Below are 71,348 nucleotides of genomic sequence, written 5' to 3'. Positions count from 1 at the left end.
GATGGCGGAATCATCGGGGCGCGGCACTAGGCGAATCAGATAGCTCAAGAGAATCCATAACAACTATATTGCGATAATAATTATTACATTTGTTATCCCATACTAACAACATTACAATCACATAAGCTATCACAGATTTCTTGTCCTCTCGAACAATACAAATCCGACAACCTAGATTTTAATGTGTGTTTCTAGACTTCCTAGCTTGATTTGATGTAGACTTCGACCTATATACCTGCAACATACGTTAAAATAAGTCCTACGAAAGGTACTGGTGAGTATACAAGTTTTGATAGTAGCATAGTAGATAAAAAGTAGTGCTGTGAATTCCTATATACATAAACGAGATACACAACATACGCACTACAAGACTAATGCTCCAGCACTGTCTCTACGGCCTTGATGTTCGATTGGGAGCACACCTAAAACTAGACCCCGTCGGGCAATATAGATCCATAACTAGTTTCGGGCTGGACTTCGCGAGTATTGGTCCTAACGCATACATACTAGCATCACGTGTAACTATGCATAAGTTATTCGCATGTGAATAGATTGGTTGGTTGATTTAATTAAACACATTCGATTCGTTTGATTGATTTGAACACACTTGATTTGATTGATTCAACGTAAACGTATGTTACACCCAAAATATGATTAAAAAGGGATTCGAGTATACTCACAGACGGTGTTTAACAAATAAACACAACTTGATTGGATTGAAGGGAGCACGTCCGAAATTACCTTGATTACAGTTTGATTGCATAAGTATTGGATAACACGTTTACGAAATTGGACAACACTTTGGTTGGAAAGGCTGCTGGTCGATCGACTGGGCTAGTCGATCGATTGGCCTGGTCGATCGAACGACCTCTTCGATCCAGTGTATTAGTTGATCAATGGTGCTGGTCGATCGAACGTTCTGGTCGATCGGCTAGCATTTCCAGATCTGGTAGGTTGGTCGATCAGCTAGCATACTCGATCGAATGGGCTGGCCGATCGGCTGGCATGTGCGATCAAATGGGCTGGCCAATCGGCTGGCCTGTTCGATCGGCTTGCCTGTTCGATCAGCTAGCCATGTTCGATCGGCTGGCTGGTTCGATCAGTTAGCCTATTCGTTTCGTTAGCCTGTCCCCTTGATTCTAGGCTAAGTCTCGAAGGTTTTTCGATGGTTTTGACTAAGACGGTGAGCTCTCATGCTAAACAACTGAAATTCCATTAATTCCGACTTGTTCTGTCGGCTGGGAATCACCCCGTCCGAACAGTATTGGCCGTCCTTAACGGTTTTCACCCGTTTCATTCGAAGTCACTCGTTTTTGCTTAGAAATCAGTCCTTGAACCAACTTAACACTAAGATTTGAGTAGAAAAGTCGGTTCAGACCCTGATTCCCTCGGTTCTGAGTATATTGAGTGTGAAAAAGTTGAAGAAAGTTGAAGAAGCTTCCTTTCAGCTTTCTCAAACGTGATTCGATTACAGATTTGTATGAAAAGTTGTTAAATCGTGGAAATCTTCCAGATCTGAGTTGTTCTTGGTGAAATGGGGCCAAAGCATGGAGTTCATAAGAACACCATGATGAAATCATCTTAGAACACCTCAAATCCGCTGATTTCACAGTTAAAATCCGAGATTCGAAAGATAGAAAGATGGAGAATTGTATTTTGATTAAGAAAGTACAAGGTTTGGGTTGAAAACTTACAAGAATCGCGAGATAATGAGCAAAAATGATGGAATAACCTCTGGCCGAGCAGCAACAGGAACAACAAGTGTTTTGAGAGTGAATGAGGGGTATTTATAGGCCAAGAGGTAAGGAAGGAGAGAAGGGAAGGGCTGCTCGATCGGCTAGCCCAGCCGATCGGCTGGCCTGTTCGATCGGTTGGCCCAGCCGATCGACTGGCCCAACCGATCGGCTGGCCTGGCCGTTCGGCCGGTTCCAGCCTATCGACTGATCCTTCGGCATTTCGTTTCGGCGTTGCGATGGTTTGGTCCGTACAATAATTTATATTTATTTATTATTATCATTATATACTAGTACACATTATCACCTTTCGATTTCGATTTGGATTGATTTGATTCGATTCGATTAACTTCACCAACCACCACAGTTATTATCATTATCTATTATTATTATTTATATTCCTATACATAACTGGTCCATACGTAATTATCCTTGTTTTGATTCACCTTGCAATAATCTAGTCACGTGTGCCTTTGAGTGCGCTTTCGATTATCGCGACGCATTACGGCCATCGACGAGAAATCTACCCATTCCTAATCAGTGCCACCGTAAGCGTTGGTGTTTGTGATTCGATATTGAAAATATTTGAAATATAGCTTGCTAATAGATATGGGTACATTATGATCTGAATCTCTGGTGTTAGGCGTAACGAGTATAGCGAGTAGTAACCACACGCAAGAATGCGGGGTGTTATAGTCTCCCCTACTTTGGGAAATTTCGTCCCGAAATTAATCCACCAGTATGGTCGACTTTGATTAGATGAGAGATAGCGGCAAGATAGCGAGCGAACGATTAAGAATTGACATACGATAGCGTTACGAAGATTCGACACAATTTGATAGTACGCATACGCAAGAGACAACACACACTTAAAAGGCAACACATAAGAGACACTTAGACCGGTCAGCTGGTTGATCGGTCAGCAGTCCGATCAGCCGACTGTCCGCGGAAATTACGCACCGCTTGGCCGACCTGGTCGTCCGAATGGATAGTTTCTTCCTTGGCTTGACTTTTGAAGTTTTAGATGCAACATTTGAAAACATTGAAATATTTTTACCTTTTAAGTCGGTCGATCGGTCAATCGTTCGATCGGCTAACAACCCGATCGGTTGATTCTTCAACAAGGCATAGGATGTCGCGCGACCGAACAATAGCTCGATCGAGTGGCATTCCAACGTATTGAACATGTCGAAAATCGATTTAAGCTTGAAGCTCATGTATCTCATGATTCGAAGAGTAACCCGATCGGTTGGAAGTCCGATCAGCTAGTACTTCATTCAATACTTCAGTTTCGGATAGGTTGGTTGAGTAGGACCCAAGCGTTAGCCGTCCAGCTGACTGGTCGCTCGGTTGGCATATCCGATCGGTTAACTTATCCGATCGATCAGTACCATGACCAGTCGACCTGTTCGTCTTACACTCGGTTGTTTTGATTGTTTTGCGGTTTTATCGAGGTATTTTGATGACGAGTAAAGACCACGGAAACTTGGTCCGTACTTGGTTCTCCTAGTCGAATAGGAATCACCCAAATCCGATCGTGGAACGGTTCGGACGGTGTTTCTGGTCTACCCGAAATCGGTGAACCTCGTAAATAGAATTCAGATCTTGGGCTAACATGAATTCAGATTGAGAAATATGCCGGCACACACACACAATTCTTGAAGAACTGAACAATTAGACATTGTTTGTTTATGAAAATCTCCTCATGGCACGGTGTTGACTGTATCGATTGTCCACTTTAGCGCTATGAGAAGGGTTACCTTTTAAAAGATTTTGGGGCGAAAAACTTGAAATCTTCTTGTCACATAGTGTTAACTTAAGTCGATTGTTACACCAGTGTCACCAGAAAATTTGTTTTGGTTACAATAATTTCAGAAAATTTTATAAGAAAAGTCCTCGTTTTCACAAGGTTTTTTAATAATTGATAAAACTTTTTAAACTCTGATGTCGGCCCTGCATGGCACCCTTCTACGAAAGTCCGACAATATGGGTGAAACACTTACATACGGGAGACACCAGCGGTGCGCCCATCATGTTTTGCCCGTATAGTCTTCATTTCGTGGAACAGTGTCCTGTGGGTTGACCTAGTATAGGCACATTTACGATGACTAAAATCCGAGTAAGAATGGGTTGGATTAGGTCTTGGCAGGGGTATAGGGTAGACTGGATGATGAAACTCGATTTCGAACTTGGCTTTGGCAATAGAAGCAAGGACGATAGACGACAGTCGATGCATTGCGAGCGATGAAGATTTCCGATTCAATCAGATTGGATACCACAAATGTTAATTCCATGTGGCCCTTTTCCACGAAAGTATATTAATAAGATTGCAGCATCGCCACGTTCCAGCCTTATTAGTATCGTTCCGTGAAGCGAGGTCACATGGGTTAATATTACACTGATAATCAATAGCAATAATAGATTATAGGAGTTTCGATTCGATGAGCCATGCGCGAAAATCGTTTAAGCAGAGAGCGACGAGTGATTCACGACACTTGTCTAGCGATCAACGATAAACAACTCGCAACAGGCGGTAAGCGATAAATTAATATAAATAGACGAGAATTGATTCGATTCCTTGATACCTTAGAATGTTGACAAACCTCGAGCCCCACACGGCCCTTTTCCATGAAGGTCCACTTACATGGTTAAAGCGTTGCCGTTTTAAGCATGTAAGTTTCGCCTCGTGAAGCGAGGTCATGTGTGCTACCTACTCGAATACACCAAAAGACAAATAGCATCGATTGATAAGCATTAGATTCACATAGCAAAGACCACAATTCACACAATAGAATTGACATCGGTTGCGAGATAGATTCGGCAATAAGCACAAAGAGTTTCGAGTGCGAAGCTTGATAGATTTCAGCAAAACTGCATTAGGATTTCGATTGTAGACTTGCGATTAGTCTTGCGTGGCTCCAATTGCTCTACGGGGGTGAACTTATCCCAGTTCATCGATGTGGCAATTGCGTGGCGTTCGCAGACTTACGGAAGTCTTGCAGTAATGCGATTTAGATTTGTTACGCCTTTGGAATTGATTTGATAGTGTGTTGAATACCACCACAATAATATTAGTTATTATAATATTAGTAAAAATATAGCATGATAGGGCTACGTTCCAACTCCACATGGCACTTTCTTCGCAGAACTTTAGTCGGTATGGCAAAACACCGTCAAGTTTCCACCATACACCTCCGCCCTGTAAATAGGTGTCACACTTTGTCAGACATGGTCAAGGCGCTTATATATAGGAAGTACCAGCGGCGTATCCACCACGCTCAACCATGCCCTGAACGTAAAGGCATCATTGAAATTTGCTACGATCTTCGTGCACTAACCAAGATAATCCCGTGTGCACCCGTGATTAGTTGACTCTTGCACGCATATCGTACCTTATCTCAAGAATGTATAGTAGGGGTAAAATACGTTATATAGTACATAGTGCTAGCATATAGGTTTGTGCACGAATACGAGGAAGAAAATAGAATCCATATTGCGTCGATTGATGCATAAGTTCCACACAAATATATCGGCGATAAACGTACGAATACAACAACAATAGAAGTAAAATGACGTTGTTGTGGAAAAATTTTGCGGCTGCTGCTAAAGTTCTTCAATGCTGTGGTCCGAAGTGACAGTTCCAGGTAAGATGACCATACTTGTTGCAATTGGCGCAATAACGGCAACCTGCCCCAGTTGGGTGATGATACGTACACCTGAGGCACTGGGGATGGCTTCCGTTGTAAGCGCGCTTCGCAAGAACTGGAACTGATTGTAGCGGCTCAGGCTTCGGAATCTCTTCCACACTTGGCTCCTTTCGCTTGCGGTTGGGTTGGGTTGAGCTTCTCGTGATGATGCAGTGTCGTCGGTGGCTTCATCTGAGGATCCACTTGAGGCGTCATCAGAAGTGTCCTTCGAAGAATTCCCGGAGGAATTGTCGGAAGAATCCCTTGAAGAGTTCTCACGGGAGTCGTCAGATGAGCCTCGGTAGATTCGCCTGAGGAATCAATGATAGTAGCTTGATGAGCCTGTTTGACTGGAGTCGTGGAGAAGAATCCACTCAAGACTCGTTTGTCGTTAACCTCTGCAGCCAGTTGATAAGCTTCTTCAATGTTAGCAGGCTTTGCAGCTTCGACGAAATCACCCACACACTCTGGCAAGCCGCGAATGTACTTCGCGATAGCTTTCCTTGGAGTGTCAACTTGACTTGGGCAGATTACGCTCAGCTGTTTGAACCTTGCAGTGTAGCTAGCGTTGTCACCTTTGTCTTGCTTGATTTGCCAAAATTCGTCTTCGAGCTTCTGAAGTTCGTGGGGAGGGCAGTACTCTTCCTTCATGAGTTTCTTCAACTCATTCCAGGATAGAGCATAGGCTGCAGCAATCCCACGTTTGTTACGTTTGGAAGTCCACCAGTCGAGTGCTCGCGATTGAAATACTCCGGTAGCGCATGTAGTTTGGAAATCCTCGGGGCACCCACTCTGACGAAGGGTAACCTCGATGGCATCAAACCACTGGAGTAATTGAGAAACACCTTCTTCACCCGTGAAAGGCATTGGGTCACAGGCTTTGAAGTGTTTGTAGAGAAATACGGGTATGAAATCACATTTGAAAATACTGCTGTCAAGACTAACAGTGCAGGTCCATCAGAGGATACAACACCAGACTATGGGTATGAAATCATCATCCCTCAAAGGTCTGCCACAAAGGGAAAAGCACCAGTTGTTCAAAACAACTGCCAAAGCTCAACCACTGCTACCTCAATAGTTGTTGACCAAAGTAGCCCATCTACCACTGCTTCCATATCCTCAACTACTGCTGACAAAAGTCCTCAAACAGTGGATAAAAATCAGCAGTGGTCCACATCAATACCACCCATTCCACCACCTTTTGAAGCCACTGCTGGGTCATCAAAGTCACCACCAGTGGTTAGCTCAGATGCTACACATTTGCAGCCTTCACCCACAAATGCTATCATACCATACCAAGGAGATTTAATCTTCTTGAGATCTCATCCACCTGATCAAATCATTGGCAACATCAATGAAGGGGTGCTCACAAGAAGCCAAACCCAAAACATTTGTCATTTTGCTGGCTTTCTATCACTCCATCAGCCAGTCAAGTACCAATAGACACTAAAAGACAACCGTTGGGTAGAAGCTATGCAAGAAGAGCTCCAACAGTTCAAAAGACAACAAGTATGGGAGCTTGTACCACTGCCAAAAGAGGTTAATCCCATTGGCACAAAGCGGGTCTTCAAGAACAAAGCAGATGAAAGGGGCATTGTTGTCAAGAACAAAGCCAGGCTTGTGGTTCAAGGTTATAGACAGGAAGAGGGGATTGATTATGATGAAACATTCGCCCCTGTTGCTAGATTGGAAGCTATCAGACTGTTCTTGGCCTTTGCTGTCAACCATAACATGAAGGTGTTTCAGATGGATATCAAAAGTGCTTTCCTCTATGGTACATTGCAAGAAGAGGTATATGTATGTCAACCTCCAGGCTTTGAGGATCCATTTTATCCTGATCATGTCTACAGGTTAAACAAAGCCTTGTATGGCCTGAAACAAGCACCAAGGGCCTGGTATGAAACTCTTTCCAACTTTCTACTCTCAAATGGTTTCAAAAGAGGTACCATTGATAAAACACTGTTTCTTAAATGGAGAGGGAAAGATTTAATGATTGTCCAAATTTATGTGAATGACATTATTTTTGGAAGCACATGTACCAAAATGTGTGAAGAGTTTAGAGAACTCATGACAGTTGAGTTTGAAATGAGTGCAATGGGTGAGCTGCAATGCTTTCTTGGTCTCCAAGTACAGCAAATACAAAATGGAACTTTCATTCATCAAAGCAAATATGCTAAAGAACTTTTAACCAAATTTGATATGAATGATTGTAAACCATGCAGCACACCCATGGCCACAAATACGCTGGTCATGCCTGATGAAAAGGATAAGCTGATTGACCAAACACTTTATAGAAGCATGATTGGGTCTTTATTGTACCTAACTGCATCTAGACCAGACATCATGTTTGATACATGTGTCTGTGCAAGAAGTCAATCAGCTCCCAGAAAATCTAATCTCATTGCTGTAAAAAGAATTCTCAGATACATAAAAGGTGCTCCCACACTTGGTATCTGGTATCCAGCTAATGGGAATATGAAGCTTTCAGGTTTTTCAGACAGTGACTTTGCTGGTTGTCACACAACAAGGAAGTCCACTTCAGGAGGGTGCCAGTTTCTAGGTGATTGCTTAGTTTCTTGGCAAAGCAAAAAGCAAGCAGCATTTTCAACATCAACTGCTGAGGCTGAATACATTGCTGCTGCAAGCTGTACAGCCCAACTCCTGTGGCTTCAAAATCAGTTACTGGATTTTGGTATCACTGCCTTAAAGACACCACTCATGTTGGATAGCCAGGCAACAGAAAATATCATCACAAATCCAGTTTCCCACTCTACCACCAAACACATCGACATCAGACATCACTTTGTGAGGGATTGCTATGAAAAAGGTTTGATTTCTCTGCATCATGTTCCAACTAAAGACCAGCTGGCAGATGTGCTCACAAAAGCACTTGATACAACCACTTTTGAAAGTCTGGTCTCTCGGATTGGGATGCTAAACATGGAATAACAAGCAACATCTTGTTTTTCTATGAATAAAAGCAACGAAATGTTTTCAGAAAATCAAAAATTCATCCTTAAAAATAGCTAAAAATGAAAATTTCATTAAAATCCTTAAAAGTCTGCCATAACCACTGATGGTTCAAAGGTCTGCTCTACTTCAAAAAGTATGTGCACTGCTGAAAGGCAACCACTGTTTTCTCATTTCTGATAACCTCTGTTGTTCAAAAGCAGTGTCTTATCCACTGATATACTATCCACTGATAGTAAAAATCATCCACTGTCCCCTTTCCACTGCTTTCATCAGTTGCTTTCACCCAAAGTACTGTCCTTCATCTTAACCAGTGGTTGTCATGTGGGCAGTACATAGCAGTCAGACTTTTTGTAACAGCTGCCACGTCAGCATTCACACACTTCCCTATAAAATCCCCCACTCACCACCAGAACAGGGTTTTACTGTCGAATTGAATTCATAAAAATTCTCTTCTCAAAGCAGTTTTTCTTCTCATCAAATCACAAATTCCTTCGATTGTTCATTTCAAAAATGACAAAATCGAAGTCATCTTCAAAACCCTCATCAAAATCATCGAAAACAACCTCCAAAGAGGAAATCTCCACTGAAATTCCATTCAAAAAATCACACAATCTTCTGGGTCTCCTCACAAAACCAGGATCCACAGATGCTTTCGATTCCATTATCTCACTCATGGCAAAATCAAAGTACAAAACTTTGCTAACCGCCGATGCACCAATCTATTTGGCGACCCAGAGAGAATTTTGGAAGAATGCAACACTTGAAAAACAAGGAGACGTTGCAATTGCCATTCATTCCTCTATAAAGGGTAAAACTGTCCAAATTACACCACAGTCCATCTCCGAAGTCTTCCAACTCGATGATCAAGCAGGTAAAACTTCCTTTCCTAAAAACGGGTTGCATATTGACTTCATTGAAAGAGGGTATGAAGCCACAATGATGACGAAATTAACCTTAGAAAAAGGTTATTTTCCTCCTGAAACCAGATTTTTATTTCATACCCTCCTACTATGTGTTTCAAACAAAACCACTTCTTTTAATGAGATCTCTTTAAAGATTCAAAATCTGGGATATGCAATTCTTCAAGAAGAAAACTTTAATTACTCTCGGGAAATCTTCAAAGATTTGGTTAATAATGTTGAAACCAAATCATTCTTACTATTTCCAAGGTTTCTGAGTTACTATTTTGAAAAGAAATCCAGTAAGAATGATTTAACTTTAATAAACCAAGGTGAAATAACTGTAATAAACTGCCTAACATCTGAAACTTTTTCACGAATGGTAGCACCTTGCAAAACACAAGCAGGGGTGCCTGAGCAGATTTTAGCAGCTACCACTGCTCCTCAGGCATCTGCTGCTGAGCCTACTGCTCTAGGTGATCAAAGCAGCAGAACAACTGTTTTGAAACCCACACCTATCAAACCAAAAAGGCCATCCAAAAAGAAAAATCAAAAACCCCTCAAACCCATCAAAAAGGCAACTCTGGCAGATGAGATACCAGAGATAATGCCTGTGACAACACAAATGTCACACAAAACCACTGTTACTTCTTCCTCACAACAGTTGGTCCAAATATCTCAATCCATAACCATAACTCCTCCTGCTTCTTCACAAAAAGGACATGTTGTACACACAGGGCCACCACATTATGATGCTCTGGATACACTTGTCTCCATCATCCACAGCTCAATGCCCGGAGCAACTCCGCTTTCTACACCCACCATCACATCCAAAATTCCCCCAAAAACACAACTACTGTAGGATGCAATTGACTAGAACCAGGCATTACCCAGTCCTTCTCAATCACCTATCAATGAGAATATAACTCAACATCTGACGGAGCCTGCTGTATCATCTATTGCTAACCCACCAACAAAACCTGAGGAGGTTACACCCATTGAGTTACAAGTAACTCTTTGTGGTATTCCAAGTGAAGCAGCCACTACAACTGTTGAACCCACTGGTTTACAGTTGGGCAGTGGTTACATTAATAAGACTTCCTTGGAGGCAATTCCTTACATAGCACCTCTGCCAACCACCAGTGGATTTCTTTATCCAACTGGTAACATCAAAAGGTTGTCAAGTGTTGAAGGAAGAAGACCCTAGTACCAAGAAAAAGGGGCATCAGTGGTTAGTGTTTGGAGTAAACTCCCTACATCTACCATTGATCAAACCACATTTAGTGGGAAATAAGATGATCCCATTAAATTGGGTGATGGTTTAAAGTACCAGAAATTGACGGATCGTGTTGTAAAACTTGATAACTCTGTTGCTGAACTCAAAAATATGCTCCAACAGTTGTTACAAGTACAAAAGGTACAATCAACTGCTGTTCCACCTCAAGCACCTGCTCTACAACAAGCATCTGCTACAAATGAGCTCTGGAAGCTTTTTCAACCTTTTCTCCATCATCAAGCATACCTAGCAGATCAGCAACATGAAAAACATGTCCAACTGCTGAAAAATGCTATGGAGTCTAGGTTCAAAGACACTCAGGCTGATCTCAAAGCTCTTAAAACTCAGATCCTGCACTCCACTGGCACTGCTCCTCCACCATTGTTCTTCATTGATCAACTCCCTGAAGATAATGCCAAAAAGGGGGAGAAAATTCAGGAGTGGAGAAGAAAGGAAATAACTGATGGTCTTTACCTTGCACCAGAAAATTCAAATATGACCAAGCAGATTCCCTTGCCAGAAGGTAGTAAGAAACTGGATGTGACCACAAATGCACTTGCAGATGCACTTGCATGGGTTAAAAGGGATAGAGAGGCTAAAAGAAAAGCCAGAGTGGATCATGTGGGTCAGGGAACTTCAGGATCAAGGGATGATGAAAATCTTTTTGATGAAAAGAAGAAGCCTACTAAAAGAGGAAGGTTACCCAAATCCATCCCAGTCAGACGTTCAAAGTCTGCTCAAAAACCACCTCTCAAAACAGGTGTTGTAACTTCTGTTGTACCCACTACTGTTGGTATCTCAGTAGTTTCAACATCTGCTCCCACTTCAACACACACCATTTCCACTACTTCACCATCATCACCAAAATCACAATCACCTCCTGTCAAAAGACAGAAGCCATCAGTTGTTAAAACATCTGCTGTAAAGACAACACTGGTTGGAACACCAGTTGTTTCACCAGCTGTTAGTCTATCACAAACCACTGCCACTACAACCACCTTTCCATCCAAAACATCATCAGTCCCTCCTCAAATAAAGAGGAGAAGGCTAACTCCTAAAGATGATGTCACTTCATCACCCCAAACATCTTCAAAATCCCTAGCTCTTGTCACAATACCAAAACCAGTTCCACTTTCTTTTGTTCCAATGCACAAGCCCTTACCTCCTGCAGGTGTCCAATATCCTCTTGAGCTAGCAGCTGTTAGAGAAGAAATCAAATCTTTTTATACTGAGGATGACCCTGCTAAAAGGAGTTTACCCTCAATCAAAGGATATCCATGGCCCGTTTGAAGTTAAGATGGAAAATGGATGAGTTGTGCCGCGGAATTAAAATGATCACAAACTTTGCATACGATCAAATGAGAGTAATACTTTAATCAAACATCTTTACACAAAGAACCGAATGATTGAATTTATTTCAATTACGATTACAATGATGATGTAAGAATGCAAACTCCCCCTCAGCCCGAGCTCAGTAGTTTGTTCGTGCAAAGAAGACGAATGATGTGAAGAGCTAATAGAACAGTACCAAGTACTGTACTATTTAAAGCACTTGCAAACTACTGAGCATCTAAGCTGACGTCACCATGAAAGTGACATCTAACCTCCTAACAAACTCTAACCTCTGATCTATACAGACACTGCTTGTTAACTACTGCTAAAACAGTCTATTACAAATAGACTTTAGAACAACCGCTGCAACCTTCTACTGCTGTGAACCCAGCAGCACTTGTCCGGATCAGCAGTGCTTAACTCAAGGCAGTAGATTGAATCAGCAGGGCTTTAGTCTTCCATCAGATCTTTAGTTGAACAGCAGTTATGAGACAGCAGTTTGGTAAGATCAGCAGATAGGAGGTCATCAGTTGTTGTAATCACTTCCAAGGGGAGAGATATGTAAATCAGCATCTGCTTATTCAGAATCCACTGAGCTGATCCAGTTTTGGCTTTACATTATCTGTTCCTCTGATAGGGTTCAATCCCAACAATCTCCCCCTGGAACAGATAATGCCAAAACTCTCATTATTGTGGATATTTTATTGCCTCATCAATAGTTCCCTTATTTGACCTTTAAATTGTAATTCAAAGTTAAGGGCATCTGTATCTTCATCATCCCTGCTAAGTGGAAGATCAAGGAGATCCTGCAAATCTTCAAGACTCGGGCCAAGAGCTTGTTCCCTTGATATTTTCTTCACTTCTCCACCAGACCTGAGCAAGGTCAATACGCAGGACTGTTTGTCAGTTGCCCACTTTTGTATTTTTGAGCCTGGTGGGTTTCTTGGGAGATGCTTATTTGCTGAAGTATTTGGTGAGGCTGGCCGATTCATTACTGGCTGGGCAGTAGTTGCAGACTGTTTCACTTTAAGAGCTTTACTAATCATCTTTTGTATGCCTTCTTTCAAAAGGTCATCCCCAGCCATTAGCTCTTGAAGTGATTCGGCATCCAACTGTTTTTGGCTCCTTCTTTTGTAGATAGCAGCACCAGTAGGAGCAGTGGTTCTCCTGATTTGCAGTTTTGATGGTCTTTTTGAAACCTCTGCTTTAGGATAATCAGGTTTTTGAGGAATTTTTGGATCTTTCTTTCTTAATTCCTCCAACCTTTTGTAGGTTGACCTGATCACATCTTCCTTCCATCTAGCTACTTGTTTTTTGGTGCCAAAATCAGCAGCAACCAATTCTTCTTTCATTCTTTTTAGTTCCAGCTGCTTGTCAGGTACATTCCTTTTGAACTTTGCCTAATCAGGAGGAGAGTGAGTGACTTTTCTTTTTATCATATCTTGAATTCTTGCTGCTTCAGCTTCAAGCTCAGGAACAGTCCACTCTTTGTACATATGTCTCTCTCCTTTGTATCTTTTGTAGAACATGATGCTTTCAATGTAGTCTTTCTTCAGAGTTTCAGCAGCTCTTTCAGAAATTTGTTGACTAACATTCCTTGCAAAACGTTCTAGGGAACTGACTTGTGTAAGCAGATATTGGTAATATCTTGAAACTTCTTTGTCAGATTTCCCTTGTGAGTTTCTTTGTGAGATATCCTCTGCTTGTTTGGCCTTTATCTTCAAATATTCATCAATGTTTAGAAAACTATAGTCGGCAAGACACGATCCAAGTTTAAAAAAAGGGATCATTTTTCATTCTAGTAAATGACAAAGAGGTGTAGCTAAAATATTTTATTTGCCCGTTTTAAATAAAAAGTGACCCAAATCGACTAATTCATATGTGAATGAGATAATAATACTTTTAGCAAATGTTGATATCGGTTATATGAGTGACTACATGAAACTAAAAAATGCATAACAAATGAAGATCATTACTTGGATGGTATCTACTACCTCTATGGCATCATTTACTTTTATATTCATGGAACTAAATAATGTAGGCAGAAACATACGGATTCTCTTACAAGTAGGAGTCCCATCATTAGACGAATTGTACTCCCGAGTCGTTGCACCACCAAAGAGTATAAGACTCAGTCCCATATAATTAGTCGTTCCTTCCTCTATAACCACAACAATCTTAACTAACTCTTTAAACATCTCAACATACCCATGCGTCCACATCGAACTCAACCCATACCAGGTCCGAGTTAACTGAACCCAACTAGGTTGTAAAGAAGTTTAACCTTACTACTTGACCTGCATAGTGCTTACCTATGGAGTCAATGGCCAAATAATTTGTAATAAATGGATCATTTTTTGTTTTTTAGTCCCAATTCCAAAACATGCTAAATAGAAAAAAAGCCAAAATTGAAATAGATCTAAATTTTGACTTCCTGTATTTGTAATGCGTATAAGTCATAACTCACAAATTGTGTTATTCAAACACTTAGATGATTTATAATACAATAATTTTTTTTGTAAATAAGTCAATCGATCCAGCCAGCCCCGTATTGAGTTTGACACAAACATATATTAGCTCGTTACCCAACCCTTGCCCTCTGCCCCTTCTTTACGACTTCTACCTATTATTATCTAGATGTTTACTTGAGAACCAAAATACTTGTGATTTTGCAACGCTTACAACTTAAGTGCAGCAAGTCCGTTAGCTAAAGCCCGTACCTCTCCTGCAACTTGGTGTGCTTTAGCTTAGATTTATTAAGTTCCTGTGACATAGTTAATAATAAAAAATAACTTTAATTATGGCTGAAATTAAGTAATAGAAGTGGTTATGGATGCAAAATATATGAAATTAAGTGCAATTAACTTTCTAAAAGATATAACTGCAATATTTAGAGGCATACATGAATGAAATTTACACGTTTCTCACACAGAGAAATACTTATATGCTTCAAAGAGACTTCTAATCGAGTAGGTGTAGTAGCTTAGTCATATTAAATTAAATGATTTATCCATGTGGTGAGGGGGGGGGTCACCTCTCTGAACTATAAAAAAAAATACTTTTTTGATGTTTTGTAAGCTCTAGCGTATGGCATAAGATGTTGGTGGAAGAAAAAACCTTTAAGTGCCTAATCTTACCACCTCTATTAATTAAAAACTTTTCTTGTCAAGAAACTACAAAAGCAATAAACTTTCTACCAAATTAGGGTCTGCATCATTCTCAAAGTCATAGGTCATGATTCATACCTGTTGATGATATGGAACTGCAGTACAATATCAATTTCCGCCTATTTAAGAACGGCAAAAAACAAAATCACACCAGACACTAATCGTCTTGTTATCTCATCGAACAGGTTGAATACTTGGATCAAAATATGTACAATTGTGTCCAACTGTGTCCAAAACAAAAGTAAGCATCATAATCATAACCTAGCAACTAAAATACATTTAATTTAAAAGCATATATACACATCAGTTGCAAAGAAAGTCAAAAAGCAAGGGGTAAATTATGTGTAAAATCGATTAAAAAGTATAAAAAGTGAATACTGAACATGGAGTAAACTTCAAATTGTTGGCATTCAGTTTCCAATTCTCTTGATCAGATCTTCAAAATGAAGTCTAGAATAAACATCAATAAACACCTACATAATCAAATATTCAAATTAGAAGTCAATAAACATCAATTAAGGTAAGTTAAAAAAACTACCTTGTTACATTTTCTCTGACGAAATCAACTTCTTGACTCCTTCCCCTTCATAATCTTCTTTGTCTTTGTTTTCGTCTTCATAATCATAATATTCGATTGAACCTACCAAACGCCCAATTAACAACCAGAACTTCAAATCAAACTTGTTCACAATTACTTGCTGACTCAAAACTGATTTGAGAATCGATCTAGGGTTTCTAACTGACTCAATTCTCGTTTAACCCTCGAAAATTAGACACGTAACCCATTTGAAAATTGAATCTCTTTCAGAAATATTACCTGGTTCGATTGAGCGACAAAATCAAAACCGATTCGACAACTCTATATCTATATCTATATCAATGATTAACATATTAAACATTGATTAAAGCGAAAAAATCACACGATTATCGAATTACATCATAAAAATCAAAGAAAACATACCTAAATGAGAGTTTGAATGCTTGAGATTTAGGGATTTCTAGGGCCAGGAACAATCGCTGCTAGAGATGAAACCGTAGATGAGATTTTGGGTTTGTAAAATTGAATGTGTGATGTTTTGAGAAGTCGTGTGAATGCGAAGAGAAATCAATTTGGCAAATTGGAGAATGGTTTCAACTGATTGATTGAGAGAATTGATTAGGTTTCCAAATTGAAGAGGCGGTTTCAAAAAAATGAGTGTAGGAAGGAAGGATGAGAGAATGGCGCCTAAAAAATAATTCTCTGGCCAAATAGCATCGCCACATCAAGGTTAAAAAGTCAAAATTATTTTGCTTTAGTATAAGAGATTGATATCTAAATGTCTTGCAATTTACATATCAATGTTTTTATATTATTGCGGTTTTGGTCTACCACATTAACTTCATCCAACTTATAATTAATTCCTAGTCACATGAGAGGTATATGTTGGTTATTTTGGTAATTAACCATTCAAATGAAAGAAAACAAATATGATTTTCCACAATTTTCTATATTTTAACTGATTTATTTGTCATTTTTTTCCTTTTATTTTATATTCATTTAACCCATTATTACTTGTTTCTTCTTCTATCTTATCCAGCTGATCACAAAAGCAAATCGATAGTTGTTAATAATTTGTGTTGGTATATATAACCTTGAATTATTTTTATGATAATATATTTAATCTATCAACTTTGTAAAATCTTAGATTTGTGAGTAATAATTCCACAAAGAGCATCAAGAAGAACATGATGACAAGAAACTGATGCAGCAAGGTAAGAATACAAAATTAAATAGCAACACAAATTAGAACAAAATAAGAACAAAAAATCAAACGCAACACAAGATCAAAAAAACAATTGTTGAACCACAAAAAGGAACCACACAACATTAGACCAACGAAATTGAATGGCAACACAAAGTCATACAACAAAATTATGCAGAATTGAACAACAAAATCGTGCAAAATCATCGAAGCACAAAAACCGATTAGCAAAATCATTAATGACATAATCACAATCGTGTAGATACTCGAACAACAAGATCGTGAAATACAAAATCGAACTTTACGAGAATCATTGATGCCAAAAACTGAAGCTAAGAACCTGATAATAATTAAAATCGCCATTACGATAATCATGATGAAAATCGTCGTGGATACTGAAAGTCGCAGAAGCCGAAAAGTCGCAGAAGCAAAGGTCGGCTGAACTCGAGTTTCACTCAAAAGAAAAAACTAATTGATTTTCACCCATAAAGATTGTGATAATTAGAAAAAAATTTACTAACAAAATATTCATATTCACATGCACTAACTATATTTGTAGATGTAAGTTTCATGTAATCAATATAAAATTATACTCCCATAGTATAAAGAAATAATGCCCTTCTTTAACATTTAAATGGTTTATTACCAAAATACCTGGCAGGCACATGTCTCTCATGTGACCATGAATTAACTATATCGCAATAAATAATAACCTTGGTATGTAGATTGCAAGATATTTATATTTTATAAAATTAACAATAACCACTAAACCACAAGAACCAAAACCACAATTTACTCTGGAAGTTATTACACGTCTTCTGCAGTTTTGTGGTATTTAGAAGTCATTACAAATTTACAAGTCTTCTATAGTTGATAAAATGTTGCTTTTGAAACATACATGCTTAACTATTTTCCTGCATTTTTTTGCATTAGTTGTAACATATAGATTGGCAGCAAGAAAATTCTACACAGAAAAGTCAACACTAACAGGTTTAAAGCTGAATTTTTTATTTGAACACATTCTTCACATTTTCTTCAAAATGCATCCCCACCCCCACCCCCCACCCCATCTCATTGCCTAGACGTCATTGAAAGGGAGTCATTGAACACTCCCACCACAATAACGAGTAACAAAGGAGACAAGGTGGTGGGCCCCATGTGCTTGACCAATCAGGCTTTTTTGTTTTATATATTAATTTTTTTAATAAGAGGATTTTATTTCATTGCATGCATGAGTGAGAAGAGGTAATGAAGTCCCATCTCCCATGTCTAGGTGGCGATTGAATAATGTTCACAAAGTTAAATAATATTAGACACAAATTTATGCGGTTCTCCGCTTTTTTCTACTAAAATTGGTTTTGTAACAACCAACAATTACAAACAGCTCAACTCCTAATGGTATGCTATAACATAAAAATATCACAGTTGGTTTCCATGACCTCAAAACTGAATCTCATTAGGGTCCGAGGCTTTTGGGTACCCGTTATACTCCAACTTCACATTCAGTGTTGCACAAATAGCCCGAAACTTCAACCTTAACGACCCCATAATATCCGTTACAGACTCGTTTTCTGGCTCCAAAATCGGATACTTAAACAACAACTCATCCATCTCTTTGATTTTCTTTTGAACTCTAGCTGAGTAGCAACTTGGCTCGACTCGAATCACAGCGTTCCAGACATCAATGCAGCCTCTGTAAAAGCCTAACTCTTCACCGGTTGTGAACCCAGTTTTTAATCCAACTTCCCGCCCATCATCTTTTCCAGAGGCGAAACCAGTTTCATAGCCTTCTTGATAGCCTTCGTTTAAGTGGGTTTCTTCTAAATTTAGCGACTCGCCAAATATGTCGTCGGGAATATCCATACGGCTAAATATGAGCAAGAGCAGATTGACATAAATCCAACTTCATCAATGATAAGTAGAGATGGACAAAACATGAAACTTTTTAAGTGCGGTTCGAAATAGGCTGGGCCAACACAGTAACACATTTTTTTTTTTTGTCATAGACCCCAAGAAATAATGTATGGAACAAAACTAAAAAAACTATATTATTTTTATGCATTTATATACACTTTGGATGAATTTCAACCCATTTGACCTTTGACGTGATTCCTTTTAGTTAAATCTTTTAGCTTAACCCATATGGCATGTTAAGAGATAAAAACATATTTTACATCTGATAAGCAAATATTATTATGTTTCTAGGAAGAATAAACACAGGCATTCTAGAACCTAAAATAAAAGGCAGCAGATTTTAAAAGATATTTTGAATTCCAAAAAGTTAGGAGATATATTATCTTTATATTCAATATTCATTCATGTTATCTGTATAACAACTAATACGTATCCACAGCATTCAGTCCTGCTTTTTTTTTTGCCGGCAAAAAATACCACAGGTATGTGTATCGATTCTGTTAAAGTATATTTGCCGGCAATTGCTGTGGATGACGACTCCGACTCCGATGATTTTTAAAGTTGAAGAACATTTGGTTTTGAATTTTATTTACTTTTTGAAGTCTGAACTTTTTATTGTTTTCAAGTCTTTAACAGTTTTGGTTTTGGGATATTTTGATCATTCATAATTATGTTGGTTTTATTTTTAAGGTTTATGATATTTGAAAACTTTTGGAATTTGAGGATTTGGCTTTTTCCGGTTCATAACTTTGTTTTTTAATGTTTTTATTTGATTGCGCTTTTTTTTTTCTCAGGCCCTCGCTTTTTTTGCGCTTCTCGCCTAGGCGAGAGGCGAGCCCTATGCGCCTAGAGTGCGCCTAGCGCATTTGATAACTATGATAAGAACATGTTTCTGACACGCTATGAGCAAATTTTATACCATTCAGACTAACAAAATGAGACGAAAACACACATAAATTCATATCAAGCCATATGATCTAACCAGTTTAAGCAAAACCAAACCGCATTAGCATTTCCTAATCTAAACTAACCCCGGAGAGTCTCTAGATCAAGACATTATATAACTAACAAATGTTGGTGGGTTGACTTGTTTAGCGAAACATATATGTCAACCTAAACACGAACCGTTTATCAATCGAGTAAATACAACAACGTAAAATATGATTAATTTGGTTATGTGTTATCGCAACGATTCTTGGAACAAACAAAATGAACAAGTTTTAGACCTTGACAACAAGATAACATAAACAAAAATTAAAAGAAACTTGTATCTTGTATTATCATAACCCAATTATTATACAAAGTACCATCATCAATTAATGTGTAACTATTCAATAAACATTTAAATCGTTATATTGTTTCATCCACATCATTACAGGTTATAATATATTTATATCTACATGTGTGTTTTTATTGTGGTGTCAATCCAGCACATTTCTTCATTTGGTGTTAAATTCTTGGTGGCAATAACTACAAGTCTACAACCTAATGCGATATATAGATGTTTACGTGTATGTGTTGTAACCCTAGATCACCACCCACATTTTTTGTTTTCTTTGTTTATTACCCATGCGAATAGCATATGGATACAATCATACGCAGTCATAGTATGCGGGCTCGTCATAAATGGGCCCCCAACCGTTATTTTCATTGGTGGTCCCATCACACTTACATTATGTCTAATGTCTTATCACTATGGTTAGAGGTGTACAAATACCCGGGTTGGGCCCAAACGGTTGGGTTTATAAACCAGACCGAGTTTTTTTTTTTTTGTGTGTTGGGCCCAAACCGGTTTGGGCCAAATGGGTTCAGTTTAAGAACCGGTTTTAGGATTGAAAACCCCAATCCACTTAAACCTATTTGGATCGGATTTAAAACCAGGTGGCCCCAAAAAAGGGTTTGATTGAGTTCAAAACCTATTGGGCCCAAACCAATTCGACACATAGAAACCACGATTTTGTAGTTTAGCGGCTATATATGTCTTTGGTTTCATTGCTTGTTGTTTTGTCTGGTTCAATAATACGGCGTATCCTAGTGAGTTTTATGGACTCACTGGACCAGAAGTTTCTCAAGCTCAAGCATTTACTTTTCTAGTTAGAGACCAACGTCTACCAAAACGTCAGGTCAGGGCCAGAGCCAAACCGGTTTGTGTGTGATAGCAGGCCGGGTCAGCTTCGGTTCTATGGTTCCAGACACACCTCTACTTATGGTGTGTATATTTTTTGTTTTCAGATATATAAAGAACCAATGTGAGGCTAGCCCACTTAGTATAGCCACATGCCTCTTGTGAGGGAGGTCTCAAATTCGAACCTGAGCAAAGAGGATATTTTAGAGTAATTGGTGTAAAGTAGAGTGAGTAACATTTGTCATTAACAAAAAGTAAACTAGTTAGTGTGCATTTATTAAACTAGTTAAGCTAAGTGTTATGATTTCATAAGTTATAACTATCAGTTTGTCACGTCAAAAAGTCACTGTCATGTAGGTATGAGCTCTTACTCGTTTTTTCCACCGTTAATGCGTAATGATTTTACAAATATACTTATTAAAAATAATATTAAAATCTAACAAAAAAAAAAGAATGCAATTTGATTGGTTGATGGGCATGGGGCGCACCAACCCTTCCCCTTTAATGAGCGTTACCCGCCTCCCTTAGCGGGTTTATAATTTTCAACTCATGTTAAATCAAAGAGATTTAAGTTATGGGATTAGGATCAAATACAAAGGATCTTAATTGTAAGAAGGGTACAAAGACTCCTAAAAAAACCCACTATACAAAAATAGAAAAAAAAATTAAACATCCACCACCACCCAAAACCTAAACCCCCACCTCCACCCACCCCTCCCCGATCACCCACCCCCCAAAAAAAAATAATTTTTTTTGGCTGAGGGGGTGGGGGTTTAGGTTTTTGGGTGGGGGTGGGGTTGGGTGTTTAGTTTTTTTAAGATTTTTTTTAGGTTTTTGGGGGGTGGGGGGTGTTGGGTGGTGGTGGGGTGGGGTGGGGGTTTAGGTTTTGGGTGGTGATGTAGTGAGTTTAATTTTAGGTTATTGGACACTTGTCACTTTATAAATTCTTCTTACACTTCTTACAATTAGAAGCGTTTGTAGAATAACTTGACCCTTAAGTTATGTTATGATACGGGTTAAGACACTCTACGGTGGTATCTAACTCTAATACACTAATGTTGATGGTTAAAATAAGTAAATAAGTGATGAATGAGAGCTAAATAACTAAAAGTTATCCATGGCACTAATAATTGAAATTTGATAAAACGTTAAAAGTTATCCATGACACAATATATGAACCTTATAACTCTTGTGCATGACCCGCTACTTTTCTCACCAAAACAAATGATGTATTTTTTTGTCAAAAGAGTGTTACTATAATGACTACTAACTTATTATGAATCGTTGTAATATTTTATGAAAATGTGCCTTAATCATTGGCGGACATAGATTGGGTGGATTGGGTGCAGCCAGATGAATTTTTTTAGGCCACTAGGGGCACCCCTTGATGGGGGCTGAACATGCGTGGAATGAAAAAAACACCGCCGCCATCAAGGTTTATAACGCGTCAAAATGAAAACGCGTTGAATTTTTCACGCGTGAAGAAGTGTTGGGTGGTGAGTGATGGACATAATGCTTGATGACATGGCGGAACTTGATTAAAAGTTGTGAATGAATTATGAGTGATGAGTGATGGGCGCCCCTACCCCCTTAGAATACATGCGATTTAATCCCAAGTGACCCCCAAGAAATTTTGACACCAACCCGCTTGTTTACTATAATACAATTGCAAGTTATATGTCTACACTAATGGTTTTGATTGGTATACAGCCAACTTTAGATTTCATACAACTTAACTTTTTTAGTTCCAAGGTAAAAATCCGTCCTTTCGACCTCCTCATGCTCAACACTGTGTATCTCCCTCCACCGACAACTTCAATATCGGTGGTTTTGTTGCGCAATTGCTGTTGGGAGATCTAGGAGGCCAATGGCAAATTGGCAATGTGCTCATTGTATACATTTAAACAAACAAGTCCATGTTCAATTAAATCCATTAATGATTTAAACAAATAAGTCCATTTTCAATTTCCAATGAGGTGGTGGTCCATTGATAAAGGCAAAGTCTTTAAACACCTTAGGAGATCTTAGGTTCAAGTCTCACAGACGACATAAATAAAAAAAAATTTGTCACTCAGAAAAAAGTCCATTTTCAATTAAATCCATTAATCATTGAACACAAATAACTACTTTATATTAAGCCCAATTAGTATATATGCTAATATCTTGAAATTGGGTGTTAATATACATTATAATATCTACAATCACAATTACAACTTATATGTCTACATTATTGTAGCCTTCGGTATGCACGAATAGGATGCGAAATGGAATGGACTATTACCGATGAATGAAAAATAATTTGTTTGGTTGGTCAAGGTAATAGAATCACTCATTACATAGTGTTTTATCTAAAATCCTCAAATTCATTGCGTTCAACTTTGTTTTAATTCCAAGTTGGTACAAGCTAATGCACGGTTTACTGTTAATATGGTATTTATGTGAAAAGAAGACTCGCTTTCTAAAGAAGTTGACGAGAATTACTGGCTTTCGTTCATTTTGTGAGTGTAATTGTTGCCCCTGAACACAATTATGAACCAAAAACACAACAAACACGCTCCTAGTTGAACCCTTAAAAACAGGCACAAACACATGATGAAGACGGTAGTCAATACACAAGTGGTGCTATGTGTTGAGGCTAGGGTTTTAGCAGTCAAGTGAGGCTGCATTGACAGTCACCCCAAGAAATCATTAATAGTCACAACACGTTGGTTTGTTTAATCTGAGCACACGGGCCGAACGGGGTTGTCTCTACTCAACAAGCCATGTGTGAATAAACGCCATGCGATCACAAAGACTAGCATTTCATTGTTTCTTATGTTATTTGGTTGATTGAACTTCGTCATACGTGTTATGACAGAATGTTGATTTATATTAAACTAAATGTTATTGAATTGGATTCTTCATTATTTTGCATTATATTATTGATTGATCAAATATAAGACCATTAACATAACTAAAAATAAAGATAATTGGTGTGGTAAGGCATAATTCGTGCCTAGATTTGACTTGATCTGCAATATGTGAGTATGTTTATGTAATCGAAATTAAGTGCAACATTTAGTAAACAATCATTAACTCCTGATCAACCGCGAGTAATCGCTTGTTTCTTACCCTACAACCAATTAAGTTTATCTTGTGTTTCATGTATCTTAATTTGACTTGCAATTAATTAAACTATACTTCATATCACAGACAAACCGGCACGTTTTGGATTTTATCTTGTAATCAAACAAGATTATCCTTGAATTTTCATCATCTACGCTAATTTACATCATGTTACTACAGAATACAGGGAGATCAGATTTTAAAACATGGTGCTACCAAAAACAATTTGTAAAAATGCGCATAAATCTGACCTGTCATCAATCTAAGCGCGAACGGCTTCAACGATCCGTGAAAAGTAAAACTGTGTGGTAGTGAGACCCCTCTTTCTGATTTTCCAGCCAACTTTCTGTAATGCCCGTTCTATATCAGCTTCCGAGTGAAGATATGCTCTTGTTGCCTTTGAAGGTCCTGGAAAAAGTTCTCCAATTCTCTTCAACAGATCATAATAGAACGTTTTGGGTGCGAAACTGAGTATCAAACGATTTTCAGCTAGCGATGCAAGATGCGCGATCATGCCATCAGCCTTGCTTTGTGGATAGTGTATCAGTACATCCAAACACACTACTGTATCATAATTCCCATTTAAGCTTTCTAAATCACTCACTTCAAATTTTGGGATCTGTACACCATCTTTGCCCTCAAGTGCCTCTTTTGCCTGCAGGAATTTCAACAACATGATCACTTGTTTGATCTAATTCTCTTGTGTTTTAGTTTCATTTGAAGCAGTTAGATCAAGCAAGGAGAATTGAATCTATTTAGTATCATATATCAATGTTGAAATCGTCCAAGAACAAGCACGATTTGAGTACCAAAAATTAATTTAAGGGTGTGCAAAGTCGATTCGGTTCAGTTATGAAGGCTTAACCATAACCATCGGTTAACTGTCGGTTATGGGCCGGTTTCAGTTAAAACCGGTTAATTGTCCAGTGTTTTTTTACAGAGTTCGATAAATGTTAAAGTGGGGAACCCACTTAAATTCCGGATTCCCGTCGTGCCTACACTCGATCTTCGCGATCCCCACTCAATCGTCGTGGCTCAGGTCCCCCGCAGGGACACGGTCGAAACAAACTTTAAATCAATCCAGCTTCGGTTTTAGTTCACGCCACTTGTGTTGGCAGGCGTTTAAATTGTGACGAGCGTTCACGACGTGTTGTTAGTATTGCTGGAACGCTTGTCCCCAATACGCGGTTTGACCACGTTGTAACGTACGTTGTGCATCAACGATCGATAGATGTAACAAGTGTGATCTCCTCCTCCTCCTCCGTCCAATGCACCATGTTCGGTTTTCTGATGTTGGTTTGGTTGAAAAAGATTTGTTGTTTGGTGTGAGATTGGTTGAAGAAGATTTGTAAAGAAATGTGGAAAAAATAAAGTTTCAGATGGGTATTTATAGGTAAAAATTTGTATTTTTTTTAATTTGATTTTTTACATTGAAACCGCCATGCTCAACGGCTATGGCTAACAGCTACCCCAAACGGTCCAATTTCAACAACCAATCCTAGCTAGCTAGCTCACCCCCCCCCCCCCCCCAACGCCGGGGCAACATAAAATGCCCCACTCTCGCTAGTCTAACCATAACCGAACGGTCGGTTAATCACATCCACTGAACCATAACCGATCGGTTTCACAAAAAAACCGAAACTAATTTAGTGTTAATTATCAACTACCAAATATGAAATTAGAGATTAGGTCGATCTACAACTAACTTGAACTACCAATTAGGGACAAATTATTCACTCAAACCTGTTTCTGAGCTTCAGAAACCATAGAAGCAGAAATATCACTAGCCGAAACAACAGCACCTTCTTTCGCCAACGGAATCGACAACAATCCAGTACCACATCCTGCATCACAAACACTAACACCTTTAAGCGAGCCTTCATCAGTCAACATCTTCATCACACTCTCCACAGTCTTCGCATGTCCAATTCGTATATCCAACTGCACCTTGTTGACGTCATCCGTAGTTCCGTAAATCTTCTTCCACCGTTGAAAACCATCGTTAGTGAAATAGTCTCTCACAACCTCCTTATCACCGCCTCCAACCTCCTCCGCTTGTAACTGCCGGCGTTTCTCCGGATCGGAAAGTGAAATTGCGGCGGCAAGCGCGGCAACGGAGCTGCCGCCGATGACCGCGAGTGTTGTTCCGTCGAGTGTGTCGGTGCCGATTGCGGATACGGTTAGGGATCTTCGGTTGTTTAGGTTGTGGAGCTTAGGGTTAGGGTTTGAGAGTTGGTTGGTGGCGAAACGAATGTTATGAGAGAATAGAGTGGATGAGAATGACATTTTTGTAACTCCGGCGGGTAAGGGAAGAGTGGAGAGTGAAGAAGAGTAATGGATGTGTGGGTGAGTTGATAACGTAATCGGCAATCCACAACGAAGGATAGGATTGGCGGTAACGTGGCTCTTTACGAATCCAGGTGGATATTATGCAAGGTTTTTTTTTTTCTTTTTTAACGACTAACTGTTTTCCACGTATAAATCCACATTTCTGTAGCTATGCCCAAAGGCCGACTACTCGACCACCACAATAAAACGTAGCACACCCCTAATGCTTGAGAACCCCGTGAAATGGGTAAACCCTCGCCCCCCGTTAGACTCGAACCCAGGATAAATCCCAAGCCGAGCCTTCACCCGGATGTCTCACCCTGCAGCAGCCAGGGATCGAACCGACACCTCCAATGGAGACAACCAGCCGACCCACCAGCTGAGCTAGAGATTGTTGACAAAACGTTTAAGTTATGCAAGGTTTTCTTATCTATACTTTTATACTGTTTAATAATTTGGTAGAGTTGATCCAAAGACTTAATAATTACATAACTGATTCTAATGGTTGTAATCTTTTACAATCGTGCGATTCTTATCACTAATCTATGTTATATTTTACAGCACAATAGCAAATCCTCTCTCTCTGATGGATGTCGCTTGAGTGCTCGACGTTGAAGGTAAATCCTGATTAGAGTGCAAGGTTCCGTCGATTTGCCTCTGGTACAATCTGGACTCAACCTTTCATACTAATCAGATTTTCCGATTCCATTCGCCTCTTGAACAGTCTCCGTTTTGTGTTTTTTGGGTAGGTTTCTTCGGTTTGGTGGCGATTCCTGTTCTTGATTGCTTAGCGGGTCTGTTATTGGTCGCAGCTATCGGTGATAGTTAAGCTAGACTTGTACGAATCCTGTTAACCTTTTAAAGATCCAGTTATCGCTCCATTCCTTGTTTGTGTTTTTTATGGTAATATGTTAAATTGTTTATGGTTTTGTAGGTTCATCCTAAAGTCAAATCAAAGTTTGTTTTTGAGATAAAGGACTTTCGACAAAGGTTGTTTATTATCTGATAATATAATTTGATGTTTGTTTTCAATAAATATAATTAATAATTTGAAGTTTCGTTTGTTAATGTGAAAACCCAGCTTGATGTTGTTTTGGATAGTTTTTTGATACCAAACAATACATTACATGTATAAAAACTTGCTTAATTATTATATAATTTTTTAAATTACTTCATTCTATATCAATATGTTAATTGTTTTATTTTCTTTAGGTTGAACCAAAAGGAAAATCAACTGATTTTGTTTGTGACCAAAATTTGTCTTCTCACGTTGTCTCTCAAGTAAGAATATTATTTAATATTTGTTTTCAATATTCAATTTTTTGTTTTAAACTTTATCGTGTCATTTATACCATTACATATAAAGTTTGAATAAACCTTATATATGAAAACTTTACATTTCTGTGAAATTTATAGACTTATTGTGTGTTTTTAATTATTTAGTCTAAACCAAAGCCTAAGGTATCCACATCCTTCACATCAACGTCTCATATGGGTTATCATACACGTTCTAAGGTTCCCAAAGTTGATGATTGTATGGTCCTTCAGGAAATCAATCCTGCTGAAAACAAACAAGTAAGATATCGTAACCATGAAATTGTCTCTGATTATATAAAGAACCATGTATCTTATTGTTGTACACTTTTATCTATATAATTTTTACACTTATTGTTTGTTATTCAATTATTTAGGCTAAACCAAACCGTAAGGCATTCAGATCCTTGACACCTATAGCTGTTGATGTTGGCCGTAAATGCTCTACATCAAAAAAGTTCAAAAAAACTACTGTAATTGAATTCACCAAGAAAGTCGAAAGCAGACTGGTAAACTTTATGATATTAATTTTTTCCTTCAAATTTTATAACACAAGAGACATAACTTATTAATCAATCATATAATTAATCCTTTTATTTTTTTTTCTCAGCGTTTATCGACTGATGTTTCGAGCCATCTGTGTCTTTCTCTTGACAACTTGGATCATGTTACGGTTCAGAACGAAAAATGTGAACTCATTAAGTTGGGCACAAGAGGCGAGAAGTCTGGAAAGGGATTCAGGTATGGTTTTAAAAAGTGGTCAGCTTTCTTGAAATTGAATTACATCGAGTTCCGCTCCACTCTTTTCTTTACATACGTCAAGTCTTCTCAGTATTTGATGTTGACCAAAGTCGTACGCAATATCACAAAGAAAAGAGGCCGTTCGTGAATGTTGGTTATTATGTTTATGTTAGATGGTTAAGCATGAATATTAAATGTGGTTTTTTGGTTGGTTTGTTTTGATACTTGGGGATAGTACTGATGGTTTGTAGACAAGTCTTTTGGTAGTATGTATATGTTGTTGATATGCTTATGATGTGGTTAGTGTGTTTCATTTACCTTCTGAAGAAACACTGAACTAATTAAGGAACTAATCAGTTTGGTTTATGTTTCTATCATAGTGGTTAATCTTCTAATGAATATTTGAGCTCCGACTTGATGGTTCAATCCTGCAAAACAGAACACCGTTACTCGTTAAGAGGGGAATGTGGGGGTTTCCCTCTTAACCAGGCTCCGGCGTGAGAATAAGCGACTGCTTTGGGAGGATAATTAAGTGCTAAGAGTGAGAGTAGAGGGAATAGAATGTTTAACCTGTGGAATGAGGTCTCTATTTATAGCCGGAGAGGTGTAAAAGGTTATGGGCTGATGGGCCTTGGGCCGGAAACGGACAGCATAACGGATATGCTCTTTGCCTCGCTGTTGTCGACCGTTTAGTGGCTTCTAGACGTTCCTTGGTGCTGGCGCACCTTGATTGGAGCCACGTGTCATTGTTGTCGGCCTTGCTGTCGTTCTGCCATCAGCAGACAAGTGGAGATCGTGGGACAGTTGTCTCCGTCCTCTGATTGGTGCTACGTAGGCGTCCTTATGTACTTCTCGTCAGACGATCGTGGCGCACGATTGACCAGAGCCTGCTGGACGCTCATTGGCTCCGTTTACTGCCACTTGTACCTTGTGTACCACCGGAGGTAGACTTGCGATCCCCTCCTGTGTGGTTTTTGTTGGGCATCAGGCTAACCCGCGCGGGGTTAGTATACCCACGTGTTCCATTATTTTATGCTAAGTGTTGATATCAGAGCTTCTTGTGGGTTGCCTCTCAATAATAAGTTTATTAAAATAAGGAGTATGGTCTCACGCGCAACCTTAACTGAGGTTTGTGCGACTTTTTGGGACCATACCCCTTCAAGTCCCCCCAGTCCAGTGTTGCACCATGCGCGACGCAAGTGGTTGGAGCTCTGGACTTAAAAAAAAATAAAAGAAGGGGAATGCTCTCTTGATCTTGGTTGGTGTGGCGCGTGTAGAAATTCTTGTTACAACTACGCAGCTTACCAAGGCATGTTCCAAGTGGTTCATTGGTTATCTGATCAGGCGCGCAGTGTTGCTAAGGCGATGTTGTCTTGCGCGGCTAATGTAACTTTTGCCTGAAGTTTCTTGTAATTTATGGCGGGAAACTTCGAAATTCGAACTCTGGCAAGTTGGTGGGATAAGTCGTTGAGTGCGACGTTTGAGTTGACCCCTGGCACGGATGTCATCATGCCGACTGCGACGGTTGCACATCGTGTCAGGAGAGTGAGGCCCACGCGCGCGTGGTAACCGTCACCCCTACTTTTCCGCGTGATGTGGCAGCCTCTCATTGGTTAGCCTAGCGGCGAAAGCGGCACGTTTACCCATCGCATTAAATGCGATGGGTATATATATCCGAAGAGATGTGAGAGGTTCTCACTTCTCTTCGTTGCTTTCCCATTTTCTCTCGTTTTCTCTATGAATCTTCAAGATTTTCTTCACAATCTTCAAGATTTTCTTCAAATCTTCAAGATTTTCTTCAAATCTTCAAGATTTTTCTTCAAATCTTCTAAGTTTTCAGAAACTTGTCACTTTCATTACAATGACTAAAGAACACCAGGAGGCTGTTTCTTCCGAGGAGGGTCCTGTTCCCGTCCTCAAGTGGGATCTTGGGCTGTTCGAACAGATTGTTCAGAGTTGCCGGTTTCCACCGGAGTGGGATGCTCGGTACACGGCTCAGGGCCAGACTGCAGCCGATGCACCGCCGGGTTACATTACCTTGTATGAAGATTTCTTCCTCTAAGGTAACTTTAGGTTACCGGCGACTAACTTTATGGGGAACATACTACATCACTACAATTTTCATATTTCCCAAATGAGCCCCCCTGGGATGGTTAGGGTTCGACACTTTGAGTTTTTATGCCGGTCTCATGGCATCGAGCCGACGGTGGAGAAATTCCGGGCTTTCTATCAGCTGCAACGAACCATGGGTTTCTTTTCCTTTGCCAGCCGCGGTGCTGCAAAGAAGATCTTGTTAAACCTTCCCAAGAGCTTTCATGATTGGAAACCCAAGTTTTTCTTTATCAGAGAGGAGGTTCTTCCGATTGCCATGCCCTTCCGGGATTGGACTGAAACTGTGTTGAAGGAGGATCTTCCCATCCCCAAGCAAGCGCTATGGTACCAACAATTAACCCCTACTCCGAATCGTGTATTCGAGGAAAATGTGTTGGTGGCCGCGCGGATGAGCGACCAGTGGTCACCAGACAGCAAAGAGGTGCCTGTCTTGAAGATTGGCGATCAAGGTCAGTGTTTTCTTCTTTTCCCTTATTTCATGTTTGTTTTTCTCACGTAATGTATTTTGGCGTGTAGAGGCGCGGCTATATCAAGCGGCTTTCGCCACTTTTGCTGGGGCTATGGGTGTGCGCCCGTTGCGCGATGATGAGGAGAGCTGGCACGAACAAATCAAAGGCAATTTTATATATCCGGTTGCTGGTGCCTTTGATTCGCCGCCTACCGCTACTGAAGGTGCGCAATTTCCTAAACCTCGTCCTTTGCGCTCTGTGACTTCTGCTGGGAAAGAGGTTGTCTATCTTTCCAGCGAGGAGTCAGTATGGTCTTCCAACGGCGAGCTAAGTTCGTGGTCTAACATCTTTTGCAGGTGTGTTGCGCGACCTGGGGATTGACCCGGAAGAGAAGAAGAAAAAACCCCTTAAGAAGAAGAAAAATGTTAACGTGGATCCAGAGGTGACCAGCAAGGGGGCTGGTAGTAGTCGCGCAACCGCTGCCGTTGTTAAAGGTACTCTTCGCCTTCGACAGAGTGACTTGAACGATTATGTGATAATAAGTGACTCACTTGAAGGCTTATCGCGCACAGCTGAGACAAAAACTGGAGCGGGTAGCTCAAGGAGCTCTGGGAGCGCGGGTTCTCGTAACCCTGATGCTGGCGCGACCCCTTCTGTGCCTGAAGACGAGGAAGCTGAAGAAGAAGAAGATGCTGCTGCCCAGTTGGTTGGCAGAAAAAGAGGTAGGAGCGAGACCACAGCTGGTGTGGCTTCTGCGCCGGTTGCTGGTGTGATTCCCTTGGTTTGGAAAACGAGCAACCTACGCTCGTTGTACAAGTTTTCTCCTGGTAAGTTCTTGGTTTTTCTTCCTTCAGTTATGTTCCTTGCTTGATTACTTGTTTCTTTTTGCAGAGATCAAGAAGAAGACCCCTGAGAAGGGCGTCAAATTTACTGAGCCCGAGCCGAAGAGGCCGAAGATTACTATCAAATCTTCTCAGACTGCTGGTGTTGATACTTCAAAGGAGAAAAATACTGCTGAGCAGGATGCTGCGAAGGCTGCCGAGGCGCAGCGAAAGGCTGAGGAACGCCAGAAGAAGGAAGAAGAGAAAAAGAAGAAAACTGAGGAAGATAAGAAGAGAAAGGATGAGGAAGAGAGAAGGAAGAAGGGTGAGGAGGAAAAGAGAGCCGAAGAGGCGAAGAAAAAGAGGGCCTTGGAGAAGGAGCGGGAGCAGAAAAAGGCTATGGAACAGCCTATCAATGTTCAGGAGCCTGAAGTCGCCAAACCTACCCACCCCGCGCATGCTGAGACCCATGATCGTTCAACGATCGTTACTTCAAAGGGGTCGGGTCGGTATACTTCTAGTGGCGTGAGCTCTGGTGGGGCTGGGGGCTATAACCCAAATGTCATTGGGGCGAAGGACACCGTTGGTGATATATACTATAAAAGTTATACCGAGGAAGAACGCGGTGATGCTCCCCACCAAGCTCCCTGGAGTTTGAAGCAGAAGGACACATTTCAGGAATTCGGGCCTTGCCGCGATTGGTTCTTGAACTCGTTTACTCCTGGTGAGGTTAACCGGCAGAGGGCGAAGACCCATGAAATGTTGTATCGAACTTTCGTGCTTGGAGAAGCCAATGCTCGCGCCGCTAATCATCAGATAGTTCGCGAGTGGCGAACGATGGTTAGGGAGCGGGCAGATTGGGAGGGCTGTTGTGAACGGATGTTGAAACGAATCACCGACTTTGAAAAGTCTAAAGCTGCTTTAGATGAGGAGAAGGCCAAGTTCGATGCTGATAAGAAGGCCGAGGAATGGGGGCGCGAGGGCCTTAAGAATAAACTCCACAATGCTGAACAGCAATTGGCCAAGGAGAAGGCCGAGTTCAAGCGTATATGTGAGAGGAATAATGAGCGCGCCTTCGCGGCTCGGAACAAGATTGTTGATCTTGAAGCGAAAGTTGCTGAATTGACTGTGAAAGTTGAAGATGCGCAGGCTGAGAAGGCTGCCAAGCAGCAGATGGAGGTTAGTTTACCATTTACTTCTTGATATGTTGTTTACAAAATAACCCAAGTCTTTTGTTGCTTTGCAGGTTGAGTTGGCTGAGGCAAAGGTGCAATTGTCCAGCAAGGATAGAGATCTCTAGGCTAAGGACGTTGAGATTGCTGAGCTTAAACGCCGCTTGAATGAGCAGATTGACAAATGCGAGTCCTTGGAGATCGACCTAGAGGCAGAGAAAGTTAAGGCTGCCACTGCTGAAGAGGCGCGTGCTGTTAGCACCGCCGCCCTTAATGTAGCGCAGACCAACTACTCGGAGGCCCAAGGGATCGTTGATACACTCGTGTCCGAGGCTGAATGGATGCGCAGTCGTGGAGTGGTGCTGGTAAGTTTATACTTGCATAATTTTGTATGCTTAATATGTTAGTTGTCCTTAATATGCGGCTCTCGTTATAGGTTGCCAACTCGATCCTCAATGCTGGCGAGCTGGATCGCGCCGTTGCTGCTCTCACAGATGCTGCGCGCGCGGTGGGTCACCGAGGGGGCTATCTGGAGTGTGCTATTCATGTTGAGGAGATGCTCGGACAAGAGTTTGATGTGAGCCATTGCTCGGTGACCGAACAGGCTGATGCTGCGCTTGCGCGTGCTGAAGATTCTTATGACAACCTTACTTTGCCTGTAATGGATCTGGTTGTGGAAGCTTTAAAGAAAGACGACTGGTGTCAGCGTCTTAAAGCCATTCTCGATCCACCAGTTACTGTTGAGTTGTCGGATGAAGAGCCAGCTGGCGATGATGGTGGAAATGGTGATGATGACGGAAACGATGATGGCGGCGATGATGATGGTGATCAACACAATGAATTAGAATAGGCTGTTGATAGGCTTCGTGCCTTGTAATTTTTTGCATTTTGCCTGTACAACGTTGCGCTGTTGCGCATGTTTTGTATTATAAGAATTGTCTTTTTTTTCCAGTTACAATTATTGCATTGTTGTCAAAAACTGAGGTTAAATTAGCTCGAATAAATGGAAGTCTCGTTAAGTAAAAGGGAACTTCCCGGTCTCGCGCTTCGTTCGCGGAGGACCTTGGAGGCGGCTCTTGTTTGATAATCTCTAAGTGGCTGGAATGTTTTCGCGCTAATCATAAGTTTAACATGCATTTGTAACGAAAAAAGGTAATAGACAACATGTCGTATGCTTTCATTAGTTCGGAAACGGGCGCTTAGGCCAACATACATTAATTGCAAACGGCGTATAGCCAATATAGGAACGTTAAAAAGGCGCATGGCCGAAGCAAGTTACATATAACATTTGCGCAGTTGTTGCGCATTCCATGTTCGCGGTAGGATGTAGCCATCTAGGGTGCGCAACTTGTAGGCCCCTTTGCCTAGCACTTCGTGGATCAAATATGGGCCTACCCATTTGGGTGCTAACTTTCCTGGGCGTTCCGCATTTGACGCTTCATTGTCTCGGAAGACGCATTCTCCTGGAGTGAAGGTACAAATGCGGACTCTAGTGTTGTAGTACCTTTCCAGCTGGGTCTTGTACTTGGCTTCTCTGATTCGCGCGATTTCGCGCCTTTCTTCTAACAAGTCCAAGTCAAGGCGTCTCTCCGCTTCATTGTCGATTGTGTTGCCCGTTGTCAGGCGCGATGAGGGTAGGCCAACTTCGGTCGGGATAACCGCCTCTGAGCCATAGACTAAGCTAAAAGGGGTCTCGCCGGTACTCGTTTTTGGCATGGTTCGATGAGCCCACAAGATGCTCGGGAGCTCATCTACCCAGCCTCGTCGCCTTGTGCCTAGTCTGGCCTTTATCCCCTCGACAATGCACTTGTTCACGCTTTCCACCTGTCCATTGCCTTGAGGATGCGCAACGGATGTGAAAGTGTGTTCGATTTTCATCTCCTTCATCCAATTCTGGAGATCTTCCGACGCAAAATTGGTGCCATTATCGGTTACAATCTTGAGCGGGAGGCCAAATCTGCATATGATGTGCTCCCAGATGAACTTGCGCACCATCATAGCTGTGGTCGATGCGAGAGCTTTGGCCTCCACCCACTTTGTGAAGTAATCAACTGCCACTATTATGAACTTGACGGCGCCAGGAGCATCTGGGAAGGGTCCCACCATGTCGATTCCCCACTGCTGGAAAGGCCATGCAGTGGATACAGGGATAAGGTCGTTCTTGGGGCGCAGTGTTTTTGGAGAATGTCGTTGACAGGAGTCGCATTTGCGGATCTCCTTCAGGGCATCGACATGCATCCCTGGCCAGTAGTATCCGGCGCTCATGATCTTTGCGATAACCATCCGTGGTCCTGAATGGATGCCGCAGATCCCTTCGTGGATCTCCCTTATCAAGTAGTTCGCATCTTGGGGGGTCCACAGAGCGCAATAGTGGTCCCAAGAAGGATTTTCGGTACAAAATACCGCCATTCATTTCATAGTGTAGGGCCTTGTTTTGAATCTTCCTTGCCTCCGCTTTGTTTTCAGGGAGTACCCCTTCTTGCAAATACTGGATTATTGGGGTCATCCAGGATGGTTGCCCCATTTCGATCACGTTCACTTGTCGCAACAACACTGATGGATTCTTGAGTACCTCTATCCTTACATCTTTGGCAAGATGTTGGAAAGAAGTCGAAGCAAGCTTGCTCAAGGCATCAGCTGGTTTGTTTTCGGAGCGATTGATGTGGATAACCTTGTGAGACTTGAATTGTTGAAGCAATTCTTTTGCTTGCTCCAGATACAAAGCCATGACTTCCCCCTTCGCATCGTATATGCCATTGACTTGGCTGGCTATCAGGAGTGAGTCGACATGTGCTCGTAAACTTTTGGCTCCCATTTTGATGGCGAGGCGTAAGCCTGCCAGAAATGCTTCATACTCCGCCTCGTTGTTGGTGTTCTTGAAGTCCAACTTAATGGCGTAAGTAAACTCATGATTCTCGGGGCTCACCAGGCGCAATCCTGCTCCTGCGCCGTATTCATTTGATGCCCCATCAGTGTAAAGCATCCAAGTCTCATCAGTCACGTCTTTCTCGGGAATTTCTACCAGCTCACATTCTTTGATTTTATCGGCCGGCACTTCTGTGATGAAGTCGGCTAGGACCTGACCCTTAATGGCTGGACGTGGCCTGTACAAGATGTTATGGCCCCCCAGCTCAATGGCCCACTTTGCCAACAAGCCTGATGTCTCAGGCTTTTGCAGTATTGTGCCGATGTGGAAGTTGGTAAGCACAGTTATTACATGGCCTGTGAAATATCTGCGCAGCCTACGGGAGGCATGTAGTAGTGCGAGAACCAACTTTTCCATTGTGGAATATCTTGTCTCTGGGTCAGTGAGTACCCTGCTGACGTAATAAATTGGAGTTTGGACTCCGTTTCTCTCCACCAGTAGTACCGACCCTACTGCCTTATCTGAAGAAGATAAGTACAGTACAAGTGGCTCTTTTTCGAATGGTGCAGTCAGGGTAGGGAGTTCAATTAGGCACGCTTTCATTTTCGAATGGTGCAGTCAGGGTAGGGAGTTCAATTAGGCACGCTTTCATTTGCTGAAAAGCTGTCTCGGCCTCGGGTGTCCACTTGAACTCCTGCTTCTTCACACAGTTGAGCAACGTGCTAATAAAGGGGTACGACTTCGCAGCGTGATTGGAGAGAAAATGATTAAGCGCGGCCAGTCGGCCGGCCAGTCGTTGCATCTCTTTGATGGTTCGCGGTGAGGGCATTCGCTCTATGGCTTGTACTTTCTCTGGATTCACTTTGAAACCACCGTTTGTGACAATGAAGCCTAGAAACTTCCCTTCTTCCATGCCAAAAGAGCACTTGGCTGGGTTCAGCTTCATATTCACACTGCGCAATGAATTGAACGTTTTTTCGATGTCTTTCAACATTTGGTCCTCTTCGGGACTTTTAACCACTAGATCATCGATGTAAACTTCAATATGCTTTCCGATGTCCCCTGCGAAGGTCTTGTCCATCAAGCGATGGTATGTTGCGCCAGCATTTTTCAGGCCGAAAGGCATCTTTGTGTAGCAGAAGATTCCAAGATCAGTCCTAAAGGCTGTCTTGTCTTCATCTTCGAGTTCCATCTGAACTTGATGATAACCTTTGTAGCAATCCAAAAAGCATTTCCATCTGTATGGCGCCAGAGAATCTATCTTTTTGTCGATCTCAGGCAAAGAATAGCAATCCTTTGGGCATGCCTTGTTGAGATCGGAATAGTCTACGCACATCCGCCATCCGCCATTTGATTTTTCAACCATCACTGGGTTCGCAACCCAACTCTGATATTGTACCTCTCGCAAGATCCCAGCTTTGAGCAACTCACATACTTGCTCGTTCATTGCTTTCGTTTTGTCTGCTCCTAGGCTGCGCCTTCTTTGGACCTTTGGTTCAACAGAGGGGTAAGTGTTTAAGCAATGTTCGGTTATGTTGCGCGGGACACCGGTCATGTCTGCCGAGGTCCAGGCAAATATATCCATATTTCGGAACAACAATTGCTTTAAACGCATTCGGATGTCTGACGAAATGGCGTGGCCAATTGTCACTGTTTGCTCTGGGTATTTGCGGTTTAACACCCATTTTTCTGGCTCGGTCGTGGAAACCTTCGCCGCTTTCGTTGGGCGCGCTTCTTCAGTTGACATCACTTCCTTTTTGGCATAGATGATTGCCACTCTAGTCTTGGTTGGGAACCCTATCGCAGAATGGGGCGTTGACGTCACCATGTTTAGCTCGCCCTGGGTCTCCCTCCCAATCAACACATCATGTCTTGATTTTACTGGCATTACCATGAAATTCACATTTATTGTTCTTGAGTGTTTCCCGTCAGAAAACGTGACGGGGAAACTGATCTGTCCGAGTGGAAAAACCATCTCGTTGCAAAATCCGGACAAGGGATAATCGACTGGCTCGAGTCTCGCCTTGTCCTCTTCATCAAATTGGTTGAAACACTGCTCGTAAATGATGTCCGCTGTATTTCCTGGATCAATGAATATGTATTCTATCTCATAATGACCAATTATACCGGTAATGACGACGGGTGGCGTGGCGCGAGGACCTCCGCGCACTACCGGGAATATGACCTGTTGCTCTTGCCAAGAAGGTTCATAGGGGCGCTTGCCTTTCTCTTTCGTGCTATATCTAGGTCCGTTGACCATGTGAGTCTCTAGGCGTCGGACTTTCTTGTGGTTCCCTTCATCGTGGCACTGGAGTTGACGATTTTCCTTGCGCACGTTTTTCACCAGATGGCTTAGTTTACCGCTTTTAAGCGCTCTCTCGGTTTCTTGGCGCAAACTATAACAGTCATCAGTCAAGTGCCCTGAGTCTTTATGAAAATCGCAGTACAGGTTGGGGTCTTGCCCCTTTTTGTTTGTCATAGGCCTGGGAGCCTTGAAATCGTGATTCTCCGTCATCAATACCTCCTTAGGCGTTTTTGTGAGCGGAGTCCAGTGCTTGTAACCGATTCGGTCGATTGTTTCACGCGCGTCTTCCCTGTAGCGCGGCCTGTCGTCGTGGCCTCTTGATCTCCCAGACTTCCAGTCGTTACTCATGTATTTTTTGCGTGTGTTGTTGTTGTCGCGCGTGTTTCCTCTAGAGAATCGATCTTCAAAGTAATAACTCTTGTTACCGGCGAGTGACTCCTCGGTTTACGCGACGATCTTTGCAGCCTCCATGAGTTTATCCCACTCCTTTGGCATTCCATCCTTGCCTGTGATAGTTCTAATGAGACTATCACAGTGTATGGCCTTCTTGAAGTGACAACGCATGAGTTGTTCACTGACGCCGCCTATCTCCAGACATTCTTTGTTAAAACGGGTGATGAAGTCCTCCAGACCTTCACCATCTCTTCGCCAAATATCTTCTACTTCGGCTGTGTCGCGCTGGTAGCGACGTTGTTGGCTAAAGTAGCTCAAAAACTGCGTCTTGAAATCTGTCCATGATTTAATCTTCCCAGGCGGAAGGCTGTCGAACCAGGCGCGAGCTTGGAGTGTTCCGCAGCTTCCGCTGGACGGTACGCCAGGCGAAAATCTCTTTCAGCATCTTCTGTGTAACCGATGTGTTGTCTCGGCTTGAAGTACTCATGGTTTTTCGGTAAGCGGTTAAAGACTGACGAGCCCTCGTCATCTTCCCAAGTCGGATCATTTGGGTCTGTCTCCTCCCGTTCGTTGTTCATGTTGCGCGGCGTCAGCCGGCTGTGAACAGGGCCTCGTTGAAGGTTCGACGGATAGTCGTAGTAACTATCTGTTTCCCCTCTTGTATCGCGCGTGTCTTGTACGCTCAAACGTCTTGTAGGGGGAGGCCTGTTGATTCTGCCTTGTAGATTGGCTGGCGGGGGCATTTGGCGCACCCCCTAACTCTGAGGAGTGACCAAGGACGGTTCTGCCGTCAAAACTGCTTGTTGCGCAATCAGCGACTGGTATGCTGCATTGATGGTGGCGATGTTCTTGGCATACCATGAGCTGGAGTTTCGCCTTCTGGTAAGCCTAATAATGCCGATACATTTTGAGCTGGCGCTGGGTTCGAAGGTCCTTCTCCGTTGTTCCCTGGGGTGACCACTTGAGTGATGCGGGTGATGCTCCCGCGCGGGCCCCCAGTATTGGTGATTTTAACTTCACCGATTTCTTCGATTTGTTGGGCTTGGAAGTTTTGGATTCCTTCACCCAACGCCGCGTTAGAGTTGGCTCCGAAGCCGAACTCTGGAATGGTTCCTTGACCGGCCATGGTCGAAGGAAGAAAAGATGTCAAAGGCTCAAATAAAAGAAGATGAGGGTGGTTATAGAAAAAATCGGTGGGCGCCAATGAAGAAACACTGAACTAATTAAGGAACTAATCAGTTTGGTTTATGTTTCTATCATAGTGGTTAATCTTCTGATGAATATTTGAGCTCCGACTTGATGGTTCAATCCTGCAAAACAGAACACCGTTACTCGTTAAGAGGGGAATGTGGGGGTTTCCCTCTTAACCAGGCTCCGTCGTGAGAATAAGCGACTGCTTTGGGAGGATAATTAAGTGCTAAGAGTGAGAGTAGAGGGAATAGAATGTTTAACCTGTGGAATGAGGTCTCTATTTATAGTCGGAGAGGTGTAAGAGGTTATGGGCTGATGGGCCTTGGGCCGGAAACGGACAGCATAACGGATATGCTCTTTGCCTCGCTGTTGTCGACCGTTTAGTGGCTTCTAGACGTTCCTTGGTGATGGCGCACCTTGATTGGAGCCACGTGTCATTGTTGTCGGCCTTGCTGTCGTTCTGCCATCAGCAGACAAGTGGAGATCGTGGGACAGTTGTCTCCGTCCTCTGATTGGTGCTACGTAGGCGTCCTTATGTACTTCTCGTCAGACGATCGTGGTGCACGATTGACCAGAGCCTGCTGGACGCTCATTGGCTCCTTTTACTGCCACTTGTACCTTGTGTACCACCGGAGGTAGACTTGCGCTCCCCTCCTGTGTGGTTCTTGTTGGGCATCAGGCTAACCCGCGCGGGGTTAGTATACCCACATGTTCCATTATTTTATGCTAAGTGTTGATATCAGAGCTTCTTGTGGGTTGTGCCTCGCGCGCTACAGATCGGAAAGTGGTGTAGGTCGCGCGAGGCTCTCAATAATAAGTTTGTTAAAATAAGGAGTATGGTCTCACGCGCAACCTTAACTGAGGTTTGCGCGGCTTTTTGGGACCATATCCCTTCACCTTCCGAACAAATAGTAAGTAAACAACAGTCTTTTGTATGAAACTTGATACTTTACTCTTAGTGTTCATGTTAATGGATAACACAAAACTTTGTTGTTAATTGTTTCGATGTGAAATACAGTTTTTGTTACGATATAGATTCATCTAATTAACTATACACGCTTTATAAAATTTCGGTCAAATGTGTAATACTATATAAGAATGCTTTATTTATGTTAATCAGATTCCACAATAAAATGCAGTTTATCATCCTTCAAATTTTATACATGAACCATTTTAACAAACGTGTATTGGTTTCTTAATATTTGCCTGATGATTTTTCAAATAAAGAGGAATAAAACATAAGAAATTGTCATTACTACCATTGTTTTTAAAATTTTCTTTTGATATTTGTAAGCGATTATAATTATAATTTCAGTCTTAAGTTGTTACATATTGTTTAAACCATATAAGCTAAAAGATAAAAATAAATAAGTAAAACCTAAATATATTTTTCGAATATGAAGAAATATATTTTTTCAAATTCATTAACATTTGACTTTTATATTGCTTCTCCAGAATGTTTATATTTTGGTATGCATATTATATTTTTGGAATGTTCCATGTAAGTCTAACAAATTATAAGGAAACAATTACAATTAATTTCTATCAATACATAATTGGAAATATGTATCGTTACTTATTTTATTAATTTTTAAAAGATTTTTAATAACATTGATTTCTTCTATCTTATTATATCTCACCTATCTATATTCTATATATAAATGAGATGGATTTGGGCTATGTGGCATTTGTCTTTGGCCATGTAGGCTGATGTGGCAATTTGGTTTGGGAGGGAAATCCCATTTTGCTTTCTACATTCACAATTTCTATAGAAAAGAGGCGGGATCCGTTTTATGTATTGGGTCGGGTTTTTTTTTCCGGAATATATTTGGATCATATAAAACCTATGTGAATTGTCATAACAATCATACATACCTACCACAACTTTACTCTTTTCTCTCTTCTCTTTCTTCTAGAATTGTCATCTTCTCACCGGATTTTCAACATTGAATCAAGATCAAAGGTAAATACACCAAATCGAAGTTAAATCTTTGTTATTATATGTTCTGAATGAAGATCGGATGTTGATTTTATGTTATTCCGTACACCAAATCGAACTTAAATTTTCGTTATTATATGTTCCGAATGAAGATCTGATGTTGAATTTATGTTATTCCTTTGTATTTAAAGGTATGTTCAATCTTTGTTCTTTTTACTTCTATTAACCTTTTTTTCCTGATTTTTTGTAGATCCGCCTATATATCTTGAAGGTATGTTGTTTTACTCTGTTGTTTATGTAGTATTCATCTTTAATCTAAGCGATTGAACATGTTTAATTTTTTTTAACTATATTAACCTCTTTTTTTTCTAATTTTGTAGATCAGACCATAAATCTTGAAGGTATGTTGTTTTACTCGGTTGTTTATGTAGTATACATCTTTAATCTAAGAGATTGAACATGTTTATTTTTTTCTTAAACCAAAATCTACATCAGATGTTTTTTGTTGATTTTTGTTATGTATAAAATCAAGTTTCCGGGTTTTTCTTAATCATCTATTCCACATTTATCGCAGTTAATGATTTTGGTTGTTGTATTTTTTCATGTGATCCTTACATCCATTATAACAATTTGAATACCACCATTCGTCAAGCAACAAAAGTTAGTTTATCATATTTTTTTTTGATATATATAGTGTGTTTTATTCTTATTAAATTATCAATGTTTTGAAGTTCATATTCTTTGATTTTTCAGTTATCATTTGTTCAATTTAGCTTTAAAGAAACATTTAATTTCTTTTTAAAATTTATTTTTTCCTATAAATAGACCACTGTTTTTTAAGGTTAATTTTTGAAATTTGAATTATAAGTTTGTTTCTTTAATTAGACATTGTTTCTATAAATATGTTACGGTTATATTTTTTTTAAAAAAAAATGCTTACTTCCTTTGCAGTTATAGATATTTATTTCTGAACCGAGTCTGTCCTCCATAGTTTTTTCTGATGTGAGTATTTCTGATTTGATATTTTATGCGAATTATTATAGTTACTTATGTATTTTTTTTAATACGAGTGTTAGTTTTATATATTTTTATTAAAAAATACAACAATTGAATATATATCTTACACACGATAAAACATAACAGTCAAATTACCAAATAAGTTGATGTTTGAATTTGTATGTTGACTTATTTCTAGATGTATATCTTATATTTTTATTAACTTATTATTCATTTTAGGAAACTTATAAATATTTATAATAATTAACAAAACAATGAAAATTTATTTATGTTAAATTATTTGGTCGATTTTGTCTATTCGTAATTTCCAAAGTTTTGTAAAGTAATATTTCCATTTATAATGCAATAACATATCAAAGTTATTTTAGATAAATTTGTTTCTTTATTAATTAACAATCACATTTAAGTAAAATGGAAACTACAATAGAATGACAAATAATTTTGATGTAGATAATTTTTTTTTTATCAATATATATATAATATTTGTTTTCTTATATGGTATTACACTTTTAATTAATTATTTAACGATCATTTGTTGAGTACTAATAAAAAAATCCTTATTTTGATTGTCACAGTTTTCTATTTGCAATTGAGGTTTTGTTTTGATCAAAGTTGGGTTATGCAAGGTAAGTGTTCAATCTCATGTTAATTTGAAAACGGCTCAATCTTAAGCTTCAATATGTCGAGTAAATGTGATGTGTATTTATGTTACTTAATAACATGTAAATGTGGGATATCTACAAATTTTGATGGTACACGGTGATGTGTGTAAAATGCAACATATAAAACACATCAATTAAGGCATAAAACTAACCCTTTTTAAGTACTAATGTTGGAAAAAGAGTGTTTTTGTCTTCCTTTTGTATTTTCAGGATGAAATGAGCTCAAAATCACAAAAGAAGCAAAAAGACCCCTAATTCTATCATAAATACAAGAAAAGGAACAAAAGTAAACTGCCCGGACCCTCAACGGCATCTCCCAAGACAAAGAGAAGAGAACAGAAGTCTGAACACGCCCCGTGTCCAGTGAACACGGGGGCGTGCCCAGGAAGCAGCAGAAAAGACAAACCAGTAGAAGCTTCCATTGCTCACCACGGGGCCGTGCCCAGCGGACACGGGGGCGTGTTGAAAGTACAGCAGGCGCATTAATTGTAATTCGCAATTACAATTAATGAAGAGAGAGAATGTCAGACGGGCACGGGGCCGTGTTCAGCGAACACGGGGCCGTGTCCAGCGTTCTGTTCAGCCTATAAATAGAGGAGCTTGGCTTCATTCTCTCTCATCCCTTGGCACACCACCTCTCTCACACTTCATCCACCACCCATCACCACCATAACACCATCATCCACCACCATCATCCATTGTCCATCATAGAGTGTGTGAGTCGTCTCGGGATCCAAGATTGATCGTAAGAGTTCTTGACAATCAAGGCCATGTTTGCCTAAGTCTCTTACATCACTTGGTGAAGACAAGTGTTTAGTATAATACTTTTTATTTTTAATCTTTTGCACTTTTTATTTGGTTTTGTATTAATGACTTTAATAACTAGTTACTTATGTTGAAGGTGATCTTTCCTTATCGTTTGTCCGTGGTGTCTTGGCATTATTTTACTGTCTATATAAAATAAAAGATTTTCACCATTCATATCTCCACGGTCTATATGGAGGTATGTTGGCTACCCGGTCGGGGGTTAAGGGAACGGTTTGGTAAAGGTCTTGCCCTTGTTCAGCGTTTAGAGGTCCTGCTTGGGACCTGGGTCAAATTTATTAGGACCGTCTTCAATGCCCATGGGTATTGGATGGCGGGGATCCAAACTCTTTGACCCCCTCATAAGCTAACTACTATTAATACTATAACCCGGCTATTTAGGACTGTATCCCTGCTGACTCAGACTACTTAGTCGAGGGTAACGTCACCGCCAAAAGCGGGGCCTACCATAATTTGCATTAATAACTTAATTCATTATCTTTCAATAATCCGACCCTTTAGGATTGTATCCTTGCTGACTCAAACTACTGGGTTGAGGGTAACGTCGCCTTCAAAAGAGGGGCCTACTACAATAACTAAGATAATCTCTTAAACAAGTGCAAAAGTGCGAAAATAATCAAAGGTTATACTAATACACGAGTCGGATCCAAGTGATTCATCTTGTCTATCTGTTTTTTATTTTATTTTATTTTTCAGCATTTAGTTAGTTTTTATTTTTCTTAGTTTAAAACATTTTTCTAACTTTTTGATTTGATTAGACGTTGAGGATAAACCGGTATTAAAAGCTCTTGTGTCCTTGGACGACCTCGGTATCTTACCAACACTATACTACGTCCACGATGGGTGCACTTGCCCATATGTGTGCTTAGTGTTAGTAAATATCGTGTTTTATAAATTTAAAACTTGGCTAAAAGTGTAAAAAGGGCTTAAATAAACATCTAAAAACATATATACACTAACACGCATCAAGTTTTTGGCGCCGCTGCCGGGGACACAAGGATTTTAAGAAAGTTAGGAATCAACGGCCTAATCATTTTTTTTATTTTTCTTTAATTTTTAGGATTTTTTTTAGATTTTTCAGCTTCTGCAGAGCTCAGCACGGGGCCGTGCCCGCTGAACACGCCCCCGTGCCCAATCATTGGAACTGGCAATCCTGTTTTATATCAGACAGTAGGCTGAACACGGGGCCGTGTCCACTCAACACGCCCCCGTGCCCAAGATTCAGTTGCTGAAAACAGAACCGTTTGATCCCGACGGTTGGTAACTTCTGATACAAACATGAGTAATGATGATTCTTTTTACTTTCGGCACTCTTATGGTTTGTGGTGTCAAATATGTGGAGGCGAACACGAGGAATTAAAATGTTTCTTCCTCACTTATAGGCCACACTATATAGACCCACCAATTCCTTGTAGCCTTAAGAGGGGCGAAAGTAAAAATAAACATTATTTCTCCCTCGAATGCGCCCAACCGGATATTCTAGGAGATATGCTCCTTGACGAGCTATTTCAACTAGAAGAACTACTTCTAAATTGGTCAAAAGAGCTTAGGAAGGATTTCTTAGATCCATCCCAAGATGATGACCATGAGGAAATGTTGGAACCGCATTCTGACAACCTCGTTGCTCCCGAAAATACCTTTCTTCCTAGACAAGACATGGACGATAGTCGTCCCTATGCCGATTGTGCCGTGAAGGACTCCCCATCGACCTCGTTCGGTGCATACATAGACCTGAGCGATTCGGCATACACCTTCTTTAACGAGAGCCCGGGAAAGGGTTGGACTTGTCCACCTAGAATGAAAATAGGAATTACCCTCACCGACAACCTCTTGCGTTCTCGCCTTAGTATAGGACAATTAAGGTATCTTAGGCACTTTGGGGTTGTTCCAACAAGTCAAGAGCCACCCGATATAAGTTAGCTCCTTAGAAAAGACAAAACTCCATAAAACAGCCCTCCGACACGGGGCCGTGTCCGGTCACCACGACCCCGTGTTCGCTCAGAAGATTTTCTGCTGATTCTGTCAGAATACGGACAAAATGTGTCAGGATTTTTTCTGCACACGGGGCCGTGTCCAGCGGACACGGGGCCGTGTTCAGTGTGCTGTCGTTTTCTTTAAATGCAGCCTGAATCCTGCTCATTTTTGACCACTCCACAAAGCAGAGATCCCTGGAATCTTCACATATACCATCCTAGGTAAGTACCAAAAGAAGGTTCCTAAGGACCATCTTGTCTTTTCCACTTTTGTTCATTTCCTCTTCTTCCAAAAATTTTTCAAACCCTACCTCCATGGAATCTTGGAAACCCATGATTCCAACCTTCTATGCAAGGTTTGTAGGAATTTTCGCTATGGATTCTTGTCTAAAGTCAGTTCTATAACTTCGTTTTTAAATTATCTAAGCTCATAACACGACGAAAGTATGGAAATAATTTAAAAACCTAGAACCATTAGACAAAAATTCCTGCAGACAGTTGAACACGGGGCCGTGCTCACTAAGCACGGGGCCGTGTTCGAGGTACTGTTTTGCAAAAATTTAGTTATCCTCGGCTTATTTCGCAGAAAATGGCCAGCCGAAACATCGGAGCATCTTCAAGGAATAACCGAAATGGAAGGAGATCGTCCACCGCAGAGGATTCCCTAGTAAACTACGTTTACGCTTTAAGGGAAGCCGTGGACGAATTGACAAGTGTAGAGGAGGCTTTAGTGGACCGCGTTAATCATCTGACGATAGGTTTGGAGGGCTGCCTGCAAGAAGTGAACCTTCTGCACCAAAGGTTAACCCTTCTTGCTTCCCCGCCTTTGGTTCCGGTGATTACACACAGGGCGTGGAATGTGGTACCCGAGGTTATCATCCCAGCAGAATGGCACGCCTTGCACCAAGTACCGCAACCAAGGGTAGTGCAAGGAGTCCCGGTAAGCACTCCTCCTCAAGATACCGATGAGAATGAGGCTACCTTCTACCTCCCAAGGGAGATAGAAGAATGGCTTTGAGTGAAAACCTAGGAGCCATGGGCTGAAGAATGTTTCTGCATCGGGAAGCTATTCCCGAAATTTTCCTAAATAAGTAGAACCTTTATGATAACCTTATGTACCCCTTAGTTAATTAACTATATTTATGTATTATCTCTCTATTAGCAATGTTATGATGATTTTTATGGCTTATGGACTCATGGTGGTAATGGATGAAAAAGGGAACGAGAAAAAATGGAACCATGCAGAAGAACAGAACAAACCGACAAAAATCTCCACAACAGAAGGCTCAACACGGGCCGTGCCCAACCAACACGGCCCCGTGCTGAGCCCCCTGCAGGAAATCACCCAGTTCAGGTAACTGGACACGGGCCGTGTTCAGCGAACACGCCCCCGTGTCCAGGCTTCTGTTTCAATTCTATAATTTTTGTTACTGGCACTTGACCACGGGGCCGTGCCCGGTCAACACGGGGCCGTGTCCAGAATGCCAGTAACACAAATCTTTGTTTTTTTAAACACACTTTTACATATTCTAATCAACCAAAAACTCTATTTTTGGACACATTGAGGACAATGTGTAATTTAAGTGTGGGGGGGATGCTAAAACCTTGGAATTTTGCAAAATCCTAAAACAAGCCTTACACAAAACTCTATTGGAACCGCTAAACACCCCAAATTTTTTCAAAAACTTTTTCATTTTTTTTATTTACTTGTCTTAGTTTAAGTTGGGAATAACAAGTTATAAAAGGGTTATATTTTTACAAACTTACAACCGATAGCGTCGTGATAAAAAGAACTAACATAAGAAAATTATGAAACGGCATAACAAGTCTAGCTAAAATTCGATTATATATGCTTGGTCACATTAAAAAACCCATTCCCACAAAAAGTGAGTTTTGAGCCTTTATTGAGCATAAAAATACACATATTTAGATTAAATGCTCATTTTTCGTTTCTTGTGTGAATAGCCGCTCGGTCTTTACAAATCTATAACTTGCCACGACGATACATTCCCGGTCCTTACCAACTTAAACCCAAGTAAGTAAATGATGGAGGCATTAGGACTAACTTTTTTTTCTTTCAAAACCATTATTTTTCATTTTTTTTACCTACCCAAAATCCCCCTAGAAAACCCCTTTGAGCCTAAACCTTTCATTTCATTACCCCCAAAACAATTTTTTTTTTACCCACCAAAAAAAAAAAAAAAACTTTTTTCATTTTTTTTTCACCTTTATTTTAGTAACAAACTCGGTTTTCCATAAACATACCCTTTAAGGTGATCAAAAAAAAAAAAAAAAAAAATGATGATGAATGAATGAAGTCAAAAACAAACATAAGCTACAAAAAGCTTGTTTGGAGAAATACTTCAAAAATAAAATGTCACCAAAAATAAGGTATTTCACGAAAACCGACACTTGTTACGATTTTCGCCCTTTTTACTAACCACTAACCAACCACCCACCTTTAAACCCAAGCCTTCACCCCAAAAGACCTCTTGATATTTACAAAGGTAAAAAGTTAAAAAGGAGGAGGATTGATCGCTTGGCAAGCATATGGAGAATGTAAATCCGTGCCGCTCTCGAGCGATTCACTTAAATATACACCTTCGGCCGAGTGATTGAGTGATCTCCCGTGAGGTATGTGAACTTGTATATAAATGGAATTTTAATAAGGCATGCTATGCCCAAATAAGTAGTTTATCTTATGAAAAGTTCAAAATAAACCATGACGAATAAGATTGTAAATAAAATAAAAATAGAACCTATACAAACCTTGGATTCCCGACACTCTAGGACAAGTTAAAAAAAACTTCTCTTCTACCTATTCCATTTGGGAGTGTAAGCCACATTAAAAGAGTTTTGCTTGAGGACAAGCAAAAGTTCAAGTGTGGGGGTATTTGATGTGTGTAAAATGCAACATATAAAACACATCAATTAAGGCATAAAACTAACCCTTTTTAAGTACTAATGTTGGAAAAAGAGTGTTTTTGTCTTCCTTTTGTATTTTCAGGATGAAATGAGCTCAAAATCACAAAAGAAGCAAAAAGACCCCTAATTCTATCATAAATACAAGAAAAGGAACAAAAGTAAACTGCCCGGACCCTCAACGGCATCTCCCAAGACAAAGAGAAGAGAACAGAAGTCTGAACACGCCCCGTGTCCAGTGAACACGGGGGCGTGCCCAGGAAGCAGCAGAAAAGACAAACCAGTAGAAGCTTCCATTGCTCACCACGGGGCCGTGCCCAGCGGACACGGGGGCGTGTTGAAAGTACAGCAGGCGCATTAATTGTAATTCGCAATTACAATTAATGAAGAGAGAGAATGTCAGACGGGCACGGGGCCGTGTTCAGCGAACACGGGGCCGTGTCCAGCGTTCTGTTCAGCCTATAAATAGAGGAGCTTGGCTTCATTCTCTCTCATCCCTTGGCACACCACCTCTCTCACACTTCATCCACCACCCATCACCACCATAACACCATCATCCACCACCATCATCCATTGTCCATCATAGAGTGTGTGAGTCGTCTCGGGATCCAAGATTGATCGTAAGAGTTCTTGACAATCAAGGCCATGTTTGCCTAAGTCTCTTACATCACTTGGTGAAGACAAGTGTTTAGTATAATACTTTTTATTTTTAATCTTTTGCACTTTTTATTTGGTTTTGTATTAATGACTTTAATAACTAGTTACTTATGTTGAAGGTGATCTTTCCTTATCGTTTGTCCGTGGTGTCTTGGCATTATTTTACTGTCTATATAAAATAAAAGATTTTCACCATTCATATCTCCACGGTCTATATGGAGGTATGTTGGCTACCCGGTCGGGGGTTAAGGGAACGGTTTGGTAAAGGTCTTGCCCTTGTTCAGCGTTTAGAGGTCCTGCTTGGGACCTGGGTCAAATTTATTAGGACCGTCTTCAATGCCCATGGGTATTGGATGGCGGGGATCCAAACTCTTTGACCCCCTCATAAGCTAACTACTATTAATACTATAACCCGGCTATTTAGGACTGTATCCCTGCTGACTCAGACTACTTAGTCGAGGGTAACGTCACCGCCAAAAGCGGGGCCTACCATAATTTGCATTAATAACTTAATTCATTATCTTTCAATAATCCGACCCTTTAGGATTGTATCCTTGCTGACTCAAACTACTGGGTTGAGGGTAACGTCGCCTTCAAAAGAGGGGCCTACTACAATAACTAAGATAATCTCTTAAACAAGTGCAAAAGTGCGAAAATAATCAAAGGTTATACTAATACACGAGTCGGATCCAAGTGATTCATCTTGTCTATCTGTTTTTTATTTTATTTTATTTTTCAGCATTTAGTTAGTTTTTATTTTTCTTAGTTTAAAACATTTTTCTAACTTTTTGATTTGATTAGACGTTGAGGATAAACCGGTATTAAAAGCTCTTGTGTCCTTGGACGACCTCGGTATCTTACCAACACTATACTACGTCCACGATGGGTGCACTTGCCCATATGTGTGCTTAGTGTTAGTAAATATCGTGTTTTATAAATTTAAAACTTGGCTAAAAGTGTAAAAAGGGCTTAAATAAACATCTAAAAACATATATACACTAACACGCATCACACGGCTTTTCATTTAACGATAATTTTGATCAGATACTGACATTTAAGGAAAAGTGAGCAAAATTTATTATTTTAATTTTTCTAATTTTATCAACTAAATTTTTATTTATATTTTGTTGTTCATTTTAAATTATGGTTTCATTTATATTTTAACTACTATCAGAATCTTAATACGCTTTCATTTATATTTTAACTACTATCAGAATCTTAATACAATGTTGGGTAGAAGATGCTGGAGAATGAACTTAAGCGTAATTTGGATGCCGTTTATGATGTGGATTTATGTTCTTCTCAGACTTCCACTAAACCGCGTATGGGTGATTGTGAGAACAATGAAGGTTTGTATTTGAAAGCAAAGCTGGAAAAGTAGTCTCAGGATTTAATAGTCATTTCAGATTTTTCAAAGATTTTATGATGTTTTATTTTGTTTAATCTTTCTACTTCTATTAACCTTTTTTTTCCTGATTTTTTGTAGATCCGCCTATATATCTTGAAGGTATGTTGTTTTACTCTGTTGTTTATGTAGTATTCATCTTTAATCTAAGCGATTGAACATGTTTAATTTTTTTTTAACTATATTAACTTCTTTTTTTCTGATTTTGTAGATCAGACCATAAATCTTGAAGGTATGTTGTTTTACTCGGTTGTTTATGTAGTATACATCTTTAATCTAAGAGATTGAACATGTTTATTTTTTTCTTAAACCAAAATCTACATCAGATGTTTTTGTTGATTTTTGTTATGTACAAAATCAAGTTTCCGGGTTTTTCTTAATCATCTATTCCACATTTATCGCAGTTAATGATTTTGGTTGTTGTATTTTTTTCATGTGATTCCTTACATCCGTTATAACAATCTGAATCCCACCATTCGTCAAGCAACAGAGGTTAGTTTATCATATATATTTTTTTGATATATATAGTGTGTTTTATTCTTATTAAATTATCAATGTTTTGAAGTTCATATTTTTTGATTTTTCAGTTATCATTTGTTCAATTTAGCTTTAAAGAAACATTTAATTTCTTTTTAAAATTTATTTTTTTCTATAAATAGACCACTGTTTTTTAAGGTTAATTTTTGAAATTTGAATTACAAGTCTGTTTCTTTAATTAGACATTGTTTCTATAAATATGTTACAGTTATATTTTTTTAAAAAATTGCTTACTTCCTTTGCAGTTATAGATATTTATTTCTGAACCGAGTCTGTCCTCCATAGTTTTTTCTGATGTGAGTATTTCTGATTTGATATTTTGTTCGAATTATGATAGTTACTTATGTATTTTTTTCAATACGAATGTTAGTTTTATTTTTTTTTATTAAAAAATACAACAATTGAATATATCTTACACACGATAAAACATAAGAGTCAAATTAACAAATAAGTTGATGTTTGAATTTGTATGTTGACTTATTTCTAGATGTATATCTTATATTTTTATTAACTTATTATTAATTTTAGGAAACTTATAAATATTTATAATAATTAACAAAACAATGATAATTTATTTATGTTAAATTATTTGGTCGATTTTGTCTATTCGTAATTTCCAAAGTTTTGTAAAGTAATATTTCCATTTATAATGCAATAACATATCAAAGTTATTTTAGATAAATTTGTTTCTTTATTAATTAACAATCATATTTAAGTAAAATGGAAACTACAATAGAATGACAAATAATTTTGATGTATATAATTTATTTTTTTTTTATCAAAATATATATAATATTTGTTTTCTTATATGGTATTACACTTTTAATTAATTATTTAACGATCATTTGTTGAGTACTAATAAAAAACTCCTTATTTTGATTTTCACAGTTTAAATTTCGTTAATGATTTTTTTTGAAACCTCAAATTTAAATTTTAGTGATTTATTTTTAGTATGATAATTTTTCTGGAATTAAGGTTTCTATTTAAATTTTAAATTTAAAAGTTTTCCATTAATGTGTTCCATTTTAAATTTCGAATCTGTAAATTGAATTTAAATTTGAAAGGTTAGACTTTCCTAATAAGTTTGCTTGATTTATGGGATTGGATATTAGTGATTTGATTTTCAGATTTTAAATTTTAAATTTTGAAGTCAATCATTATTTTAAATTTAAATTTTGAAGTAAACCATTATTGTGTTTGATTTTAAATTTTGTATGCTTTGAAATCTTGATGTTTTTTTATGAGATGCTTTGACTATATTATTTGTAATTTTAGGGATGTTTCGAGTCTTTGACTATTGTTTTTGTACTCGAGTTGCATATCTCACAAACTTTTTGTGTTTTGTAATTTTAGGTGAAGAGCTTCTTTCAGACTCTTTCCCCTACAAGGAACTATTGAATAGGTTCCTATGAGAAGTTGAAGAAAAGGTATATCTTACACTGTTTTGTGAGTTATAATTTTTGTATTTAATTTGTTTTTAATTCTTTAAAGATGTCTTTAATTTCTTTTTAAATATGTTTTTGTTTCTATAAATAGATTAGTGTTGTTAAAGATGATTTTTGTATTCGAAATTGTGATTCGGTTTCTGTAAATAGACTTTGTTTCTATAAAAAGATTACCGTTATATTTTTTTTTTTTAAACAATGGTTACGTCGTTTGCAGTTATGGATAATGAAAACAATGCTCCTTCGTTATTAAAGTCGATTGAGGACTATGATCCTATATTTTTCGAATTGTTCGTCGACCAAAAACATGTTAGTTCAGTTTTGTTGGTGTTGTTTGTTTTTTGATATGTATAGTCTTTCTTTTTTATTTTTGTCTTTAGGTGTTAATTTGAAATTTTATGTGATTATCTTTTGAAGTTCTTATGGTTTGTTTTGTGAGTTATAATTTTTTGTATTTAGTTATGATTTTTGTACTTAGTTAATTGTTAATTCTTTAAAGATTTAATTTCTTTTTAAAGTTGTTTTTGTTTCTATAAATAGATTAGTGTTGTTAAAGATGATTTTTGTATTCGAAATTATGATTCGGTTTATGTAAATAGACTTTGTTTCTATAAATAGATTACCGTTAAGCTTAAAACTCTAAGTTATGCTCAGCCTAAAAATAAATAAAAATCTCCAAAAATCTCAAAATATTATTTTATATCAGTAGCTAAAAAGTTTGATATAAAAATTTGGGTTTAGATATGCTATATGCTAATTATGTCATTAGATTACTAAAAAGCTTTCTAATTACGCTAATGAGCATAACTCTTAATCTAGACCTCAAACTAATATCAAATTTTGGGTACAAGTTTATAAATCAGTAACTAAGGTGTCTACTCTTTTACATTCTCAAAAATCATAGATTAAGGTGGAAAGGGCATAATAGTCAACATTTAAGCAATTAACGGAAACATGCATATGAATTAGATGTCTAATGAACCAAGTTGTATAATCACAGAGGGTTATACTAACATATAAATAGGTCCAAAAGAGGCTCTAAGGCAATCCTAAACTTGGCTTAAACGGGTCAGAACTGAAAGTCAAAGCATAAATCAAACTATGCGACTTTCGGTCCCGAACCGAGCTTAAACTGAAAATTGCCGGGGTGAACATGTTTAGACATGTTCTTACATTATTTACCAAGCTATATTAATGATAAATCAGGTTGCATGGATCCTACATTGCTAATTATGCATTAATTTGAAAATAAGCATTTTGTTGACTTTTTAAAGTAAGCTTTGACCCTACAATTGACCTAGTTAGAGTGGGAATCAGAGAGTACCCTTTTAAGGGTTTATTACCCACATAATTACCCACTCATAGGTATTTTTAATTCGAGATTTGACTGAATAAATTATGAGTAATCTCGAAGTCAAACCTTAATTACGACGGTTTGACTTTTAGCTAATTAACTAAGCTAAACTGAATTAAGAAGGGTTAAGTATACTTACAAGAGTCCTAATTACGACTAGAGACCACTAGGAAGCTTGCTTGATGACCTGAGAGCTCCAGGAAAGAAGTTGTGAATATTTCAAATGAGTGTTGATGTATTGCAAAATACATACTTTTATCATGTATAGTTTGTACGTTTTATCGTTATTTCTTAGCTTAGTTTAGTTTAGAATTGTGTGCTATTGATCTACATTGCGTTTTCCAGGTCTTGATACATAAAATGCTGAAATTGGAGCAAAACCGAGCTAAAGTGTCAAATGTCAAGTTCCGGAGCCAATGTATAAAAGTGTTAGAATAATTTTGAAGTTTTTGGAAGTTGGAGCTGAGTTTAGAGGTGAACATTCTGTGAAAAAAGCTCAGTCGCGTAGCGCTAAGGTGATAGGATACTCAGTCGCGCTACGCGACTGAGGTAGCGTTGACTTGGCTGACTTTTGAGGAGCTCGCGTAGCGCGAGCATGAAGGGCAGACCAGTCGCGCTACGCGACTGGTATGAATGATGCGCCTGATTGTGGAACGATTAGGGTTTGGTATAAAAAGAATAATAATCATCATTATGAGACAACATACGAACCAAGAACCCTAGGAGACTTTTGAGAGCAGATTTTTGAGTCTTTCGAGGTGATTTAGCTCGCAAGAATCATCCGGTTGAAGCACGGAGCGTAGGAAAGAATATTGTTCGGGTCTTATCTCCCGGTTTTCATTATTTTCTTGTTTCGATACTTTGATCATGAATTCTTGTTTTGAATTTGATTTGTTTATGTTAGACATCATGTTTCTTGGCTAAACCCTAGATACTACCTAGACTAGATGATGGTTTGATTTATGTTTGGATCTTTTAACGGTTTTTATTGTTAGACTATGGATTGATTTTGAAAGTAACGTGTTCTAGATTTTCTGATTTGGTGCACATGCGTATCTACTTTTGATTGTGGATTATTTGCTGTTTCACATAGATCTTAGTGACGGTCTTTATCACATAATAGATCTGTGTTGATTATTTGCATCCTTGCGGGTTCGGGTGATCTTTGGGTAAATCGGCCGATAGCCTTAGAAACAGTAATTAAAATATAATTAGAAGTGAGTATTCTGCTTAACTTGTCGCTGAGAGGCTCGAGTTAGTTATTAGGTCGCGGTGCAATATATAGCTAAATTAGATTTTGAGAGAAGTCGAAGTTAGTTCCCTAATTGCAGTTGTGTCTAGTAAACCAAGTCAGAACCTAGAATTGCCTTAGATTATCGCGCTGAGAGGTAGATAGTCGTATTAGGGCACTTTTAGAGTCGTTAGAGGACTGAGAGGAAATCTAACAGTCGGTAATCATAACAGCCTTGTAGGGTTTCCTAGGTTTCTTCCTGAGAAGGGTCGGGAAGTCTTAGCATTGAAATACCTTAAGGTTTAGTATTTTACGATCCCGGCTCCATACAACAATAAAACCGTTAGAAGTCCATTCATAGTTAAACTGGATTCAAGTCTAGGTAGTCCTTAATCTCATCTGAATCAAAACCCTAGTTTTCGTTCGTGTCTTAGTTAATTTCAATTTAATCATAATTTTAGGATTTTAGAAACCCCCCCCCCCCCAAACACAATATTCGTTTAGTCGTGTCAGTGTCTAGTCTAAATTGAGTCGTTAACGTAATTCATAGAGTCCATGTGGGTTCGACATCCGGACTTACTTTGCTGTGCTAGAGTCGACCGGTACACTTGCCGGTGAGTAGTTTAGTCAGGTTAAAGAGTCTAGATTTTTCTTACTTGAGTCTTAATTTAGGGTAATTTTAGTTTAATTAGTTGAACTACTTTTTCCACATCAAGTTTTTGGCGCCGTTGCCGGGGACTCTTGGCAGTTGCGTTAATTGCTTAATTTGGATTTCAACTGATATCGTTACGTGCTTTTGTGTGTGTTTGTGAGTCGTAGGAGTCCAAGTAATTTTAGTGTCTTCTTTTTCGTATTTTTCGAGTCCTTTGTTGGAGTTGTCTTACTTGTTATTTCTTGGTTTTGCAGTTCATGCCCCACACGCGTTCGCAGGGACCAGTGAAGCCACCAATTGACAAGTCTTCCTTCTCCACACCCAGTTTTTCGGTAAGAAAATCTTCAACTTCATCTTCCGCCCCTTCTGACTCTACTCTCCAATCTAAACCACCGAACTTTGACTTTACCCCTAAGTCATCACCCCACAATTCCCCACCACCCTCCCGTCACCCTAGTCCACCACCAGTTCACTAAATGGCCGAAAACCAAACTGTCCACCAGCGTTCCACCGCGGGTTTTACCGCAAACTCACCCATCACCCTACCTGAAATCGCCAATGATAAGTCTTGGCAAATTCCTTCATACATCATGACTGCCATTAACAACTCTTGTCAGTTTCATGGTCGTGATGATGAGGATGCGCCAGCACATATCAATCGCCTTACCCGCCTGTGTAGCACCTTCGGCATCGAAGGTGTTAACCTAGACGCCCGTTTCCTCCAAGTCTTCCCCTTTTCACTTGCTGGCCGCGCAGCCACCTGGCTTGATTCGCAGCCACCAGGTACTTACACCACTTGGGCGGGACTTAGAGATGCCTTCCTTAAGAAATATTTCCCACCCGCGAAGGCCTCTCGCCTTCGAGATCAGATCCATTCCTTCAGAATGGAGCCTGATGAACCCTATCACTTAGCTTGGGAGAGGTTTCAAACTTTACTCTCGCGTTGTTCCCAACATGGATTGTCGGATTGGGCCTTAGTAGAAAAGTTTTATAACGGTCTTACCCCTGAGTTCAAAGCCCGATTCGACACATCCGCAGGAGGCCACCTTATGGGAAAGAAAACTGTGGCTGACTGCAATGACCTCTTTGAGAGCTTCGCTCATGCTGATATAGATCATAGTGCTACCGGCAGGAATTCCAATCCTGTGATTACTCCCTCATCTTCTCGAGGGGTGAACCAAGTCGTTTCAGACTCAAAGGTAGTGTCTCAGCTTGAATATATCACCAAAGAGTTGCTAGAAATCAAGAAGAAGGTAGATAGATGTGAGGTTTGTAGAGGTGGACATGACACCATAGATTGCCCAACCATTACCCTAGAGCAGGTCGAGTATATAGCAGGTCAAAATAGGGGTCCAACTAACCCGTTCAATAATAGTAACTCTAATTGGTGTGCTAACAATTATCGTTCCTCAGGTAACCCCCCTGGTTTTCCATCAGGTCAATATCAAAGTAGGGGGCCAGGTTTTTACTCTAGTGGGGGGTCGGGTCAAACGGGTCAATTTGCTAGTTCAGGTTCAGGAGGGCAGTTTAGAGGTGAGGGGTCAAACCAAGAGGTTCAACCTAAGAGTGAGGGGTCAGGGGGTAGTTTGTCTAGGATAGAGGACCTTCTTTCCCAATTATTGGTGAAAGATCAGGCTACCCAACGTACCTTAGAGGACCATGCTACGCTTTTAAAGAATAATCATTCAAGCTTCTTAGAACTTCAAAGGCAAGTTGGGGATATTGCACGTCAGTTGCAAGAACGACCTCCCGGTCACTTTTCGGGCAACACAAAGCCCAACCCATCTGGCTCTTTGAAGGCAATTTCGACCCGTAGTGGTAGGACCTTAGGAGAGATAGTGAGACCCGAGAGTATTGAGATAGAAGAGGAAGAACCCGTAGATGAAGAGATTGAAATGGAGGCGCCCGGTAAAGTGCAACCTAGGTTAATCCCAGCAAGTACCGCACACACCGGGGCGCCTTCGAGTGAGAAGAGTGTAGGAAAGAAACCCGTTCAAGTCGTTCCTTCACCGAATGTTGATATTTCCCGTGCTCCTTTTCCTTCCCGCCTTAAAAATCAAACCTATTCCAAAGAGTACGGGAAATTTTTAGAGATCTTTAAGCAACTTAGGATCAACCTCCCGTTCATAGAAGCTCTCCAATCCATGCCCAAATATGCAAAGTTCCTAAAAGACCTTCTAAAACGCAAGGATAGGTTAGGAGAGGTTTCTAACATCCCCCTTAGTGGAGGATGTTCCGCCGTAGTGTTGAACAAGGTTCCGGAAAAATTGATGGATCCGGGCCTTTTCACCATCCCGTGCTTGTTTGGGAGTGATACCGAGTGTAGGGCCCTAGCCGACCTAGGAGCGAGTATTAACTTAATGCCATATTCCATGTATGAGAGGTTAGGTCTAGGAGAGTTGTCGCCTACACGCATGTCTTTGTCGCTAGCCGATAGGTCCGTCAAGTATCCACGAGGCATTATTGAAAACCTTCTAGTCAAAGTGGATAAGTTCGTCTTCCCCGTAGACTTTGTCGTTCTTGACATGGAAGCCGACGAAAAGGTTCCCATCATTCTAGGGCGTCCATTCTTGTGTACCGCCAAGGCCATCATCGATGTCTTTGACGGGATAATCACACTTCAAGTCGGTGAGGAGAGGGTCACTTTCGAAATAGCACGCTCCATGGAACACCCTAGTGGTTCCGATGATCTTAGTAGTCCTTGTCATTCGGTCTATTTCATAGAGTCTTTCTTATCGTGTGTTGACCATTGCTTTGACTATATTAGTGGAGCCGACCTAGTTGAGAGTAGGATAGACGAGATAGCTGAGAAGGTAGAGGAGGTTGTTAGTGAGAGTGAAGAGGTAGACGAGGACAAGTGGGTCCCCGAGGTGCTAGAATTGAGTGAAATTAAGAGTGAAAGTGAGAGTACACCTATAGAGAAGCCCGCCCCTTTAGAACTCAAAGTCCTCCCGTCCCACTTAGAGTACGCTTTCCTAGGTGAGGGGTCCGAGTTTCCCGTCATTATTTCGTCTAAGTTAGAGGAGGGAGAGAAGGGTAGGTTGTTAGAGGTGTTGAGAGTGAATAGGGAAGCCATTGCATGGCGTCTTTCGGATATCAAGGGCATAAGCCCCGCCTATTGTACCCACCGGATACTCATGGAAGATGACTATAAGCCGGTGGTGCAACCTCAAAGGCGCCTTAATCCGAACATGCAAGAGGTTGTTAAGAAAGAGGTTCTTAAGTTGTTAGATGCCGGGGTGATTTACCCCATTTCCGATTCACCATGGGTTAGCCCGACCCAAGTCGTCCCAAAGAAGGGTGGGATGACGGTGATCATGAATGAGAAGAATGAGTTAATCCCGTCCCGTACCGTTACCGGATGACGTGTGTGCATAGACTACCGAAAGTTGAACGACGCCACCCGGAAAGACCACTTCCCCTTACCATTCATTGACCAAATGTTGGAGCGTCTAGCGGGTCAACAATTTTATTGTTTTCTCGATGGATTTTCGGGTTATTTTCAGATCCCCATCGCCCCGGAGGATCAAGATAAAACGACGTTCACATGCCCTTACGGCTCTTATGCGTATCGCCGCATGCCTTTCGGGTTATGCAACGCTCCGGCTACTTTCCAAAGATGCATGGTTGCCATATTCCAAGACATGCTTGAGACTTCCATGGAGGTCTTCATGGATGACTTCTCGGTTTATGGCACCACTTTCGACCAATGTCTTTCTAATCTTGATAGGATGCTTAAGAGGTGCATAGAGACAAACCTTATGTTGAATTGGGAGAAGTGTCACTTTATGGTGACGGAGGGGATAGTGTTAGGACACAAGGTGTCAAGAGAGGGTATATAGGTGGATAGGGCCAAGATAGATACCATAAGTAGATTGCCTCCACCTACTAGTGTTAAGTCCGTTAGGAGCTTCCTAGGTCATGCGGGCTTTTATAGGCGTTTTATCAAAGATTTTTCCAAAATCACACGCCCGATGACTAGGCTTTTAGAGAAGGATGTACCTTTCGTCTTCGACGAGGAGTGCATCAAGGCGTTTGACTTCTTGAAGGAAAAACTCGTGAGTGCCCCGATACTTGTGTCGCCCGATTGGAGCTTACCCTTTGAGCTCATGTGTGATGCAAGTGATTATGCCGTAGGTGCGGTCCTAGGTCAAAGAGTCGATAAGCACTTTCATCCAATCTACTACGCGAGCAAAACTCTAAATGATGCTCAAGAGAACTATACCACCACGGAAAAAGAACTCTTAGCCGTAGTGTTTGCTTTTGATAAGTTTCGCTCTTATCTTGTGCTTTCCAAAACCACCGTGTTCACCGATCACTCCGCTTTGCGCTTTCTTTTCCAAAAGAAAGATGCAAAGCCACGTCTTATTAGATGGATTCTTTTGCTCTCCGAGTTCGATATAGAAATTAAGGATAAAAAGGGAGCGGAAAATGTGGCCGCCGACCACTTGTCACGATTAGAGGATCCAAAGAGAGAGGAGGTTCGTGAGGATTCCATAGGAGATACCTTTCCCCATGAAACCATAGATTTTGTCAGTGCCGAGGTAGAGGGTTGGCCATGGTTCTCGGATTTGGCAAACTATTTGGCAACCGGAGATCTTGTGAGGGGTATGTCATACCAACAAAAGAAAAAGCTTCTTAGGGAGGCTAGGAAGTATATTTGGGATGACCCTTACCTCTTTAGGATAGGAGGAGATAGAGTGCTTAGGAGATGTGTTTCAAAGGAGGAAGGTTTAGACATCCTTAGACATGTGCACGAGGGTTTAACGGGGGGCCATCACGGAGCGAATGTGACGGCACAAAAGGTTTTTGATAGTGGGTTTTATTGGCCAACGGTAGTTAAGGATGCCGTAGAGTTTGTTAGGACTTGTGACCGTTGCCAACGTACCGGAAACATCTCATCCAAGGATGAAATGCCTCAAAATCCCATCCAAGTCTTGGAAATCTTTGACTTCATGGGACCTTTTCCATCTTCAAGTGGGAATAGGTACATCCTCGTGGCCATTGATTACGTTTCAAAGTGGGTCGAAGCTCAAGCTTTGCCCACCAATGATGCCCGAGTGGTGGTGAGATTCCTTAAGAAGTTGTTCACGCGTTTCGGAATCCCTAAAGCTATCATAAGTGACCGTGGCACGCATTTTTGCAATTCCGCCATGGAAAAGGCACTTGCACGTTATGGTGTCACTCATCGTCTTTCCACCGCATACCACCCGCAAACTAGTGGCCAAGTAGAGAATGCTAACCGAGGGGTGAAGAGAATCTTAGAGAAAACGGTAGGAAAAAGTAGAAAGGATTGGTCGGAAAAGCTCGACGACGCTTTGTGGGCATTCCGTACCGCCTATAAGACACCGTTAGGCACAACACCCTTTATGATCGTGTATGGCAAAGCTTGCCATCTTCCGGTTGAATTAGAGTATAGGGCATTGTGGCCATTGAAAACCGTAAACCTTGACCTTACCGAAGCCGCAAGGAGGAGATTCTTCCAGATTCATGAGTTGGAAGCATTGAGGGATGCCGCGTATGAAAGATCTTGGAGTATCAAGGAGAAATCAAAGGCATTGCATGATAGGAGGTTGCGAGGTTTGAAGGATTTTAAGGTAGGTGACAAGGTACTTTTGTTCAATTCACGTTTGAAATTAATAGCAGGGAAATTGAAATCGAGATGGAATGGACCGTATGTGGTGAAAGAAGTGTTTCCGTATGGCACGGTTGAGCTCTACGATGAAGTAGATAAGGGAGTTTGGAAAGTGAACGGCCATCGCTTGAAACATTACTTGGGAGGTCCAATTGATTCTACCGAAGAGGAAGAAATTCCTCTAGAGGACCCACCCACCTTCGCCGAACAGTAATTACGTAAGGCTTCGTTTGTAGAGTTTGTACCGTTTGTAAATTGCGCTATTTCTTGTGTTTTTCGTAGTTTTTGTGTTTGCGTCTTGTGTGTTTTTGAGAAATTTTGCAGGAAACATACCTTGAAGGGCTGGAAATTTGAGGAAAACGAGGTTTCAGGTAAGTCCCATACTTAGAAAATATTTTGGGATGATTTGGGAATGGGTTGGTAAAACATCAAAATTTTTCTGAGGCAAGAAAGTGGAAATTTCACGAAACCTTCTGTGAAAAATGGCCACTAGCGTAGCGCGACACACTATAACCATATCTCTCGCGCTACGCGAGACCTATGGGGTTCACCAACCAGTTTTTGAACCTTTGACCCTTTTGGACCTTTGAACCCTTCAACCTGACCTCTTCACTCGCGTAGCGCCAAGCCCTAACCACTATCACTCGCGCTACGCGAGTGCCATAGTAAATCAGAAAAAAATATAAAACCCTAATTCTTATCCCCAAATTCAAACCTCATCTTTCTCACCCACACCTCCGCCGATCACCCACCACCTAACCTCATCTTTCACTTCACCACCACCGCAGCCGTTCACCCACCACTTCTCCGCCAAATACCACCATCATCTCCACCTTTCTCAGTCGTTCACCCACCTCTTTCACCCACACCTCTGGCGATTACCATAAACCCACAACCACACCTCCGGCAATCACCTGTTCATCACCGCCATCCCCCATCTTCCACTACCCCACAACCGCTGACCTTCATCTCCACCTTTATTCGCCGAACACCACCAGTGCCACACCCGCTGACCACCGCCTTTCACATCGGTTTTGTTCATTCGGTTCGGTCGACTGCGAGGTATGATTCCCTGCTCAAATACTTGTTTTTCTTTGAGTCGTGTCGAGTCCATTTCTGTTTAGTAGTCATCTGTCGTCTGTTTATATTGAGTCAGTAGGTATAATTGTGTTGAGTCAGTAGGTTTTTGTCATGATAGGTCAATTTGTTCGGATAGTCAGATTGTTTCTTGGTCGAATTTTGTCCGTGGGGGGTAAGAGGTTGTGTTTTCAGCTTGGTGCCCGTATGTTTTAAGTCGAGCCCCTTTTGGGTGGCATTGTTGAATACTCATTAGGGTACGGGTGGCTCGGGTTGGTTTAAGTTGATTATGCTTGATTTGAGCGATGTGCGCTTGGGGTGTGATAGAGACATATAGGAGGGATGGTTTTTGTCCGCGGATTTATTATGCATATTATTTGGGCGCGGACGGTTGTTTAGGACATAATGCACTTCAAGTGTGGGGAGGCTTTTCGCACCGTTACATAAAATTCCATTTTTCACAAAATTTTGCGCGCATTGCTTCCGTTGCTTCCGCACTTGGTTTGTGATGTTTTCTCGGCACTTGGGATTGCTCGAGGGCGAGCAAGGTGCCGGGAGGGGGTAGAAGTGTATGTTGCGTCATTTGTGTCGTGTTTTGCGTCGTTTAGTGTCGTTTTTAATTTATCGAGTCGTCTTAGAGTTTTGTCCAGTGTCGGTTTGCGCAATGTACATCGCTTGATCATCGGATCGTTTCGTTCGTACTCAATCTCCATTCGGGCGAAGTTCGATCCGGTTTTCGAGCCGATATGCGTAAAAAGTCACTTGTATCGAATAACGGCCGCGAACGAAATGCTATACGGCCGTCGTTCGAATGTATTTTTTTATATTATTATTTTGTTCTGAAAAAAAAATCAAAAAAATCAAAAAAAAAAAAATTTTAAAATCCAAAAATAGTTTGTTATTACTGATGATCTGCTTGTTTTGTCTTGAATATCAATTGTTTTGCAGATATGGCGAGTAGTTCTCGATCGGGTCGGGCACGAAAAAGAGCTGCGGGGCAGACTGCACCGGGACAGGATCCGGTGATTATCGAAACGCCCATTATTCAGATAGCAGAGGATGATCCCAATCTAAGGAAGATTGAATACTCGACATCATACAATTTCATACCGGATGAGTTGATGAATAGGGTAGTGAACCATCCAATCCTTAAGTTTGAAGAAGATACGTATGAGTGGGATAAGTTTAAGAAATTTAAGAAAATGGCACTACTTCAGCATAGGGTGATAAATTGGGAGTGGTTGACTGAGATAGGTGCAGAGCAGGAGGTTAGGGAGTTGTTAGGAGAGAGGTTGATAGACGCGATGAATTGTATTGACCCTCAGTATGTAGAGCTTGTGTTAGAATTCCACAGCACGTGGATGCATAAGGAGGGTAAGTTTGAGCAGGGAAATGCGTTGTCATTCAGTTTCGGTAGGAAGGTGTACGAGATGAACGTACCTAGGTTTGCGATTATTTCGGGGTTATATACTGAGGAGGAGGTTAGGAGACCCGAGTTCTCGACCTGTTTGAGGGGTGCGTATTCGGAAAATAGGAAGTATAGTGTTGGAAGAGCAGAGTTGAAGGCGTTTTGGGAGTCTATTTCGGATGCGGATTTTGGACAGACAAATCTGATTTCGACGGTTAGGAATCCGATATATAGGTATGTGTTGAGGTTGTTGGCGACGACGTTGGTTGGGAGGAAGTCTGGGGAGAATAAAGCTAACTGGATTGAGCTTTTTATTTTGATGTGTCGGGTGCAGAGGAGAGAGTTTAATTTGGCCACAGTGTTGGTAGATTCGATTAGTCGAGGTAGGAGAGGTGGCGATAGGGCTAGGTTGGATATGGGCCCCTACATTACTAGGATTGCATCACATCTTGGGGTTTTAGATATATATCAGCCTCAGTTCTTGCATAGGGACCCGACGACTGCGATTTTTGGGTTAGAAGACCTGCAGAAGGCAGGCATCGCGTCGTGGGAGGCACCATATGGTTGGGAGCCGATTAGAGAGGGCCCACCTGTTCAGCCACCGCAGAGAGGGCCAGTAGAGGTTGAGCCGCAGCAGGAGGCGGGACCGTCAGATGCACAGCAGCCGCCACAGACACCGGTACAGCCGGTACATCAGGCTGAGAGGAGAGTCCCGTTACCAGTGCCCCTCACTTTAGAGTCATTCTCTGGCTATGTGTAGCAGAGATTTGACAGATTAGAGCGTATGATTGAGTTATTACACAGGGGACAGGGTGCACAGACGGGTTCTGATTCTACTTATCATGTTTATGAGGCGAGCAGCCATGAGACAGATAGTGGCTAGAGATCGTGGATGGATAGCAGGCGGATGAGCAGCAGCTGATGATTATATCTTTTGATGTTTATTTTGTCTTTATTGTTGTTTTCATCCTTGATTGATTGGTCTGTATTTGATATTGATGCACGTTAAACAGGTTGGGTTGGTTGGGATGGTTTGATGAACACTGATGCATCTATTTTGATATATATATATATAGGTATGTTTTGGTAGGTTGTTCATTGTTTGATAGGTGATTATGTTAGCCGCTTTCGTTCGCGTGTCCGAGGTTGAGTTGTTTGCTGAGCGCGTTTCGAATTGGAGGGCTTATGTGGAAATGACTGGCACTTTGACAGTCTCACATATCAGCTAAGTCGTTTCCCTTTTGTTGTTGTTGTATTTATTTTTTTATTTCGTCGTCTAGTTATTTAGTTAGTTCGTTATTTATTTAGTAGTTGTTAGGTAGTGTCGAGTCGTGTTTTCGTTCTTGCATTAGGGACAATGCAATCTCTAAGTGTGGGGATGGGAATACATGTAAATAATCGAGTCTTAATTATAAAAATCCAAAAAAATTAAAAATTGAAAAAAATACAAAAAAATTGAAAAATCAAAAAATGTCTTTCGAAATAAAAAGAAGTTTGCATTTTTGAACGGAAAATGATAGAAAAAACAAATTTTCGCTCGGGTTCAAATAATAATAATATGAGATTATAATAAACTGAGTTTGCGTCTAGTTTGGGATATGTGGATAGGCCCGGGTTTTGGTTCTAAGTCCCTTTGAATTAATATACCTTAATTGTCGGTCTGCTAGTGGGTTCTCGCCTGGGAAATATGGGAAACTAAAACCGGCAAAAATAGTATAAGGGGTGCCGTTATAAGCTAAGATAGTTAGAGTTTTTATCATATCTCGCTGAAAAAGAAAAAAAAAATAGAATAAAAGTGAGCTAGAAACTAAATGAAAGTAGTGCATTCCTATGTAGTCTGGGCTGGGGATGGCGACTCTACAACAGGATTACCGCTAGGGTGTGTGAAATCGACTTGCCGAATAAAAGTACCGATACCTATGTAATCTGTGATTGGGGATAGCGACTCTACAGTCGGAATACCGCTGGGTTAGGGAAAGCATCGTCTAGTCTCACGAAAGGAAAAGAAAAAAAAACAAAAAGAGCAAGCTAGAAAAAAAAGAGAAAAGAAAAAAAATTAGATTTGATGTCAAACTCTCTTTATCTTGGTATAAAACGGTTAGGAATTGGTCAAATGATCGTTCGTTTAGCCCTATAAGCTTGAGTTGGGAGTAGGTGGACTGTTGATTCTAGCGTGAGACCCTAGGTAGACTGACCGCACTTAAACTAAATTTACATGATAAGGGTTTAGGATTGAATTCGGGTTTAAAGGGATAAGTATATTCGCAATTGTGGCTAACGCAATTCTTGGTTTTAATTAATTATACCTATATTTTTGACCCGAGTAATTGTTTGTTTCTGATTCCGTTGCATAATTCTTTTTCGGGGACGAAAAAAGAGTAAGTGTGGGGATATTTGATGTATTGCAAAATACATACTTTTATCATGTATAGTTTGTACGTTTTATCGTTATTTCTTAGCTTAGTTTAGTTTAGAATTGCGTGCTATTGATCTACATTGCGTTTTCCAGGTCTTGATACATAAAATGCTGAAATTTGAGCAAAACCGAGCTAAAGTGTCAAATGTCAAGTTCCGGAGCCAATGTATAAAAGTGTTAGAATAATTTTGAAGTTTTTGGAAGTTGGAGCTGAGTTTAGAGGTGAACATTCTGTGAAAAAAGCTCAGTCGCGTAGCGCTAAGGTGATAGGATACTCAGTCGCGCTACGCGACTGAGGTAGCATTGACTTGGCTTACTTTTGAGGAGCTCGCTTAGCGCGAGCATGAAGGGCAGACCAGTCGCGCTACGCGACTGGTATGAATGATGCGCCTGATTGTGGAACGATTAGGGTTTGGTATAAAAAGAATAATAATCATCATTATGAGACAACATACGAACCAAGAACCCTAGGAGACTTTTGAGAGCAGATTTTTGAGTCTTTCGAGGTGATTTAGCTCGCAAGAATCATCCGGTTGAAGCACAGAGCGTAGGAAAGAAGATTGTTCGGGTCTTATCTCCCGGTTTTCATTATTTTCTTGTTTCGATACTTTGATCATGAATTCTTGTTTTGAATTTGATTTGTTTATGTTAGACATCATGTTTCTTGGCTAAACCCTAGATACTACCTGTGACACCTGTGTCATTTCGGCCATCAAACAAATACCAAACCAATGAAATATTGTGTTTCACACTTGGTATTTGCATAAACATGTGTATCATTTGCACATATCAACTCTTGTTCGATTTCGGGCTTTAGATCGCTTTCTAGATGGTTATACGCGCACTGATGCGTTAATATAACCAGTTTAATGCAACAAACACTCCGGAATAGTGACATAGGCTTAACATACCCTAAATAACCTTTACATAACTTAGAAATAAGTTTTGGAAGGCCTGGTATGCCGAAATCAAGTTTATTCGCTTACAAGGACTAAATATGACAAACTACGAAAGTATGCCATTCTGAACTATAACGGACATTCCGAAACATGATCATAAGTTAAACACACTGTAAATATCCTTTACATAGCTTAGAAATAGGCTTTGAGGGGTTTGGTGTGCTAAAACAAACTTTATGCTCATTCAGGGACTAAAAGCGTCAAAAAGTGCATAAGTTTGCATTTTCGCGCATAACTTACGTTCTGAATACATCCGCACATCCAAAAGTTTATGTAATCATTAAAATATTTTATTTTAGTGATTGGCATGATAAAATTCCATTCGTCGCGTAATTTGGATCGTTTTTCGCATTCGTTCGTGTTTCGTCGTAATTAACCGAACAACGCAACCGTACGACCAAACAAACCGACATCCGAGATATTTTTGAGCATGTTTCATGTTCCCTATACTTTAAATTCATTTTAGAGCCTTGAAATGGGATTAACGGGGCTTAAACGTGTCAAAAATGCATCAAAAACCATGTTTTGCACATTCAGGGACCAAAATTGACATTCTGCCAAAGTTATCTTGGGAAGGGACCAAAATGAAAAATCTAAATTACAGCTTGTTCCAGCTGTTCCCCACATTTTCACATGGTTTTAATGAAACTATGGGCTCCCATGGTTTCACAAAACCATGGGCACATGTGTACGGATGAGATCGAAGCTCGTTTTACGATGAACGATCTTAACGGTTGTGCAAAAACTATAAATACCCTACCCCCCCTTCACTCAAAACTCACACCTTGATCTGATTGCTCTCTAAGTTGAAGTGATTTCACTTCATACCTGAGAATAATCGGGTCAAACTTCCGTTCTTGGACCTTTTGTAAGTCCTCTTTCGTTCTTTTACGATTTTTAGCGTGAAAGTCAAACATTGTTTGGCTTTCAGCTTTGACCAGTTTATGGTCAACATGAAGTTCATTTGAACTTCATAACGTGAGCGTAATCATGATGGTTATAGTCCCTAGCGACTATACCTACTGATTACCACGTTATCTAGGCTCAGTGACGAGTCGTAGTTTCGGCCAAAATGCGTATTCTTGCGTATTTTGTAACCAAACTACTTTTAGTTATCAAAACCGTTTGTTTTGATACCAAACCTGTTTTCAAACTTTTTTTTAAACATGTTTAGCTCGCCACTTTTAGATTTGTGCTTGTCTAGGGTCGTAAGGGTAAGCGATTTAATCAATCGCTTATGCTTACGAACCCGACCCATTTGGTCGATCATTAGGATCCGACCAAACACTTTAGGTGACCATAGTTGTATAGGGAATAACCTTCCGAGGTTATACCTTATGGTCACGACGTTTAAGTAGTTGTATGATAAGTAGTTCTTATGCCTTAGGTAAATTACCAAAATGCCCTTTTTACGCTAAAATTCATTTTAAGCCTATGCAACATAATTTTTAGTATCTAAACTTATTTAGCAACAATATTAAGTATGTTAAGGCATATCTTGCTTGTCATAGGGCTAGTTAGGCGTTTCGAACGCGTTTTACGCGAACAACGCGTTAAAGTAGCATAAGCTACCTAAACGGGTCGTAATGGGTCATAAGCACTAAGGTTAGGTTTCATTTTAGTATGTAGGCTTTGTTTAACCATATCATATGAGTTCCAATACTCATTTGGTTTACGAAACCTCATACTATCCAATCTCCCGATTTAGGTCCGGTTATTTATGTAGTTATCTATATAGGGTGCCGTTTGATTCCGTGATCCCTCTAGCTTCGCTTGGTTGTTGTTCAAGACTTCTAAGCACCCTCAAGTGAGTACATAGTCCCCTCTTTTACTGTTATTCAAACATTTTGGGGTGAAACACATGTGCCTGCTTGTTACTTTCATGTTTTATACCATATACTGCTATGTTAATTAGTACACTAATAGTACATGATTTCATTTCTTTTGCTATGTATGTTCATTTAACATGCTAGCACATTGATTTACATAACTTTTCTGCTTTGTATGTTACTTAGCATACTTAGTACATTGCTTTCACATAATTTGTTTACATTTGGTATGACATTTGGTTTGTATAAACGGTTCTTTACTACATTCATTAACATTAGCTACGCCGCTCGGTAGTAAGTAATGGTACCATAGGACTTGACAAATCCCGTTCCTGACATCCTGGGTTGGTGTGGATGTAAGGAATGACTGAATCCGTGAACATTTTACTTTGATAATCTTTACTCTAAGGTTATCCTGCTGTCTCAAGGCTTGAATGTAATGCGTTAACTTACCACATAAATGTTTGTATCAATAAAACAAGTTTTCTACTTGGCAAAACATAACTTTTTGATTTATTCAAAATACTTTGTTTTGTTCCTTTTTACTTATGGTTAAGTATTCTCATTTTGTTACTTACCATACATAACTTTTGTTTACACATAACTACATGACTACATTTTGGGTTTTAAACATTGACAATGGTTTAGACAAGAACATTTGATGATTGGTTTGAACATGAACTATATGCTTTGGTGGTTTGTTTAAGTGACTTAAGTAACGATATGTGTGTAGTATGCTACAAGCATGGTGGATACGCCGCTGGTACTTCCTATATATAAGTGCTTGTATTATATTACATGGCGTAGCGTTATTTAAATCATTCATTTGGACTTATACATTTTTACACAAATAACATATTTTTCACAAGACATTGTTTTACAAAACAGTTTGATTTATACAAATTCATTTTACTTGGTTATTCATTTAACCTTACATTATTCTTTTAAATATACATATCTATCATCGCTTTTCAAATGATTTATAAAACAAAACATTTTACAAGGATCATGACTAACTTTTTGTTAAACAACTTTTTCTAAACCTATAAGTCATGAAACCTAAATCAATAAAACCTATGTACTCGCCGGCATTTTTATGCTGACGTACCTATTTTCACATGTGTTTCAGGAGATGATGCATAGGATTGATCAAGATACACATAGGCGGACTTGGGCCTTAGTGACAATAAAAGATGCAAGACTAGTTGATTATGTTATATTCTTTGTTTGTTAAGACATTGTAACTCTTTTAATCAATAAAACAAAATTTCAATTTTCCATGTGTTATGAAACAATGATTCTGTTACAACACTCCCCGACGATTCCGCCACGTTTTGTTGTTTTACGTGGTCGGGGTGTGACAGAAAAGTTGGTATCAGAGCCCATGGTTATAGGGAATTAGGTTATTAGTAATGCTTTGACCTAGACTATAACCTTCCTAGGACCCTAACGCGAGTTTACTTGCGTTTAGTCATAAAACAATACCGTCACTTATCCTTAGGTGACAACCACAACAAGAACATAAATTTTAAAACCACTTTGAAAGGCAATCATCTGTTCTAGGATGATTAATTACCAGGTTTTGAACCCTCTAAGTTTTCAAAACTCGTCAAAGTTTGGGTCTAAATAATGTGAACACGTGCAAACTGGAAGAGTGGATGCCTGTACTCTGAGTTTTCTGTCTAAGGCTAGAGTGTTCGTACAAATCCGCAGTATCGGACCAGTCACTCTTACCTGTGAACTCTTGGGGTGAGTGTTCAC

The 71,348-nt window shown here is 40.1% G+C and overlaps 5 protein-coding genes and 2 long non-coding RNA genes across 15 annotated transcripts; 5 read left to right on the top strand and 2 right to left on the bottom strand.

The window, feature by feature from the left end:
- Nucleotides 1-18,054: 18,054 nt before the first annotated feature.
- On the bottom strand, nt 18,055-19,779 carry LOC110891269 (protein LTO1 homolog). Its single transcript, XM_022138967.2, has one exon. The coding sequence runs from the start codon at nt 18,669-18,671 to the stop codon at nt 18,249-18,251; it is 423 nt and encodes a 140-aa protein (XP_021994659.1). The 5' UTR covers nt 18,672-19,779; the 3' UTR covers nt 18,055-18,248.
- Nucleotides 19,780-23,992: 4,213 nt separating this feature from the next.
- Nucleotides 23,993-26,331, bottom strand: LOC110891268 (magnesium protoporphyrin IX methyltransferase, chloroplastic). The gene is made up of 2 exons (XM_022138966.2): nt 25,696-26,331; nt 23,993-24,607 (listed from the first exon to the last, which is right to left on the bottom strand). Exons 1-2 carry the CDS (start codon nt 26,236-26,238, stop codon nt 24,215-24,217), a joined length of 936 nt encoding a protein of 311 aa, XP_021994658.1. The 5' UTR covers nt 26,239-26,331; the 3' UTR covers nt 23,993-24,214.
- Nucleotides 26,247-26,994, top strand: LOC118484301. Its single transcript, XR_004873261.1, has 3 exons — nt 26,247-26,372; nt 26,450-26,700; nt 26,842-26,994. It is a non-coding gene; the product is annotated as an uncharacterized LOC118484301 (long non-coding RNA).
- A 35-nt stretch (nt 26,995-27,029) lies between these two features.
- On the top strand, nt 27,030-28,567 carry LOC118484300. The gene is made up of 6 exons (XM_035980330.1): nt 27,030-27,118; nt 27,215-27,270; nt 27,493-27,561; nt 27,724-27,855; nt 27,972-28,103; nt 28,205-28,567. Exons 4-6 carry the CDS (start codon nt 27,772-27,774, stop codon nt 28,481-28,483), a joined length of 495 nt encoding a protein of 164 aa, XP_035836223.1. The 5' UTR covers nt 27,030-27,118; nt 27,215-27,270; nt 27,493-27,561; nt 27,724-27,771; the 3' UTR covers nt 28,484-28,567.
- Nucleotides 28,568-33,002: 4,435 nt separating this feature from the next.
- On the top strand, nt 33,003-33,739 carry LOC118484198. Its single transcript, XM_035980189.1, has 2 exons — nt 33,003-33,254; nt 33,326-33,739. The coding sequence occupies exons 1-2, from the start codon at nt 33,231-33,233 to the stop codon at nt 33,737-33,739; spliced, it is 438 nt and encodes a 145-aa protein (XP_035836082.1). The 5' UTR covers nt 33,003-33,230.
- Nucleotides 33,740-41,503: 7,764 nt separating this feature from the next.
- On the top strand, nt 41,504-53,326 carry LOC110891267. 9 transcript variants are annotated; one of them, XR_002565203.1, is made up of 11 exons: nt 41,504-41,607; nt 41,834-41,854; nt 41,964-41,984; nt 43,176-43,226; nt 50,854-50,988; nt 51,126-51,146; nt 51,261-51,276; nt 51,529-51,536; nt 51,827-51,877; nt 52,935-53,008; nt 53,244-53,326. It is a non-coding gene; the product is annotated as an uncharacterized LOC110891267 (long non-coding RNA). The 9 variants fall into 9 exon arrangements; XR_002565200.1 differs by having other exon boundaries at nt 51,449-51,536; XR_002565201.1 differs by having other exon boundaries at nt 51,256-51,276.
- A 5,081-nt stretch (nt 53,327-58,407) lies between these two features.
- On the top strand, nt 58,408-60,113 carry LOC118484197. The gene is made up of 3 exons (XM_035980188.1): nt 58,408-58,891; nt 59,045-59,242; nt 60,004-60,113. Exons 1-3 carry the CDS (start codon nt 58,408-58,410, stop codon nt 60,111-60,113), a joined length of 792 nt encoding a protein of 263 aa, XP_035836081.1.
- The last annotated feature ends 11,235 nt before the right edge of the window (nt 60,114-71,348 follow it).

This window comes from Helianthus annuus, chromosome 11 (genome assembly GCF_002127325.2).
Source record: "Helianthus annuus cultivar XRQ/B chromosome 11, HanXRQr2.0-SUNRISE, whole genome shotgun sequence".
Taxonomy (NCBI): Eukaryota; Viridiplantae; Streptophyta; class Magnoliopsida; order Asterales; family Asteraceae; genus Helianthus; species Helianthus annuus.
Note: the sequence above shows the minus strand (reverse complement) of the source record. Positions and strands in the feature narration are given on the sequence as shown.

Coding starts and splice junctions, on each gene's coding strand:
- LOC110891269 (XM_022138967.2), bottom strand. CDS start 18,671: ATGGATATTCCCGACGACATATTTGGCGAGTCGCTAAATTTAGAAGAA.
- LOC110891268 (XM_022138966.2), bottom strand. CDS start 26,238: ATGTCATTCTCATCCACTCTATTCTCTCATAACATTCGTTTCGCCACC. Junction 24,608..25,695: donor TTTCTGAAGCTCAGAAACAG/GTTTGAGTGAAT, acceptor AAATTCCTGCAG/GCAAAAGAGGCACTTGAGGG.
- LOC118484300 (XM_035980330.1), top strand. CDS start 27,772: ATGGGTTATCATACACGTTCTAAGGTTCCCAAAGTTGATGATTGTATG. Junction 27,856..27,971: donor ATCCTGCTGAAAACAAACAA/GTAAGATATCGT, acceptor TCAATTATTTAG/GCTAAACCAAACCGTAAGGC. Junction 28,104..28,204: donor AGAAAGTCGAAAGCAGACTG/GTAAACTTTATG, acceptor TTTTTTTCTCAG/CGTTTATCGACTGATGTTTC.
- LOC118484198 (XM_035980189.1), top strand. CDS start 33,231: ATGCGCAGTCGTGGAGTGGTGCTG. Junction 33,255..33,325: donor GCAGTCGTGGAGTGGTGCTG/GTAAGTTTATAC, acceptor CTCTCGTTATAG/GTTGCCAACTCGATCCTCAA.
- LOC118484197 (XM_035980188.1), top strand. CDS start 58,408: ATGCCCAAATATGCAAAGTTCCTAAAAGACCTTCTAAAACGCAAGGAT. Junction 58,892..59,044: donor GATAATCACACTTCAAGTCG/GTGAGGAGAGGG, acceptor GAGCCGACCTAG/TTGAGAGTAGGATAGACGAG. Junction 59,243..60,003: donor CTTAGAGTACGCTTTCCTAG/GTGAGGGGTCCG, acceptor AGGATGCTTAAG/AGGTGCATAGAGACAAACCT.